Here is a 69373-nt window from a genome sequence, read left to right as displayed (position 1 = left end):
AAAAAGATTGAATGCAACCAGGGGAAGCAATGACCAAGGTCAAACACTCTCACACTTTTTCCATCTTCAAAGTTTTAGTCACACTTCATCTGGAGACTTGGGAAGGTTGATTGAAAACAAGCTTATCAGTCTAGGAATGTAAATCATGACTAACTTCAGCTCTTTATCTTCCACAGAATTTAACTGCAGAGGAAACAAAGGATTAATAGGCCTTGGATTCTGATGTCCCAGATGCCACAGTGCTGGGGAGGGGATGGACAGAGCTGGGGAGGGATGGACAGAGATGGGGAGGGATGGACAGAGCTGAGAGAGGGATGGACAGAGCTGGGAAGGGGATGGACAGAGATGGGGAGGGATGGACAGAGATGGGGAGGGGATGGACAGAGATGGGGAGGGGATGGACAGAGCTGAGAGAGGGATGGACAGAGCTGGGAAGGGGATGGACAGAGATGGGGAGGGATGGACAGAGCTGGGGAGGGATGGACAGAGCTGGGGAGGGATGGACAGAGCTGGGGAGGGATGGACAGAGATGGGGAGGGATGGACAGAGCTGGGGAGGGATGGACAGAGCTGAGAGAGGGATGGACAGAGCTGGAGAGGGATGGACAGAGCAGGGGAGGGGATGGACAGAGCTGGGGAGGGGAGGGGATGGACAGAGCTGAGAGAGGGATGGACAGAGCTGAGAGAGGGATGGACAGAGATGGGGAGGGATGGACAGAGATGGGGAGGGGATGGACAGAGCTGGGGAGGGATGGACAGAGCTGGGGAGGGATGGACAGAGCTGGAGAGGGATGGACAGAGATGGGGAGGGATGGACAGAGATGGGGAGGGGATGGACAGAGCTGGGGAGGGATGGACAGAGCTGGGGAGGGATGGACAGAGCTGGTGCCCTGCAGCTGCTGCTGGAGCTCATCCTGCTGCCCTGCAGAGCCCTGCACTGCAGCAGCCAGGGCAGAGGGTAAGGCAAGGAGCCTGACAGGAACTGTGTCTCAAACTGGGGACATCCAAACAGAGCCCTTATTTACTAAAGTGATTAAGTCATCTGTTCATTTTCACTGACTGGGGCTTGGTCTGTGAATACAGAAGTTGGAACTGGCTGTTCTTCACTTGTTTTTCCGTGTCTTGGATAATTCTCTCTCCAGTCATGTTTTGTTCCATCTCATCCATTTCCCTGTAAGACACAGTGTCTATTTAGCAGTGACTTATGAAATAAATGAATCTCCAAGGCAGGACACTTCTGCTCTCTGTCTTACCCTTAATAGGTATTGAAACGTATGAAATAATTCCTAAGTTGTTTAAGAATCTAAGTAATTATTCCTACTTTACATATGATTAATTTTTTAAAAGGACTCTTTTTTATAGTTTACTCTTTATTAAGTGAACAGTCTTTAACAGTGTTTATCACAAAGGCACATTTAAATCTATTCTGTTCCATTTTGGTTTCTCAGAACAGCCTTTTCACTTCTCCATAGAAAACGGGAATGGACAAAATGTGAAGTATGTGTGAGTGAAATGATGGTGCATGGCCTGGTGGAGAAATGGATCTTTTAAAAATAGTACCTTGCAATCTTTCTCCTAATGGGTTGGGAATGGGCCTGTTTTGAGCTTTGGGGCTGGTGTAGCTGCCAGCTCAGCTGCCTCTGTTTCGCTTTGTGAAGAGCTTTCCCTACGGTGTTTTTGAATACAGAACTAAAACCGTGCTGAGCTTTTCTTTTGCCCTTCCAGGAGCTCCTATGTGTGAGCAGTGGCTGCTTTCCATTTGCTGTCCTGTGCTGTAGCCCTGTGCAAAGCTTGCTGTGCTTTGGGAACAGCCGGCTCTGGTTCCTGGGAGCTTCTGAAGGACCAGCCCATTTTGGGATTCATTATTTGCCTGTCCTCCCTTTGCAGAAACGAGGGAAAGGTCTGTCCCCCTTGGGAGGGAGCAGGACCATGGAGAACAGCCCCTGGGGTAAAGGGAGCCCTCCTTTTTGTCAGTGGCAGGTTGAGAACGCTTGTGTTTCCATGGTTATGTTTCTTTCTAAAAACATAACCATGGATTAAATCAATTTGGTAATTAACAACTGGAATTTAACTGTGCAAAGGACAAAGAAAGGTTTCTAATTATATTATATTATATTAATATTATGTATTCACTCAGAGTAGGACTCTGTGAGAAAGACTATTTTTGGACTGAAATTTTAGAGCAGACGTCCTTTGCTAAAATACATCATACTTCTAGTAAACCTCCTGTGTTTCAAAGATCAGCTTTCCAATCTTTGTGTCCCAGGAGCTTGTTCTTTATGTGTTTTTTCCCCTATTGGAAGCATCTCAGTTTTTGCAGCTTTAGTTTTGGATGCACAGTTACAGGGAGGGAGTTTAGTCCAAGAATATCAGTGTGGTTTTTATCATTGTGATTAGGCTGCTCTGTTAATGGTTTACTTAAAACAAAGAGATTTTTGCTGTGGTGTTTGCTGCCCAGTCATAACTATCTGGAGTATTTCAAGTATTCCTAGCTTTTCACGAGAAGGATAAGAGCATCTGCAGCTGGCTGTCCTTTTGTGTGTATCTTGCTTCTGCCTTAAATATTTCCCTTGGAATTCTCAAGAGCTTTGGGAATGATTTTTTAAACTCTCAATCCCTGGCTGGCTGTAGTTGGACACCCAGCAGGCTGTTGTATCCTGTGCTACAGGCAAAACCTCTTAAAATGGTTGAGCAGCCTCCCTCAGAGCAGCTGGATTCTGCTCTTGGACAGGCTGGGTGCTGCCCTGGACAGGCTGGGATCAGACCCTGGACAGGCTGAATTCTGTCCCTGGACAGGCTGGATTCTGCTCTTGGACAGGCTGGGTTCTGTCCTTGGACAGGCTGGGTTCTGTCCCTGGGTTCTGTCCCTGGGTTCTGTCCCTGGGTTCTGTCCCTGAGTTCTGTCCCTGAGTTCTGTCCCTGAGTTCTGTCCTGGGTTCTGTCCCTGGGTTCTGTCTCTGGGTTCTGTCCTTGGGTTCTGTCCCTGTGTTCCATCCCTGTGTTCTGCCCTGTGTTCCATCCCTGTGTTCCATCCCTGGGTTCTGTCCCTGGGTGCTGCCCTGGGTTCTGTCCTGGGTTCTGTCCCTGGGTTCTGTCCCTGTGTTCTGTCCCTGGGTTCTGTCCCTGGGTTCTGCCCTGTGTTCCATCCCTGGGTTCTGCCCTGGGATCTGCCCTGGAAGCTGGGTGCTGTGCTGGGCCCTGCAGCTCTGGGAGCACTGGGCAGTGGTTAAAATGCACAGCAGGACTGGTGTTGTCACTGGTCAGTGTTTCTGCCTTGCCTTCAGATTGAACCTGAGCATCTCCAGTTCTTGTGACGTTGGAGGGCTTTCAGCAATGCAAAAAATGGCTGTTCCAGACCCAGTTTCCTCCTGCCCTGAGGTGCTGCAGTGAATGTTACTGCAGATAGAAATCAAGTTAAACATCAACAGCAAAGAGGATCAGGGTACAAGATGAACTGTTGTGAGCCTGTTTCATTAAAGCATATGCATGGTTTTACGGCCTGAAAATACCCCAATTAATTAGTGTTTTGTTCTTTAGATCGTTAGTTCCTCTAAGAAAATATTTCTCTCACTAAGAAAATGAAGCTATAAAAGAAAAGCTGTTTCACTGTTTCTAGTGGGTGACAGTTTGCACCTTGCCATTTCCCTCGATGGCCCAAGGCCAGTGCTGAAGCTGCTCAAGGACTCCCCTCACATCCCAGCTGGGCACAAGGAACTTGATTTTTATTGTATACTGATTTAAACTTGTATTTGGCATTACCTTAAGAACGAATTCTAAGTCAGCACACTCCTTTAGGAGCATTTCCCAAGGAGCTGGGACGCTGTGAATCCCTCGTGTCACAACTGGAGAGGCGTGGGCTGGGCCAGGCTCAGGCTGCACTCTCTGACCAAGTTCCTTTCCGGGAGCTTTATTGTGCACTCCTTGCCACGGGAGCTTTATTGTGCACTCCTTGCCACGTCACGGAGTCCACAAGGTACAGGCACCACTGCACCCAGGGAAATCCGGAGAAATACAGATAGAAAAAATCTTCTTTGATAAAAATGAACGTTCTCTCCCCTCAGTACACAACAATTCACCTCATTTAAGCATTTCTATCTGATTTTTAACATCTCTGAGCTTAAAAAATTGGTGTGTTCAACGAGCCCATGTAACTCACAGTGACATGACTAAACCATGTACTTTGGTTATTTTGCTACTTGAAGTATTGATCAATTATGATACAGAGCAAGTAGGTATTGAGCAGAGCAAACTGGCTGGTAACACATGTTCTCCTCTTCTGTCTTAGAGGGAAAAACATGTTCTCTATTTCCTTCTAGTGCCTGGCTTTTATCACTGAAGAACACGGGATCACAAAGTCCCTCACAGCATTCCCAGGGCATGTTATCCATGGCAGCACTGACCTGCGTGGGGAGGTGCTGGACAGGGCTGGGCAGTGCCAGCTGAATTCAGCACCCTGGGGCAGAGCATGCCAGCAGCTGAGTGTCCCTCTTCTTTTTTGTCCAAATTCTTAAGGGACAAAGAACATGCAGAAACAAGAACAGGAAGCCCTGAGTCTCACAGCAAACTGCTCCTTGCAGTTCTCTTTTTGGGGTTTCCAAGCAATGAAACAAAAGGTTTCTCTTGCTTTCAGACTGCATTTGAAAACATTTTCAGTCACTTTATTTCTCTTTCATCTCCTGAGAAACTGAGTAAAACTGTAAATGAAACAAAAGCACTTTGACACCACAGATGAATCCAGAGGTATTTAATGACACAGAACTTGCTAGGAAGAAGCCAGGCAACATTTTCTGAGAAAGAAATGTTCTAGCTGCACGCCTGCTATCTTAATCCACTCCTACCTTTTGTTTTCTGTATCCCAGAGGAGCAAAATTCAACATTAAAAACACCTCCTTACAAAAGATACAATAGCAGCCTGTAAAAATGAAATGCAAAGCCCAGTAAGACCGCGTACAAATATGAGCAGTGCTGAAACAGGAATCACAATCCACGGGCTCCTTCTCATCTCTTAGAAGGCCACAGAGCACTGTCACTGTGCTGTGGGGGCACTCTGGGGCTTCAGTCCTTGCAGATGCCTTTCTCAGCCCTCCAGAGAGCACAGCCAGCACTGCTGGGCAGAGAGCAACACTGCTGGGGCAGAGAGCAGCACTGCTGGGGCACAGAGCAGCACTGCTGGGGCAGAGAGCAGCACTGCTGGGGCAGAGAGCAGCACTGCTGGGGCAGAGAGCAGCACTGCTGGGCAGAGAGCAGCACTGCTGGACCCCATACACAGGGCACAGCCAGCACTGCTGGGCTGCTCATCCTGGTGGACCCGCACACAGAGCACAGCCAGCCCTGCTGGACCCGCACACAGAGCACAGCACCGCTGGACCCCGCACACTCGGGAGGTGCCCTCCTGGCCCTTAGGGCAGCTCCTCCTTTGTTTCCACGACCACCGCGGGGATGCCGCGCTCCCCTCGCGTTCCAGGCACTTGTAAGGTGCTGGCAAAGCCGGGGGAGCTCGGAGCAGCGTGTCCTCACGCCCTGAGAGAGGCTCCTGCCTTTCCAGCTCTTCCCAACTAGGTAAAGTATGTGGAAGGATCCTGCCCAGCCTCTGCTCTGTGCCGGGCCCACGCTGGCCAGCTGACCTGCTGGAAGAAATCATTTTGCGTGGCTCTCGTGCCAAGTTTTGTCAGAGTAACTTGAAAAGCATTTAAACTCTTTATTAACATTTATAAACCAGTTTATTCTCCATGGCAGTGATGCTGGGCAAGGCTCCTGCTTATTTTGGGTCAACCCTGCCTCTGCAAGAAAGCCTTTTGCAAGGTCTTGATCACCTTCAGTTTGACTTCAGGAATGAAATCAGTCCATGACTAATTTTGAAACCAACTAAAAAGCAGTAAAATTGTTTTGTCTGTGGGGACTTGTTTCACTGATAAAATGAACGGTCTCAGCCAGATTTGCTGCACAGGCAGAGTTCACTGGCCATGCTGCTGCATCGGAGGCCTTGGCAAAGCAGGACTTGCTCTATCCACTCCTTTATTCCCTTCCTTTTGAAACTAGAGTTCCTTTCTTTTGGGAATCTGTTTTTGGCTCAGTGAGTGTCTCTACCCCCTCTTTTCAGTCTGGTTAGAAGGGCTGTATGAATTCTCAGACTCTCACTGCTCCTGACCTGCTGCTGTTCCAGCCTTTTCTCTCCTGCAATATCCTCATTTACACACCCATCTCCTTTTGCCCTCCTCAGGACTGCACCTATCAGGTCCAGAATTTCAACTCCGTTCTGTGTGGTCACAGGTCAGGAAACAAGTCCCAGTAAGGTGAAGGATGAAAAAAGGATTTAGATAACATGACAGAAATTATTTCCAAATTAGAAGAACACTGAAGTGACTGCTAGAAAATTAGAGCTTGGATCTGACCATAAAGGAGACAACTCCAGAAACTGAGCTTAGAGAAACCTTAGAATTGAGTTTTGGCACATCCAACAGCAGAATAAATCCCACTAATTAAAATGTATTTGAGCTAATTAGTGGGATCAGAGTTGACTTAGGAACACTTTTAATAGCTCGGAGAGGAAAGATAACAGGAGAAGTGCCAAATTTTCAAAATGTTTAGGAAAGGCGCAGGGGGAGGGGCAGGGTGAGAGGGGCCTCTGAGCAGATCAGGGAATTGGGTCAAACTCGTGGTTATTGAGGCCCAATCAGGCCCAGAGCAGCCCAAGGCCGGCTTGCTGAAGGCAGGAATGATGCGGGCAGGCCAGGCTCTGCACGCATCCATCCATGCATAGTTTCCACTGCAGGACCGCAGCCAAGCCAGGCGTGGAGCCTGGCTGTGGGGAGCACAAATGGGAAACTGGAATTGGAGGGGGAAAGGCACGCTTCAGAGCTCCAGCTCATTAGAAAAAAACAGACACAAGCTTCCCTGCCTCGCACTCCAGATTTCCTCACTTTCTGACGCTGTTGCTATGGCATTCATAAAATTCCAGCATTTCAATGCAGCAAAGGGGAAATCTGGCACATAACTGCAGGTTAATCAGTTGTTTAGCTGAAACCAAATCAGGGTCAGCATTTCTAAATGCACCCCAATTACAGAATCACAAGACCAGTTGGGCTGGAAAAGACCTCTAGGCTCGTGGAGTCCAACCTTTGCCCAGCCTCTGCCGTGTCAGCCGGAGCAGAGGTGAGCCATGCAGCCAAGGCAAGCCATTCCCGGGGCTCAGGCACCTCACCTGGAGCGTGGGGCTGGAAAAGCCTCAGCCTCTGCTCACAGCAGCTGCTCTGTCTGTGCAGGCAGAGGGGCCTGTGGAGCCCCAGCATGCCCAGCCAGCAGTGGGCACCTGGAACCTCCTGCGAAGGGCAGGGCTGGCCAGGGGCTGGGAGTCACGGCCTGAGAGGGGCTGAGAATATGTGACTGCTCTCCCACTGCAGAATGGCAGTGATGTGCCACACCCAGAAATTACTATCTATCAACAAGGAAACAAAGAAAAAAACATTGGAGTTCTTTTTTTTTTTAAATTTCTGTATGGGCAGAATGTTCATTCCTTTAAAACAAAAAATAAAAACCACGCCAAAAAACCCAGCAGCAAGCAAACTTAGGGAATAAGCAGCAGCCCTTTGGAGACCTGCCCCGTCCCCCTGTCACTTGCTCAGGCATTTCTGTGCACAGCTGACAAAGGGAGAACAAAGCAGAGCCAGCCCTGAGCTGCACACACTGTCCGTGCAGGCTCCCAGCTTGCTCGAGTTTCTAATGGCAACCACAAAAACTCTTCAGCTATGGCAAGCAGTGCCTCCATCCTTTTGTTAGGTCATGTTTGAAATCCTGCAAACTCTTTAAATAGCAACATCTTATGAAATACAGGCATCAGATTAAAGAGCTTTTATCTACATTTTCTAGGACTTTCTCTTAACTGTTCTCCTATGGGAAGAATGGCCTTTGAGTTACTGAGGGGAAATTCACTGTCAGAATTTTAAAATGGAATTGTAAGACTGGAAAAAAGAATGTATATAACTAAACTGGAGGTGAAGGGACACACTTCCCAGTTTCACACTTCTCCTTTAATATTCAGATTCATTTCATATTCGCTGAACAAAAAATAGACATAGGTGTAACTTTTGGAAAGTTTAATAATATTTGACAGAAATTACCTACTTTCATGTTAGCCTGACCTAATCTTACTGGGCATGATTATCTACCTTGAAGTCTGTGGGAGTTTTACTGGTGAAAGTATTGGGAGATATAAACTGTGTTGGAAAATTAAAAGCAAAACCAAAGAAGAACATGTAATTCAAGCAAGGTGGGAAATGTTTTTCACATCAAAATATGAAATATGCACATACAAAATACAGTTACCATATTGAAATCTCAAACACTTCCAGTTGGAAAATTCCCAGTCAGCTGTGTAAATGATGGAGCTGCCAGGCACCCTCCTTCTCTCACAGAGGAGACAATCTCTGTGCCCACCTCTGAGGGAGCAAAGGAAGGGACATGATCAGGAAATCGACTGGGAAACAAGTAATATTAATCTAAATATTAGCAAAAACAAAGTTCATTTTACAATCATAGACAAGAATTTGTAACCTCCATGACAAGAGCAACAGAGACAGCAGCGCCTCAGCCCTCAGTTGTGTTTCTTGGGTACACATTCTTTCTTACTCTTTCTTTTATCCCGCTTCAGCAGTAAAACAGCATCTTGTTTCAACTTTGATGCTCCATGGGCATTACCAAGTCCTTTATTCCTGCAGTACAATGAGATGTGCTTTTCCCCTAAAGCTTTTAGTGAATGCTGCAAAGCTTTCTATTATTGCTGAGTATTTTAGCAACAACAAAAATAAAACAATTAAGAGGAAAATAGGAATAATTAAATGTCTTCTGCCATCTTGGATTGATTAACAGTTAAAATTTGGCTGAGCAGCGTTCAGAGTAAAGTCTCTCACAGCCTACGTACAGTTGTAGAGAACAGAAGGAGGGGGCAGGGGGTCGGAAGGCCCGACCCTTCCTGAGTTCTGGCAGTGCTGGGGGATTGCCTGTGTTGCTGGAGTAACCGTGTCCTCCTTGGGAAAATCCTGCTGCTTGCATTGGAAAGAGGCTCCGCTGCCTTGGTTCGTGTCCCTGGAAAAGCAGTGAAACCAGTGCCAGGGGATCTCCCCAGTGCCTGGCTCTGTCACACTGACACCTCGTCTTTTCTTTGCTTGTGGTGACCCCTGTCACTGCTGGGCTTGGGAAGGGTTTCTGTGGGACAGAGGGAGCCTTATCCCCCTGCATGCTAATTCTGGGACAGAGACTTGCTCTGAGCAGAGCCCGGCTGGCTCTTCAGCTGCCTGTGAACAGACCAGGGAAACAGAAGAGTTCCAGAAGAATGTCATTTATGCTGCTGCTCCCTAGCTGGCAGTTCATACTGATGGGACATGCAGTCAATTCCTTTGGGGATTAACCAGCAACTGGGCACTTCTCCTGGAGCCACTGCAGCCCTCCCCTCTCTGGGAGGCACAGAGGGGACAGATGTGCTGGAAATGCCCGTGGGGAGGCCAGAGGCAGCAGGGATTGGGCCCCAGCCAGCAGCCAGGGTCACCTGCACAGCAGGACATGGCCAGGACCATCCTACAGGACGCTGTGCTTGAGACACGAAGCATTGGGGTCATAAATAAAGCCAGGTCTCCCTGCTGGATTTGCTCTTTGCACAGAGAGGCAAAGCGTGCTTTTGATGTGGATGTAGGGAGAAGAAGAATAATCCTCCATTTTCCTTGGTAGATTTTCAGGCAATAAAAATGCTCCCCACTGAACACAGCTGTGCACACCTGCCTCACGCTGGTTATGATAAACAGGGCTGGACATCGTGGAGTGTTTGCCTACAGGCAGGAATGGACATGCTTCTGGTTTGGTGCTGGTTCCTGGGGCTGGGAAGGGGGAGCTCTCCTTTGTGAGTGCTCAAGGTCCAAATGTGGGTGACCTGGAGGGCTCAGGGTCCGTATGTGGGGGACCTGGAGGGCTCAAGGTCTGTATGTGGGTGACCTGGAGGGCTCAAGGTCCGTATGTGGGTGACCTGGAGGGCTCAAGGTCCGTATGTGGGTGACCTGGAGGGCTCAAGGTCCATATGTGGGTGACCTGGAGGGCTCAGGGTCCGTATGTGGGTGACCTGGAGGGCTCAGGGTCCGTATGTGGGTGACCTGGAGGGCTCTGGAGATGGGTGGGAAGCTGCCCTGCAGGCTCCTGCCCCCGTGCCAAGGCTGCAGCACTGCAGGCTGTGTGCTGGGCAGGCAGCTGGGCCAGGGAAGGACTCGCTGCCCTGCCTGGGCCCTGAGTTTGGGCACTGCCTCACAACAGCCTCAGGGATTTCAGTGGATCCCTGCCTTTGTCAGAAGGCTTAATAACCACGCGTACATTTCTTTCTTCTCTTAAATTACAGAGTTGATTTTACTTTTCTTATGATAGCAATTTTATTGTAAGGTTGTATTTCTCTTTTACTGTGCATGAAATGGAACACTGAGGTGGCTGTTCAGGAATCAAAATTATTCCTGTAATTGTAGCACAGTGAATAACTATGTGCAAGAGAATAATCTCGTAAAAGCTGATTACCTCAGTCATTAATAATTAGGATTTATAAGTTAAGTAATATGCTGCAACTACATCCAATACCTTGGCAATTGCATGTGGAAAGTTGAGAGATAATTTTAGAAATAATTCATTGGGAAATCCCAAGTGACAACTAAACCAACATCTTAGGTTCTGCCTGTGGCTTCTCCCTTCAGCTCTGGCTGTTTGAAGCTGGAGTGGTAATTTGCAGTCTTGTCTCATTTGTGGACATACACATTTGTTGATTTTAATTACTTTGTGCATTGCTTAATTGGATTCTAAGCAAGATTTTTTGTTTTACTGGGTTCTTCTGGCAGAAGAATTAATAATACATCTGAAGTTTAAGTGCATGTACACAGAGTTGTCTGGTCCTTACATTTTCCTCTATATTTTTTTCTGATTGTTAAACAGGCTCAGTATAAATTAAATTTTCATATATTTAAAAAGACAAAAAAGCACTTTCAATCTACTCCAAATTTCTTTCTTATTTGGTGATATATGAAATCTGGCAAATTCAACTCTTGCAAGTATGGAGAGGACTATTACAAATCTAACAAAATTTTTCTGTCCCTTCTTCCTTCCAGTTCAGCTAGGAGCCTAAGTGGGTGCCCATCTGTAAATAAACAAGTCGTTTATTGAGCACCCCCTGCACGGCAGAGCTGTCACTGTGTGGGCAGGGCCTGGCCTCCAGCATCTCCAAACATTCCAGCTATTTCTGCTCTGCCAATTACACAGGAGCAGAATCGCACCTAGATTCTGCCTGTCATTCGTTTGTGGGAAACCAGACAATTCAGCTTCGTGATTCAGTACTAGGGAAGCATTCTATATTGTATTTTACATTCCTAGCCAATGTGGCATTTAATAGTCGAGCTAATTTCTTATGTAAATGCTCCCTGTGCTGTGACAAAATGGCTTTCAAAACACAGGAGTCCTTTTTTTCCAGAGGAAGCAGAGGCAGATTTTAACTGTAGAGGAGCAGATAGCAATATAAGGGCATGTTGTGATTATTACTGAATGTAGCGGAGCAGAAAAACACCCATGTCGCTTTATTTCAGGACTCTGTGCTGAAGCTCTTCCCTCCTGAGAGCGCAGGGACCCTTGGCTGGGCTGCTGGAGTCAGCAGAACTCGCGCTCTGGCACAGAAACCAGCATAGATTTTGTTTTTCTTTTTAAAATCTACTTTGCTCTCTATTGATATATGTTTAAGCTATACGTTGTCCCAAAGTCACAGCCAAGTTTCACCATTTTTACAGACACGCGTTTTTCAGGGTGATGTAGTCGGTCAGAATTCCCAGTGGATACACTGTCGATGTCCCATTTTTTTACCCCAAGCTGTTCCTTTCCCAGCTTTCTCCCAGCTCGTCGGCAGGCAGTAAGGCAGCCCCAGCCGGCCAGGTGCCTCTGCAGAACGGGCAGGTGCAGGGGCACAGCCGGGGCACGGCGGTGGCACTGCCCCACGGCGGCGTGCCCGGCGCACAGTCCAACGCCTGTCCCGGCAGGATCCCCGCCGCGGGAACCCCGGGGCTGTCGCTGCCGCCACCCGCGGGGCCGGGACGCGCTGCCGGTGCTGCCCGCGGCTCTCCTCACCGAGCCACGGTAGCGCGGCCCGGCTCTTGCCGAGAGCTCGCCCCGCGGCCCCCGCTACCTGCGCGGGGCAGGGGAGGGCCCGGGCCCGGCCCGGCCCCAGCGGGGCAGGGGCTGTGCCGGCGGCGGAAGCGCCGCTCCGCCCGCCCCCACCGAGCCGCAGGTGGGGCGGGAGCGGCTCTGCCCGGCCTCCCCGCCGCCCTGCCCGGCCCGGCCCGCGCTGGCCCCGCGCCCGGCGGGGCTGTGGCGGCGGACGAGCCGCGCTCCGCGCCCGCCTCCCTCGCCAGCGGCGCCGGGCGGGCGGCGATGGACGGGCAGCCCCCGGCGGGCCCCGCCGCGCCGCGCTGGAGGCGGCGAGCGACCCCCCGCCCGCAGCCGCTCGCCTGGAGCAAGCCGCGGCCGCAGTCGTACCAGAGCCCCAGCGGAGTGCTCGTCACCGACTTCCCCGTGGAGGACAGGTGCGCCTTCTCCGTGACTCAGCCCGCCGGCACCGGCGCCCCCTCGCCCGGCAGCCCCGCCATGGGATCGGTGTCCAACGGCACCGTGCGGCCGCCGGGCTCCCCCGCGCTCTCCCCGGAGCGGCGCTCCCGTGTGCTCGTCCTGGCTCCGGACAGCCCCGTCGGTTCGACCGCCAACGGCACTATCTCCCCGCCGGGCAGCGGGCAGGGCCGCCGGCCGCGGCCGCCCAGGACCGCGGGGCTGCCCGCGCTGGCCCCGCAGCAGGAGCGGATCGTGTTCGGAGGCAGCGCTCAGTCCGCACCGCGCCCTCGGGCTGCCGGGCCCCCGGAGGAGCCGGGGGGATCCCCCGGGAGCGGCCGGGCTGCCGGGCCCCCGGAGGAGCCGGGGGGGTCCCTCGGGAGCGGCCGGGCCGCCGGGCCCCCGGAGGAGCCGGGGGGGTTCCCCGGGAGCGGCCGGGCTGCCGGGCCCCTGGAGGAGCCGGGGGGATCCCCCGGGCGCGGGCCGCCGGCCGTGGCGGGCGCGGAGCCCCCCGCGCTGCTGAGCACGCACAGCCCCGCGGCGCACAGGGTGGGCTCGCAGCAGCTGATCCCCCGCAGCCTGGCCGAGAGCCGGCCCGCGGGCCGCGCCCAGGGCCACGAGCGGGGCCTCAAGGTGCGCAGCCTGGTGGAGACACCCCGGCCAACCCCGGGCAGCGACCCCGAGGACGAGCCCGAGGGCGGCCCGGGCGCGCTGCGGCGCGGGCTGCGCTCCACGTCCTACCGCCGGGCCGTGGTCAGCGGCGTGGACCTGGACGGCTCCGCCAACTGCAAGAAGAAAAACAGAATGTCCCAGCCCATCCTGAAAGCGGTGGTTGAAGATAAAGAGAAGTTCTCGAGCCTGGGGAGGATAAAGGTAAGGTGATAGGTGAAGGTGTTGGCTCCGTGGGAGTGTGGCCTGCTGATCCTGCAGTTTTCATAAATGCTGGGAGTTTTCAGATTGCTTTTTTGCTAACGCAAAACTTTTCATAGTGGCTGTGAGTTTTAAAAGTGCTGTTTTCCAAGTGAGGTGTTGGAGATGGCGGGCTCTGTTGAAATTCGGGAGGTTCAGAGCCTTTGCTGGCTGCCTCCTGCTCGCCTTTCCTGCTGGATTCTCCAGCTTTCACAACTGAACCACGGGCTTAAAACCTGCGTCCCAGAAAGGAGTAAACAGGAAAAAAGAGGGACATTGTCTTAATAAAGTCTGCGTGCTAGAATAGAGACAGAAAATGAACTCCCTCTCTTCTCTGAGATACTACTTTTAAAGTATTTTTAAAAATCACTGAGTTATTTTTAAATTTATAGAAATCACTTCAGGTATTTTAATGCCTGAAAGTAAAAGCAGCGTGCCTGTTTCTAAATCTTGGTTGTAATCCCTTAGAATCCTGTAGTAGAGTTACACTGAATGTTAATGTATTAAATTATGAAGACATACTGATAGTGTTCTTTTACTCATCATAATGTAATATTGTATTTCCTTATTTTAGATATAACTTGTTACTGTATGAAATGTATTCATAGATTTCTGTGTAATAAAGTACATCAGGCCAAGAGCTGATGCTGTAGCTTTTAAATTAATAATCAGGTTTATAACAGTTTCCAGCCAGTTTGAAATTATGGTAGTGGATGCTTCTGTGAAAACACTGCAAGTGGTGAAATAGAAATTGATGAAATCGTGAACAGCTGCAGAGTGTGGTTTTGTTTGCTAGTAGACTTAAAACAGTGAGTTAAGTTTAAGATAGGAGGACGTGAAACTGCGTTGTCCTTACGGAGCTCTCTGCCAGTGGTGTTTTATGAAATAGACTCCTGGACTTGTTGCACGAGGACAGCTGTTTTATTTCAGAGGTTTGCTGTGCTCTCGGAAGGCTCCTTTAGGAAGTGCTCAGAGGGGTTTTGTTTGCAGAGTGGAAGGGCAGCCTCTCAACACTGCGCCTCTGCAGACAGCCCTGGGACTGGGACGAGTTCACTGAACCCCTCTCCAGCCAGTGCAGTGTGTTTTTGAAACACAGGGAAAATACATCTAAACAAGGCATGAGAGAAATGAAACTAGGGTTTCACTTTCTCTGGTGACACAATTGTTTTTACTGAACTCTTGTCCAGCACATGAAGTGTACAGATTAGGGCCTGTTGGTTTGCCCGAGTCCTGAATAAAACAGACATTCTTGTTACTGTGATCGTTTTGCATTCTCCTCCTTCTAACATATCTCTCTTTTCTCTTAAAATTATCTGCAGAAGATGCTGAAAGGACAAGGGACATTTGATGGGGAAGGTGAGCCCTGTTCTGTCCAGACTTGTTAATAACTCCCAAGGGAAATGAACTTCAGGATTGTTTTGCACGCTTCCTTTGTATGGAGTCAAAGACTCAGTACCTTGTTTTTCAGTAATGCAACTGAGATGTGGGACTATAATTTTGGCACTTTACCTACCTCAGGGCTATTCTAAAGACTATGAAGTGGCAGGCTAAAAAGGTGTGTCAAGGGCTTCTTTTCCACTGAAGCTCCTGTCCCTCCCAAAACCTGAGCTGTTGGCTGTGTTTTCCTCACCCTGACAGCTCTGTGCAGCTCCATAGTGGGCTCCTCCAGGTGGGGCTGCCTTCCTGCCTGTTCCTGGGGCTGTGCCCAGGTGCAGGACACTTGGTCTGTTCGGGGTTTGGGCCCTCCCTGCAGCACACCCCTGAGTCCTGACCCTGGGCTGGGGATCGCACAGCTGTTTCTGCCTTCTCATCAGCTCTGGGTGCTGGGCTGAACCCTTGGGCTCTGTAAGCATTTTCTTTTCTTGCTACCCAGGCTTCAGATATAAGTGTCAGAAAAACAGTCTGTGCAGCTGTATTTCTGTGTTATTCTGGGGTTTGCCAAGTTTGCTGCTTTTCCCGATATTTCAACAAGAAAACATCTATGATGAGTCCACAGAAATTCTGTTACAATAACTGCTACTCTCTGGGCTTTTCCCTGCTTAATGCCTCCTGGAGGTAACCTCAGCTGCTGTGTTACCTTCCTCTTGTTTCTGTTTTCAGAGCTGTGTTCTCTTTGCATCATCCCCTTTCCCACTCTTATTTGTATCTCTTCTCACACTATCTCCTGATGATGTTTTTCTGGATTCTCTTCCAATGGTCCTGTCTGTCTTGGATGATCCCAGCTAAGAACTTTCTCTGGAATGCCTCCCACAATTCAGTTGCTGTGCCAGTTTCCTCTGTTAAAAGTGTATGAACAGGACAGGCCCTTCCCCAGGAGCTGCTCCAAGGGCCACAGCTGCTCTGAGCAGGTGGGACAGACCTGCACAGCCAGGTGAGGGACTGCAGGAGCTGGGACCCTGCCTGGAGCAGCCAAACTTCCACTTCAGTTCCCCCTTCTCTTGTAGGGGAACATTGGATGTGACCCAAAGCCTGGCCCATCTAAAAGTACCTTTCAAAGCCTGCCTGCTTAATGGATGAATTTGTCTGTGGGTTTTTGTGGTGTTGAATTTCTGTCCTTGCCCACTGCTGTTGCCAGGGGTGTGTGGCCAGGGAGGTTGGGAAGCAGCAGAGTGCTCCGTGCCTGTGTTCCTTTGCCACTGATAGTTCTGAGTTCATGATGGCATAACTCAAATACACCAGCAGTGTATTTGGCCTTAAGGTTCATAGGTCTTGTTTTTACTCAGACAGGCTTTTAACTTTCTATTTGGAATAGTTCTGGCCTCAGATCTCTGAAACTGGGAAGCAGTGAAATGTGAAGACAGTATTTAGAGTTGACAGAAGAAGGGTTGGCCTGGGCAGTGTGCTTTTCCTGGACATGAAAATAGTGAGACCTGCAGATCGCTTGCTGCTCCACTGACACACAATCCTGTTTTCTAATTGCTGGTTAATTACAGAACTGGGTACAGCAAACCATGGAAGAAAAAATTGTTTGCTATGTTTTTTCTTGACAAAGGCCACATCTGTTCTTTAATTCGGTCTGGGAGGATCTTTGGGTACAGTGATCCATTGTCACTGTACTGCACCATTGTCCAGCCCAAATCAGTTGCTATCTTTGTCTCGTGGAGTGTGAGCAGCACAGTGACACTTTGGTTTCTTTCATTGTTTAAATGTTGCTTTAAATTTTTATGAGAGGGACTAAACTAACTTTCTAGCAAGGACTGACATGCTGTTGTTATTTGACAGAAAATGCTGTATTATATCAGAACTATAAGGAAAAAGCTCTGGACATAGATTCTGATGAAGAGTCTGAGCCCCAAGAGCAGAAGTTGGATGACAAGGTTGTTTTTCACTATAAGCCCCTAAGGTCAACGTGGAGCCAGCTCTCTGTGGTGAGTTGTATGGCCAGAGACAGGAACTCAGGGTGGGTTGCAGCAAAGTCTTCTCTTACTTGCTGCTGGAATTTTTGGCTGAAATTTGTCATCATCTTTTCCGCTTCATAAGAACGACATGGAGGTCCCAGTCAGTTACTGGTCTTTGTTTCACATAAAAAAACAATGAAACCAAGTTCATTTTAGAGTCCTTTATTTGGCAAAGACACAACTTTACTGATTCATTAAAAAAAGGGTTCTGTGAGTTCACTAAAAGGGTGAATTATACTAAAGAAAGGCTTCAGTTAGTTACAAACAAGTTGCTGCTGAATTGTTCTAAATCACTGCACACCAGCTCTTAGGCTGCCTGCAGTGCAGATGTTTGATGGAAAGCATTTTGAGAAGTGGAGAGCAGAGCTGGTGGTGCTGTGCTGTCCCAGCACAGGCTGGGAAGTGTCTGCAGGGCTTTGGCAGAGCAGCATCATGAAACAAAGTGAATTCATCTGTTCTGGTCAGGGCTGCAGTCTCACTGCCTCCCTGCTAGAACCTGACAGATTACTGATCACAGCTGCTACTGCCACAGCTCTTTCTCGTACATGTGATTTTGAGACTGAAGGAACCACAAAAATTCTGTGTTTCTGTGCTTATTCTTGGACCCTTCCTGTGGCTTCTGGAGGGATATCCCTATAATGAAGGCTTTGGGGTTGTTTTTTGTTAACATAACTTGTAGAATGTTGTAGATGCTCATCTCGGGCATTGGAGGGATTATGCCATGACAAGATCACCTGGAGTATTTGGCCATCAGCTCTGTATATCCCAATAAAGGAGGGATTAAGCCTCAGGGACATCCCCAAAGGCTGGTTAGATGGTCTGATTAGCAGAGCTGTCTTACAAATGCTGATGACCCTTTACACTTTAAAGTATTGAAAGATGAGTCTCTCTGGTTCAGTAATTACAAAGAAGGCAAGACAATGTGGTTTTGTAAATATGTGCTTTAATTTTCTTTTTCCAACAATCAAATACTTAAAATACAGTTCATTGGCTTCATGTTGCAAAAAAAAAAAAAAAGTGTTTATAATGAAGTTAAATTGGTTTTTCTGCCTTCTGGGCAAACTAGCAGTTAAATGTTCAACAGCTGAGGTATTTTGGAAGGAATGCTATTTAGTAATAATAATGATAATTTCAAAACACTAATTTGCTTTGATACAGAAATAGCATGAAGACCATCTCAGGAGGAGAACTGTTCTGTGCTGTGCTTCACTTACAGAAACTGACTTGTTCTTTACTCCTGCTCACACAGAAACTTGTGCGCTGTCTGTATTTGATTTGCAAAATTGGAAGTGGGGAGTATATGGGAGAAGGTGGTGCATGAAGAAAACAAAATCTGGGAATGTGATACTCATAGTGACTGTGTTTATAACTCTGGAAAAATTACGTGCTGTCAATGTGTATTAAGAAGTTAAAAAGTGAGTCTGGAGTTGTTGCAGGAAGTCAGCTGGAAAATGTCAGTCCTGGGTTTCAGCATGTGCTAGGAAAGGAGGAGGAGATTGCCCTCGCCTTCCCAGCACAGGCACTGCTCCTAAACACCAGAGACAAAGGCAGAGGGATCCCCTCTCCCTGCAGGACCTGCCCTGGCAGCTGCTGCAGCTCCCACCGCGCTGTGCTGGAGGGTAGTGCCCTTCAGGTGTGGAGTGCTCGAATTCTTTATGAGAACAGCAATATAAAAGGGTGTTTCTGTCTTCCTGAGGTGTATTCACACATGTTGATCTCGGTTGTGACTGGTTTCTCATTCATGCAAAAATCAGGTGCTGTGAGTGACTTTGGGGAGCCACTCCCAGGGTCACTGTCCAGGGCCACCTCCTCCCAGGGTCACTCCCAGGGTCACTGTCCAGGGCTGCCTCCTCCCAGGGTCACTGCCAGGGTCACTGTCCAGGGCTGCCTCCTCCCAGGGTCACTGCCAGGGTCACTGTCCAGGGCTGCCTCCTCCCAGGGTCACTGTCCAGGGTCACTGTCCAGGGTCACTGTCCAGGGTCACTGTCCAGGGCTGCCTCCTCCCAGGGTCACTGTCCAGGGTCACTGCCAGGGTCACTGCCAGGGTCACTGTCCAGGGCTGCCTCCTCCCAGGGTCACTGCCAGGGTCACTGTCCAGGGCTGCCTCCTCCCAGGGTCACTGCCAGGGTCACTGCCAGGGTCACTGTCCAGGGCTGCCTCCCTTCCCTGGTACCAGCCCAGACCCTGGTGTGGCTGTCTGGGACCTTCAGGGCTGATGTCTGCACTGGCTTGGCTCCCCTTTCTCTCCCTGTATCAAAGGGCTTGTGGTCACTTTGGCTATGGTGCAGCCCCTCAGTAAATTCCTGGTGAGTTCCCCCTTTCAGCACCTCCTTGTTTTGAAGGACCTTTTTGTCCCTGACTGGAGTTCACCTGGCCTCCTTTCATCCTTTGCTTCTCACCTCCGTGGTTAAATCAGTCATTGCTGGGGAAAAGCCAGTCCAGTGTTAGTAGCTGTGATGTTGGGCCTCTTCCATTCCTTCTGATCCTATTCTTAGCTTAAATGAAGTTTTTGTTTGCTTGGTGACCTTTTTTTACATTATTTCAGCTTAAACCTTTTGGACACATCGAAGTGGCCAAAGCAGTCTCCATCCATATCTGGGCCTGTCTTTGGAAGTGTTGCTGTAGATGGGGAGTGCCAGGCTGGGCCCTTGGGCTGTGAGCTCATGTGCCCTGCTCTGGTGTGTACTCAGTGGGACACACCCGTGTGTGCCAGCTGCAGTTGGAGCAGGAGTTCAGCCGGTGCCCCTGGAGCTCCTGGGCTCTGGCAGTGTCTGTGTTAACAGGGAGCACTGAAAGCTGGGGATGTGCTCCTCGCTATTTCCTGTCTTCCTGTATTTTTAGAAAACTCTTCCACTGCATGCAGAAAAAAGTTACATTACACCTTTCCGTGCCGTGGCACTTCCTCAGCAATGCTCAGAAGCGTTCAGGCTCCTGATTAAAATGTACTTTGATTGTTAAATAAAAAGCCATCTAATTAGCTCAGCATCCAGAAGTGTCTGCTTGTGGTGCTGTGGGAGTCTGGGGGTTGTGTCCAGAGGCTAGTGGCTCCCACACTGGAATGGTGCTGTAACTTCCACAGGCATTTACCTGTGACTGTACTTTGGTGTGGCACCTCCTTGTTCCAGCTGTCCAGCATTGTGGGACCTGCTGTGCAGGAATAAAATGAGGAATAATATGTCCTTTAAAATTCCAGGGAGCAGGTGGAGCAAGAAGAGAGAGCTGTTGGTGATAGCATGTTAGGAGCTTTTGGGGAAGCCTGACAGAAATGGGTGTGGGCTCTGGTGTCTGTGATGTGCCTCGTGCGTGGTGCCGTGGCCCTTTCCCTTCCCCTGCCCTGGTGTCTCTCCTGACCTGGTCCTGTGTTTAGGGCCAGGCCCTCCTTGGGGCTTTGCTCTCTAGGTTTTGATAGCACTGTATCTCTCTTTAATCACAGTCTCCCACAGAAGGTATTAAAGTATGGATTGATTTGTCTTTGTAGGTGAAGAAGAACGGCCTGTCAGAAGCCATCAGCCAGGAGGAGAGGAAGAGACAGGAGGTACTCGGTGCTTTGGGGCTGGCTGCTCAGAGCTGTGCTGCACGCCTGGCCCAGGGCTCTGGTGCTTGATGAGAGCTCATTGCTTGGCTTCCTGCTCTCCAGTGATGTGTCCTCTCTCCCCAGGAGTAAAAATGTGCCCAGTGTGTGCTGAGGTGCCTGTGTCCATCCAGGGGCTCCTGGGGTGCTCCAGCCTGGCAGCCCCAGGGTTGCTGCTGTGCCAGGGAAGGGGTGACAGTGACCTCCAGCTCACAGAGGGGGATGTGGCACAGGAGTTTTCATAGCTCTGGGGAACAGAGAGCAGCTTTTACAGAGCCCCTGGGCTGTAGCTGCCCCTGGAGCAGTGCTGGGCACAGGGTGTGCCTGCTGGAGCCCAGCTGGCCCCTGAGCCCTGGAGCGGGGCAGGGCCTCCCTGCCAGCAGCAGCAGCATCAGGGTGCCTGTCTGTTCTCTCCCTCTTTGGCAGCAGCAGCATCAGGGCGCCTGTCTGTTCTCTCCCTCTTTGCCCCTTGTGTCCTCTTCATCCACTTTCCTTTTCCCCTTTGCCCCTTGTGTCCTGTTCTTGTGCTGACCCCCCTTCCTCCCTGCAGGGGCCCTGTCCCAGGCAAGGAGAGGTTGCCAAGCCCAGCCTGGCCAGGGCAGCTGTGTCCCTGAGCTCCTCCCCAGGTGTGTCCTTCCACAGCCAGCAGGGCTTGGCTAGGAGCCTGCAGCATTACCTGCCATGGAAATCTGTCCCAGTGTCTTCTTTCCTCTTCAGGACATAGCTCAGCTCTTCCTGCTGGGAAGCTTTTGAGACATTTTGAGATATTTCAGTGATGTCCTTTAGCAGCCCTTAGTCTGTGTTTCCTGGAGCCATACTTGCATCCTTTCAAAAAGAACAAGTTCTCTGGATTCTTTTTAAATGTAAAGTCTTCAATGTTACCAAAAAATGTTTTCATGCCTGAGGGTTTTTAATTTGAATTTTAGAGGCCAGTTCTTTCAGTGGGAGCCTAAATAAATATTTTTAAGCTGTAGTTACATTACCAATTCATGCTTTTGCTGTATTTCTTTTAAACTGCCTTTTATCATTTATTCTTTATCTGTTCTTTGAATTGCTTTTTAGAGCCTATTAGATTATTTTTAGTTATATACATCATCACTGATTGTCACTGCAGAAAAATATGTTTGTCTTCTGCCTTGATTAATGTCCACGTCCTGTCTTCATACACATCCCATCTTTCAGAATCTGTTAGTGAGATGGATCTCTGTGCATATTTTGGCTAAAGAAAATGTGTCACAGACTGGTTTGAGCTAAAATTCTTTTCAGTAGGTCTTTCTTGCAAGCCTAAGGAACCTGTGTGTGTGTGTGCCAGCTGCAGGGTGCTCCTGGCTCCCTGGGAGTGTCACTGTCCTTGGGGTTCTCAGTCCCCTGCCCCTGGTCTGGTGCAGATGGACCCCAGAGTGGCTTCAGGTGCCACCAGGAGTGCCCAGCAGGCAGCAGGGAGCTGCCCCAGCCTCTGGGTGTGTGTCAGGCACCCTGCTCTGGTTTTTGTTCTCCAGAATGTGTTGGGGTCATGGTGAGGTGATTCTCTCTCCCTTCCTTGCACATCAGGAGCAAAGTGTCTGCCCCATTGCTGCCTTTGTTCCCAGTCTGGGAAGAGCTCCACCAGGGACCTCAGCCTGCTCCCCCCAGCTCACTCCTGTGCTCTTGGGGTCACACCTGCTGTTGAATTCTCTTCAATCTCCTGGTTTGCAGTTGCATTGAAAACTCTGAATATAGACTTGTTAACAGAGACTTTTTTTCAGTATTAAATAACTTATTTATAATGAATGATGCAACTATTATAGAGATGACTATTTAAGTAATAAACTCTAGTTTACATCCAAAACTTTGCTTTGCACCCCTGCTCCACGTTTTCTTTTTGTTTTTAAGGAAAAAACCCCAGTCCCTATAGTAAGTCTCTTTTTTTCCCCTTCACTTTGCAGGCAATATTTGAGGTGATATCTTCTGAGCACTCCTATTTGCTGAGCCTGGAGATTCTGATCCGGATGTTTAAAAATTCCAGGGAGCTGAGCCTCACAATGACCAAAACAGAGAGCCACCACCTCTTCTCCAACATCACGGATGTTTATGAAGCAAGCAAAAAGTAAGTTTGGCATTCTGCATTTACCAGAGCTGGGCATCCTTAAACAGAGCAGCAGGTTTCTCTTTGGATGCTTGGTTAGCCAAACTCCTGCTGGCCTGAAGGTGGAAAGTACAAGTGGCAGAGATCTGCACAGGAGTGTGAGCAGGGCTGGCCTGGGGTTTGTGTCTCTGGAAATGGGAGGGAAGGAAAGCACAGAGTGAATGGTAGTGGAAATCAGCATCCTTCAAATGTGAACATTCTGGGCTGATGCTGCTCAGGCATTCAGCCCTGGTCCTTCCAGGGCATCAGGTAAAGCTTAGTCTGCCCTGCTGAGCTGTTGAATTGGAGCTGGAGTTCCATGCTTGCCCTGGAGAGCTGGCTGGTGCCAGGTGGTGCAGAGGGTGCTGTGCCCTGGGTCTGTCACCCCTGTGCCCTGGGTCTGCCACCCCTGTGTGAGCCAGGGCATCAGCTGCTCTGCTCTGCTCTGCTGCTTTGGGGCACATTCCTGCAGTCTGCAGCCAGGGAAACAGACACTGCAGATAGTGCCTCAAGAGGGGGAAATGGCAGATCTTACATGATAGAGTGCAGAAAAGGCTTGTTCTGGCTGGTAATTACTGCCAGTGTTATTTAATCCGGGACATGCATATGTATGTGCTCTCAGAGTACTTCACACTCTCTTTCAGAAAGTTGCTGGATGTGGCTTGGCTTCCTTGCAATTTGTTCTGTTCACAGCAGCAGGTGGATGATGGATTCCACATAACTAAAGCATCAGACTGTCTGTGTTGCTTTTCCTAGCCCTGATTTGCAGTCTGGAGTGAGTGAGCACCGTGGCTGCAGTGGCTCTTGGCTCACCAGGGTACTGAGTGCTCACAGCTGTAGCTCTGGTCAGCTTTACATGGATCTCTACCTGTGGAACAGAGGAATATTGGCCTCCTTTCAGAAGGGGGGATGAAGGTTGAAAACAAGGATTCTGAATGGTTTTTTATTTTGTTCCCTGTTCTTTTGTCCCCTTTGTGAATTCTTCAGCACTAAACCCTCATTTATCTTGGTGGAACTTGTGAAGGTCCATGTCCCCAGTCACAGTAAAGTCATTTCTTGGCTTTTTTCTCTGAGACACCACAAAGTCTGTGGAGTTTGACATCTGTCACGCAGCAGTTTGACTTTTGTCTTCTGAAGTCCATGCAGCACCAAGATTTTGCTTTTTGGAGGCTGATGTGCTGTGTCAAGTGCAAACCCAGGTCAGGAGCTGCAGAGCAGGAGAACGTTTGGGTTTGGCTGGGGACCCTTCCTTTCTCCTCCCAGTCCCCTTTCTTTGTCTCTTGCAGTTGAGGCTGGGGCTTGTGTGGCCCTGGGGCCATCCCAGCTGGTGGCACTGCTGCCAGGGAGTGCAGCTCATCCAAGGCTTTAGTTTCCAGGAAAAGTTCCTCTTACAGGTACTCCTTACACAAAGTGTGAGGTGTAAAAGTCAAGGACAGTGGGGGTGAGGAGAGCAGTACTCTTAGGGAGCTCTAGCATCCTTTTTGATTAATAGTCTTCAAAGGAAGTGGGAGGGAGAGGGAAAAAAAAGAATGGAAAAATACCACACTAGCCTAGAATTATAATCTTATTCTTTCTTGTCTGTGAAGTCTCATGGTTTAAGAACTTGGGTTTTTATGACTTGGGGTAAAATCAGAAGTCATAACTCCTTTTTAAACTTAAATGAAAACATAATTTATTTCCCGAGTTTTGCAGTACTGTTAAACTAAAACAAAACTCTGTGCTGGCTTTGAGCAACGTCATTTCTGTAAACAATGGAAGTGATTTTAAACCAGATACCAGCTTGGTATCTCCAAACTGTTGCTTTCTATTTTCAGGGTGTTTCAAAGTAGCAAAATCCAGCCTTTTGTTATGGAATGGAGCATGTGTTCCATTCTGCCGGTTTTTAAGGAGCCTTTGCCCAGTACAAAACCTGAGTATGAGTGTAGTTACCAGTGCTTTTGGTTGCTTGGACAAAAGTTTGGTGAGCTGAAGTACCTGAGCTGATAAAAATACTTTATAAAAACCTTTTGTTGAAGCTGCTTAAAGCCTCTGTCTAGGAACTTTGACTTGGAACATGTCTGATGGCAAGTCTGCAGTAACCCCAGGATGGGCCTGGAGTGCCTGACAGGGCCATTCCTGGGGGAACAAGGCTGCCTTTGTTGGAAGCAGAATGCAGAGGGCAGAGACTGTCTCTGCTTTTGGGAGCTCCCTGGAATGTCTCTGGCAGAGGAGAGGAGATGAATAACCTGTGCAGCACGTGCTGTGTGTGTTGTGGAAACTCCTGGAAGGTGGCTGCAGGGAGCTGCAGCTGACTGGCCCTTGTGTGATGGGCTGCAGCCCAAACTCACCGCTCCAGCCTTGTGTTGGACTGGGCTGTGGGGCTGCCAGGGAGCAGCTCAGCCAGGACTGAGTCAGGAATGCAGCCTGGGAAATCGCTCCCAGGTCAGACAGCTCCCCAGCAGCCTCTCTGGGGAAAGAGGAATCCCAGGGAAATGAGGGAAGTGTCTTCAGGAGCAGTTGGTCTGCAGGGTCCCATCCCCAAGTTTATAGGAAGGAGGAGAGCTTCAGCATTTGTGCCTGCTCTGCCCTAGGCCAGCAAAGGGCAAATGCTTCTGTGGTCCAGAGCAGCAGTGGCAGAAAAGGATCCTAACAAACCATTATAGCAGATTCTGTCAGGTTTTAAACTCTTAGTCACAAATGACAGGATTGCACACTCTGGACGTGGTGGGCTCGTGGCTTGGCAGAGACATTCCCAGTTTGTGTTCCCGGTGTCTCTGGCTGTGTTTACTGGCTGAATGGACATTTGGTGTCCTGCCTGTGCCCGGTGCTGTGGGCACCTTCCTGCTGTCTGGGGACTCTCTGCAGCAGGATGTCCTGCAGGGCTGCTGTGGCCGTGCCCTGCCCTGGCTTTGTGCCAGGCACTCTGACGAGCTGGAAGGGCCAGTGGCTCCCAGTGGGACCAGCCTGGGGCGAGGGCTGGCCACAGAGGGAGCACAGGCTGCAGGGCCAGCTGCTGCTGCTGCTGCTGCTGCTGCTGCTGCTGCTGCCCAGGGAGAGCTGCTGGGTGGGCTCTGAGTGCAGGCTGAGGTGTTACAGGGCTGTGTGTGGCTGTGTGAGGGTTCTTCGTGACACTGTGGGACCTCGCCAAACAAACTGATTTCAGTTCTGCCCTTTATCACCCTCTCCCCAGCCTTTTTTATTTTGTAAAAACTGATTTTGATTCAGCATGAAAATTCTAGGAAATAAGACTATTTTTCCTATTTTTTCTATTTTAAATCCCCCTCCCCTTCCCTAAATAACAGTAGTGTTGCAGGTGTTCAGATAATGTCCCTGATGAGAAGGTTCAGATTTGGAGAGGTTAATCAGAAATCTTTGTTACTTCTAGCTGAAGCCATCTCAGGGTGGCAGTTGTTACTTCCGTGCCCCTGTCTCCAGGAGCAAGAGGCTGAATTCTGCTTGCTGCCCCTCCAGTGGTTTCTGTCCCTGGTGGTGCCACCCTGGAGCTAAACCTGCATTTCTGAATTTGGCCCTCGGCCTTCAGGAGTGTTGCAGAGTGGATGGTTCTTTTAAACAGTGTAAGGGGAAATCAAATTCTATCCTACAATGCTGTTTGACTTTCTCTGAATTGGATCTTACTTTAACCAGAGAAGTCCTGGATTTAACAGAGAGATATTTGAAGTAAATCCTTCTGACATTCAGCAAAAATAGCTGCACACATCACAGCAAATTCCTTGTTAGTTAAATAGAATGGAATCATTCCATCCCTCAGTCTTGAGCTTTATGGCAGAATCTATCCTAAAATTGTAAGAGAAAGGGTTTATGATGTGTCTGGTTCACTGATTGTATCTAATAATTAGCAGATTGGGTATGGAAAACTACAGCTTTTGATTCAAACTTTGATGCAGATTTCCTTATGGGACATATTGGGAGATGGAACTTTGGTATACTGTTCCTCTGTGTCCCTCTTTTCCCTTTTTTCTTTTCTTTTTTTCCTGCCTTCTCCTCTCCCATGTCTTTACTGTTCTTACAGGGACTGTCTCTGATGATGTCACTGATGAAGCAGCAGATAAATGCTGAAGGTGGAAGCTGTGGCCCAGCAGGGTCCAACACCTTGTCAGTGTGCCATAACACAGCAGGAAATGTTGGATTTCCTCATTTCCTGAGCAAAGTGAATTGGCAGCAGTGGGAGGTTCTCCCAGCCATAAACATGTCTGAGCAGAGAGAAACAAATCCCAGTGTGGGATGGGGCTCTGCTGTGCCTCCTGAGACGCTGCAGACTCCACACTCACAGGCTCTTTTTTCCTGTAATTTTATTATTTACGTGCCCCTTGGGGCTGGTCCTGGCACTAAACCCAAACCCACAGCACAGGACAAGTCTGTGGCAGCTCAGGATGTGCTGTGCCTGGGGGACAGGAGGTGCTGGAGGGGCTCTGCCTGCAGCAGGGACAGGGCTGTAACAAATTCTGCTCAACACTGGCAGGCAGAGCCCTGCTCATCAGCCAGTCCATCTGCAGCTCCTGTGTCAGAACATCTCAAAAACAAAACCCAAACCCAGACCAAAATCCACTGGATTGTCGTGGCTCTGGCTGACCCAGTGAGAGCCTGGCAGCCACTCAGTGCAGCAGCTGCTCCTGAGCACACCTGGAGAGTGCCTTAATTTAGTTAAGCCCAGTTGCTGCTGCTCATCCTGTTCTGCTCCTCTCACACGTTTGAGGTGAGTTTGCAAAGCAAACTGTGGGGAGCATCACTTGAAAAAGGTGGTAGATTTGAAGAGCCACAAAAAAATTGAATAAAGGGCTGAAATTAAATAAAGGAGATTTCAAAATATTGGAGCTTAATGTGAGCTCATGTGTTCTAAGTATTTCCTTAATGGTTTCTGTGCTGGATGAGAATTTTTGCATGAACTTGTTGACTCCAGGGAGTTGAGGATTCTTGCAGTGAATGCTGATGTACAGAGGCTTCAGCCAGGACAGCTTTTCATGTGTGAGGGGTGACCTGCAGAGCTGATCTGTGAGCTGTTCCACCACACTGGGGGATTTCCAGTGAGCTTCATGGAAATCAAGGCTTGTGCTTTGGGAACGTTGGGAGGGCAGAAGGCAGTGGGAGGCATCCAGTGGCCAGATGTGGGGCAGAGACAGACAACAGGGAAGCTGTCAGAACAAGCATGGTTAGGGCTCAGCTCAGGATTTTGGGTTCTGTGCCCGTTTTCAGTGTTTCCAGTCCCTGTTTGGTTCCAGTGGAGGACTGCAGGATGTGGAGCGCCGTGTCTTGCTCCACCACCACATGGCTTTGTCCTCAGCAGCCCCACGTACCTGTACTCCATCGAGCACTTCTGCTGCTGTGCTGCCTTTAATTGCAAGAGGAAATGTGTTAATGTGTGTATGAAGTAGTTTCATTTCTTTTCCAACTCTGTTTCTGGAAATTCTGGTCTGACCAGCTCAGTGATGCTGTTTGGTCGTGGCAGTGGGGGAGTGGGAAGTGGCTGTGCCAGCGCAGCTGCTGGGCTGCCAGGGGCCAGCAGCAGCCCCGGGGCCGTGTCCTGGGGCCGTGTCCAGCCAGCGCTGCCCTCGCTGCCCTGCCAGAGGAGGGACGGCCTCGCCCTGTCCCAGCCAGCCCAGCTGTCAGGGGAATGCTGCGAGGGGAGGATGCTGTCTGCATGTCAGAGTGAGCAATTGATTTTAACCCCCCAGGTTCTTTGAAGAACTGGAGGCCAGGCACCAGAACAACATTTTCATCGAGGACATCAGCGACATCGTGGCGAGGCACGCGGGCTCCACCTTCGACCCCTACGTGAAGTACTGCACCAACGAGGTGTACCAGCAGCGCACCCTGCAGAGACTGCTGTGAGCCTGCTCGGGGCTGGGGGACTCGGGGTGCCCCTCTGCCTCCTGCCGCGCCGGGCTGTCCCCCCCCGGGCCGGGCTGTCCCCCCCCGGGCTGGGCTGTCCCCCCCCGGGCTGGGCTGTCCCCCCCTGGGCCGGGCTGTCCCCCCCTGGGCCGGGCTGTCCGCCCCAGGCTGTCCCCCCCGGGCTGTCCCCGCTGTCACCCTCCTCCGAGGGCGCTGGGACAGCCCCTCCTGCCCGGTCATGGCTCACGTTCCCCTTCCTCCATCAGTGCAGTGTCACACAGTGGGACAGTGGCCCTGTGTGGCACACCTGGGTCTGCCCTCGCAGTCAGGGGTGGCAGCTCCTGAGCTTTACTGTCAGTGCTGGGGCTGGTGGATCTGAGGGAACAAAGCTGATTGCTGGGGTGGTCTGAGTCCTGCGAATCACACTTCCTTTTTATAAAGCAATGGTTTATTTAAAATGTAGCAACTCGCACAATCGCTGGTAGAACACACCACGGAGTTGTTTCTCCCTCTCTCTCCCAGAGCCACAAACCCAGCCTTCAAGGAGGTGCTGTCCCGGATCGAGTCCCACGAGGATTGCCGGAACCTGCCCATGATCTCCTTCCTCATCCTCCCCATGCAGAGAGTCACTCGGCTGCCCCTGCTGATGGATGTGAGAGCACCTGCTTCCCTCCTTCCCTGCTGCTTGTTCTTGCAGTGTTAGCATTCTCTCATACTCGTTCTGGTTCTCTCCAGTCTCTTTCTGCCTTCTCCCTTGCGCCACTCCTGGGCTGTGGATTATGGAATCCTGCTTCAGTGCTTTGCTGGCTGGGACTGGGCCCCCCTGCTCCCCCATTCACAAGTTCAGTACTTGGATGTTCTAGTGGGAAAATTGTGCAGTACAGGGTCAGAATGGTTCTGAAAGTCAAGAGGAACCAGCACAGGAATTGTATGTAGTGCCAGGATTGAATCAACCCTGCAGCTGGAAAACAAGACCTGCTGTCCTGTAGGATGGGTGAGGGCCCTTAGGCAGGGAATGCTCTTGGGAAGCTGAAGGATGGACTCCATTCCCGAGGGAGCTGTGTGTGAGTGGCACTGAGCTGTCCCTCCCTGTGCCACCAGGCACTCAGAGAGAGCCCTGGAAGTGCCAGGGAGTGTTTGTCAGGCAGAATTCACACACCAGGAGTGGGGTATTTCAGTTAAGGTGCCAGGACTAGGTGGGGAGCAGGACCACCAGCAGGAGTGCAGATTGTGATCAGGCTCAGAGCCAGAAACAGAACTGATCTTTTTGTTTGTATATTTTTAAATTGAGCACTGATGAATTTGATCACTTGGACAGTTAGTTCATTGATGGACACTGAATTCTCTCTTCTCTGCAGTACATTTCTAGGTAAAAAATGGAATAATAATGCAGTATTCCTGCAGAGTGTCACTGGGGGTGCCTTCCCCTTCTTGGGTTTTTTTTCCTATACCTCCTTCCCCTCTTTGGTTGAAATAACCTAAACAATCAGATCAAGCATTTTATTTCCCACTCTTTCAGTTTTGTTTTTTGTTTGGAGATGGTTGTATAAACCTCATCTGAGAGGTGCAAAGCATCACTTTGTTCCCAAACCTTTCCAGGGAGGCATTCCTTAGTGTGACCAAGTGACCACTGTTCCCTCTTTACCTCAGTCCACAGCTGTGATTCAGCTCCTGGACTTCAGTTAAGATGTGAAATCTCTGTGAGTTCCAGTCTGTGCTGCTTGGGCCTCTGAACTGATGTTTTCTTCCAGACTATTTGCCAGAAAACCCCAAAAGATTCCGCAAAATACGAGAACTGCAAGCAGGCTCTGAAAGAAGTCAGCAAGGTACGTTCTCAGGTCGTTCCTGAGTACTTCCAGGGAAAAATGGACATTTTCCATGCATAAATGATGCAGGCAGGGGAGCACTGAAGGCTCTGCATTGTTGTATTTGAGGAAGGGTGCTGGGGATTGGGTTTGTGCAGCGTTACTGGCTCCTGCTTGGGAGGAGATCCCAGAGTGGATGGTACCGTGGTGATTCTGGTTTGGGGGAGCAGTGTGGGAAGCGAGTCCAGCTGGGAGGGGGCTGGAGCTGATCATCCCCTGGGTCAGAGCAGTGGCCCTGCTCAGCCAGCACCCAGGCTGGGCCTTTGTTCCCCCTGGAGAGTCACAGGTGATGGATGGGGTTCCTGTGGGATCCCTGGGGTGAGGGGAGCCGGGAGCGGGGAGCCTCGGGGGCAGCCCCGTCCCTGTGACCCTGCGGACACCACGCTGGGGTGGGAGTGACCCCGCTGGGGTGGGAGTGACCCCGCTGGGGTGGGAGTGACCCCACTGGGGTGGGAGTGACCCCGCTGGGGTGGGAGTGACCCCGCTGGGGTGGGACTGACCCCGCTGGGGTGGGAGTGACCCCGCTGGGGTGGGAGTGACCCCACTGGGGTGGGAGTGCCCCCGCTGGGGTGGGAGTGCCCCCGCTGGGGTGGGAGTGACCCCACTGGGGTGGGAGTGACCCCACTGGGGTGGGAGTGACCCCGCTGGGGTGGGAGTGACCCCGCTGGGGTGGGAGTGCCCCCGCTGGGGTGGGAGTGACCCCGCTGGGGTGGAAGTGCCCCCACTGGGGTGGGAGTGACCCCACTGGGGTGGGACTGACCCCACTGGGGTGTGTGCCCCTCAGCCAGGGCCCTGCTCAGCCCCGTCCCTGTGGCCCTGCAGATGCCATGCTGGGGTGGGACTGACCCCGCTGGGGTGGGACTGCCCCCACTGGGGTGGGACTGACCCCATTGGGGTTTGTGCCCCTCAGCCAGGGCCCTGCTCACCCCGTCCCCTTTGCAGCTCGTGCGTCTGTGCAACGAGGGCGCCCGCAAGATGGAGAGGACGGAGATGATGTACACCATTAACTCCCAGCTGGAATTCAAGATCAAGGTAGGATGAGGATCGTGGTCCTGAGCAGCCAGGACAGGGAACAGGGGAACTTCACCAGCATGGTCATATCCCACAGTGGTTCTTCAAAAGTGAACTGTGTGGCACGACAGAAATTAAAACTTTTGGTGAAGTATTTTGATTTTATTAGAAGGTGATGCTATAGCATAAGGGATTTTGAATAAATACTGAGTGTAGACCATTCTTTGCTGTAAAGATAAAACTGCTGTGAAGATTTTGGCATTAGGAAAGAGGCCAAAGGCTGCTGCTCACTGCTCAGATTTGCTTGTGTGCCTGATGGGAAAGGTGTGCCTGGGAAAACACTTCCAGGCCAGGGAAGGATCCAGGGCTGTTTGTCCTTCCCCTCAAGGCTGGGATATCACAGGTTTCCATTAAAAACTTCCTGTACAATCAGTCTTTTGTAGGAAACAACAGCAGACCCAGTCATAGGTAGGGGAGGTTTATTGGACATTCTTCAAGTACACTTATTGTTTCTATTCGGTGTTTGCTACAATCCCATTTCTAGAATTCATGTCTGATACCATTACACATTCTTTTGGGGATTCTTTTGGGAGAAGATTGTTTCATTATCAGGCATGTAGTGAGCGGAGGTTGGTTCATGGTTTTAAAAGCACAGCTCTTGAAAGGCCCTGGGTCAGGCTTGGGGAAAATGCTGCCTCCAAAAAAACATTTTCAACTTGCCTAAAGTATTTTTGTTCTCAAATTTTGTCTAAAAATTGATAGTAATACTATTTGCTTATAGCAACAGCAACAACAAACAGCACTTCTGGGCAAGTGACACCAGAGCATTTCCTGGTGGGTGGTACCAGACTCGAGTCTGCAGTGAGTCCAGCCCAGTGTGGGGCTGAGCTGCCCCCTGGTTCCCCCAGATCCCAGGACTCCCTCAGGATCTGGGCCTGAGGGTCTGGGGTCCCCTGCCCTGCCTGTGCTGCTCTGGGGCTCCTGGGTGACCCCACCTGCCCTGGGGCTTTGCTGTGAGATTTCCCTTTGTGCATCCTTTGCAGGCCCCAGGGCAGGGATCCCAGCTCTGGTTAAAGGCATTCTTCACTTCTGACAGCTCTTTTCTGCAGCAGGGACATGCTGCACGTGATCTGCTCCTTTGGCAATTAAGGAAAACTTAAAGTAAATCCAAGCTGTCTCTGGAAGAGAGTCAATTAGGAAAATGGGGTGAACTCATTTGGAGTACAGATTAGAGGAACTTTTTGTTCATCCTCAAATAGAACTTTTAAAACTATTTTTTGCTTGTAAACCAATCACCATGGGAATGTAATTCTGTTTTATGGCCATTATAAATTAAAGTATTTCTGTTCTTGCCCAGTCTCACAGAGTTTTGGAGATTTGTTTATTATTTAGTTAGATGTAACTGTGGAGAGCTTCATGGGAGCCCAAGGGAAGTGACTCAAATCTCGTGGTGCTTGTGTACATGGCTCAACTGTGGAATTCAATTTTTAATGAAGTTTCAGCAGTTTTTGTTCCTAAATTTTACATCTTTTGCACGAGAGAAGTTGTGGGGGTTTGTTTAGGGAGTCAGTGTTTGTTCTTCCAGCAGTGAGGTCCCAGTCCCAGCCCTGGGTTTGGCTCAGCAGGTACAGGCAGGCTGCAGTTGGCTGGGCCAGGGATTAGCAGATACAAAAAGCCAACTCATGCAGAATGGGGGAGGCAGCTGACAAACTGCACGAAGGAATGTTTTTTACAAGTATGTGGAAGGTGCTGAAATGAGGGGCAGACAGGCAGTTGTGTTCATTAGCCTGGCCCTTGGTCTGCCTCAGTGTCTGTCTGGGGCAGCCTCAGAGGGGTCTGTGTGACCAGGACAGTCCCACATCTCCCTCCACCCTCCTGGCCCAGAGGAACAAAGGGCCTCCTGCACTGGGGATCATTTGGATTACTGAAGGCAAGTCTTCACATCAGGCAGCTCAGACCCTCTGGGGCAGCTGCTGCAGGTGGTGGCCCTCACCTGGGGAGATGGGAGCTCCTGCTCCATCCACGGGGGCTGGATAAAGAGAGGAGCTCAGGATCCCTCCTCAGCCCTTCCCAGTAGAGCCTGGCAGTGGCTGAGACCCTTCAGGAGAGCAGCAGGGCCGTGGGGACGCTCCCGGGGGGCTGCCGAGGCGAGGGAGGGAGGAGGCTGTACCTGCCCCTGCCAGGTGAGCAGGGGCTGACACCCTGCCTGCCTTTCCTGGGGACACCGGCACGGGGGTGATGTCACTGCTGCTCCAGGGGCACAGGGAGTGAGTGTCACCTGTGCTCCAGGGGCACAGGGAGTGAGTGTCACCTGTGCTCCAGGGGCACAGGGAGTGAGTGTCACCTCTGCTCCAAGGGCACAGGGAGTGAGTGTCACCTCTGCTCCAGGGGCACAGGGAGTGAGTGTCACCTCTGCTCCAGGGGCACAGGGAGTGAGTGTCACCTGTGCTCCAAGGAGAGCAGTGGCAAAGGGAGTGTCACCTCTGCTCCTGAGGTGCCGAGGACACTCCCGCGTCCCCTGGTGCTTCGGGGGCTGCTCCCACCCTCAGACACACTGCTGAGGTCGGGCTTTGCTCGGTGCCCTCAGGAGCTCTCACAGCCTGTTCCAGCCCAGTGGGATCAGTCAGGGCTGTTCATTTCTCTTTTCCATGAGCAGTGATGGCAGGTGCCCCAGTGATTCCCAGGTATTTGCAGCTGCTGCCTGTGTGTTGTAGCAATGATGCAGTCCCTTAAACTTTGGTAACCTCTTTGTGTTTGTAATCTCTGAGCTTTGAGTTTGTTCAAGCATTTTTCCCAAATAGATTGTTATCTGGTTTTTAAAGATTCTCTAATTTGGAAGGATGACAATGTGATTTTCTTGCCTTGCAGCCGTTTCCACTGGTTTCCTCTTCTCGGTGGCTGGTGAAAAGGGGTGAATTAACAGCATATGTAGAAGACACTGGACTTTTTTCCAAAAGAACCTCTAAGCAGCAGGTGTACTTTTTCCTCTTCAATGATGTCCTCATCATCACCAAGAAGAAGAGGTAAGAGCTTCACCAGTAGAAAACTGTTTTTGTGTTCAGTCCTCGAATCACAGTGACTTTTAGCTTGGTCCTGGCTGTGGAATGAGCTCAGGAGTTATTGGAGCCTCTGTCTTGGGTTACAAACAACAAGTAACCGCTTGTTAAACAGAATTTACTTTTGGCAAACACAGTTAAGATTCCAAATTGTCAGAGGAATTCAAGAGATGATTCTTTATGCCCTAGCAAAGACAAGTTTGGGAAGGATAAAGTATTGGGGCTGCCCTTTCCCTGCGCACCTCCCAGGACTGCAGGAGCATGAGGCTCCCTCTGCCCCTCGGCTGAGCCCTGCTCCCACCCGCAGCGTTGCCATGGCACCACAGCGTGGACAGAAATGTTTGTTGCTAGTTGGGGTTGAATGTTCCTGGTTTTCCTTGAGCAGCTGAATCTCAGAAGATTCTTAACATTGCACTAAGACACCTCTCCTCGCTTGGTGCTAAAAATGGGCATTTCTGAGGCTGCACTTGGGGCTTTACCCAGAGTTCATCCCCAGCCCTGGCTCAGCAGCCACTGCCCGGCTCTGCCCTGGCTCTGCCCCGTTCCATGTGCTGGAGCTGCTGGGGAGCTGTGGCTCTGACCTGCTGGAGATGCAGAGGAGGGAGCCAAAGGGCTCTCCAGTCACAGGGCTGCTCCCCAAGGCTGGGCAGGAGGGGACACGGGGGTTTGGGATGTGTGCAAGGCTTTGAGAGGGATAAAAATCTGCTCTTCCCCCCTGTCCAGATTTTAGTTCATTTGGAGTGTTTCTCCTGCCCGTTGTCCTTTTGGCCCCTGCTGTAGACACAGTCTGATTTTTTTAATGATTAAAAACGGCATTAGACTTGCCAAGCAGTGATGCAGTGTCCTGGGAGGAGCAGTCAGTGCCAGCAGGTGTGGGGATGCTGGATCCTGAGGAGGGGTTCAGCCCAGCTGTGGCTGCTGCTGGGGAAGGGTCAGCCCAGTGCTGCTGACACAGGCCTGGCTGTGGGCTGGGTTAGGGCAGGAGCTGAAATCAGTGCAGTGCTGACCCCCAGGGCTCGTGGGAAATGCACTGAATGCTTTTACACGTGTCTGGATTCCCTGCAGCAGGAGGCTGATCCAGTGGGTTGGTGGGATGGAAGTGAGCAGTAGGAAGGATTTGTAGAGGTTTATCTGCTGATTAATTAGTAAGAGGTTCTGTTGTGATTAGCTGTGCATGTGTACAGACTAGTTGATTAATTTGTAAGAAATGCATTTATTATTCATTGCACAAATGCATAGACACATTTCTTTTTCAGACACAAGATTCTCATGTAGTGATGGCTGCACTCCCAGCTGGGATTGCCAGTTCTTCCCTTGGTTAAGGAGTTATTTAGACTAAAATACTGAACTGACTTCTTTAAAAAAAGAAAAATACACCTCCAAAAATCCCCAAACTTACCCCAAAAACCAAGCCCCAGTCAACCCTTTCCCTGGTTCAGGGCATCTGAGCAGGACTGGTTCCAATAGAAGCATGTTGTGTGTCCATCATTGGGAGTGCACAAAGGCATTCTGCAGGAGGAGCCCAAAGCCCTGGCGGTGTTTGTTTCCCAGAGCACCGGTGAAAATGTCCCCTGGGGCTCGGCTGGGGCTCTGTGCCACCCCAGACCTCTGCAGAAGCCGGTTGTCCCCGTGCGGAGCTGGGAGCTGTCCCTGTCACAGGGACGCTGTTGGCCGTGTCTGTGACTGGTTGCTCCCAGACAAACCGAAGGGAATCCGAGCCCTAACCGGAGCTGTGTTGTTGCCGTGCCCGCAGCGAGGAGAGCTACAACGTGACGGGGTACGCGCTGCGGGAGCAGCTGCTGGTGCTGCCCGGGGACGCCGAGGAGCCCGCGCCCGGCTCCTCTCCCGGCAGGGGCGTGCCGGGGATGCTGCACCCCGGCAGGAGCTCTGCATCCCACCTCTTCAGGCTCGTGCTCCTCAGCAACCACGCCGGGGACAGGGTGGAGATGCTGCTGGGAGCAGAGACGCAGTGAGTACGCGTTCTGAAGGGATTTCTTCACCCCGTTGTCTCTGCAGGCAGCTCCTCCTGCCCTGCCCAAGGCAGTCAATATTCATTTATTTATTTCTATTACTTGTTCTGGTTTATTAATTTAAACTGCTGGGTAAGGCCTCCATTACCCTGCCTGCAGAGATGAGTGTAGCTGTGCCTCGGGCAGGTTCCTGTGCAGGGCCAGCCCTGTGCTGGGTCCCTCAGCCAGGGGTCAGTGCTGCCAGGTGGGTGTCCCCGTGGGGCTGTCCCCGTGGGGCTGTCCCCGTGGGGCTGTGCAGGCACAGCACAGAGTGCTGAGTGTCCCCAGGCACAGCCACAGTGCTCTGGGCCCTGGGGTGGTGCTGATGGCTGGCTGGGGCAGCAGTGGCTGCAGGGTTAGAGCAGGAGGAGCTCTGCTCTTTGCTCCCTGGGGCACCCTGAGGAGTGCCCTGCCTTGGAAAGCAGCAGCAGCCAGTGCCTGCTCTGGGATGTACATGTGCCATCATCTTCCACACAGCCTCCCAGCGCTGAAAGAGTTCATTTGTTCTGTAGGAAGCTGGAGGCAGGACAGAGACATGAAAGGGACTGCTCCAGACGTGTCCCTGCCTGGAAAAATCGATAGTTTTAGGTTGGCTTTCAAAGTTTAGAATAACTGTGAAATGAACTGAAGCTCATCAGTGCTTTCTATTAAAGATCTCATTATGAAAGCAGGAGATGATTCAGACTTGTTTGGAAATGCAATTTTATTGGGGAAAAAATGCAGGACATTTTTAGTTGTCTGGGCTTTGTATGAAAAGACATTTTGTTCTGCAGACTTATTATTGATTTGTTCTGTGCTGTTTGCAGTATAAATAGCAGTCCAGCTGATCATCACTCAGAGCAAGAGTCTGAAAAGCATTCCTGTATTTTAAGTTACCTATTTTTATAGTCTTATCTTTTGAGTAAGATGGGAGGGGAATGTCCAAGGCCAAACAGTTCAGAGAGTTGAGCGTGCCTTCGGAATAGTTTTGTGCAGGTAAAACTGAAACGTTTTCTCTGAGCCAAAGATTTCCAGTACAGTTTGATCATGTTTCACCACCTCCTGTGGCATGTGGGTCCCAAGGAGAAAAGCACCAGTGTTAGGTGAGAGCTTTCTATCGGCCTGTGAGGAAGGCAGAGCATACACAGAGCTGGTGATACACAGGGTGCTGAAGGGAGAGGTGCTGGCACTGGGAGAACTGGGGCAGCCTCAGAGCTGAGCATTGCCCAGGGCAGGAGCTGGGACACAGGTTCTGCCTTGCAGGAGTGACAGAGCGCGCTGGATCAGGGCGCTGGGGCAGGACGGCGACGGGCAGCACACGGACAGGACCAGTAAGTGACAGCTGCGGGGCTGCTGAGTGCTCCAGGGCAGCCCCTGCCCTCGGGGGCTGGGCTGGGCTGGGCTGGGCTGGGCTGGGCTGGGCTGGGCTGGGCTGGGCTGGGCTGGGCTGGGCCGGGCTGGGCTGGGCTGGGCTGGGCCGGGCTGGGCTGGGCTGCCCTAAGGCACGGGGGAAGGTGTAAAGTGGGAATGTTTTCAATAAGTGGTGATGTGTTGTAATAGAAGCCCCTGCCCTGTGGCTGGTTTAACTGAGCCTGGCTCTGTCCTTCCAGCCCTGGCTCAGGTGGAGACCATCAGAACGTACACAGCCAAGCAGGCCGATGAGCTCTCTCTGCAAGTCGCTGATGTCGTTTTGGTTTATCAAAAAGTGAACGATGGTGAGTGAGGATTTTGCTGTCAGTAACCATTTGTCACCTCTGCAGGGGGATCCAGCTACACAAACTTGTTTCCTATTAGCACAGGGCTGCAGTGAGTTCAGCTTCCAAGGAAAACGTGGGCATTTGGGTTCAGGTTTCTAAAGGAAGCAGCAGATGTAACCAGCTGTAGAACGTGGCTGCTGGCCAGTTTTGGCATGGGAGGTGTCCACAAATAGGAAATTGAATTTGTCTAAAACCACGGAGCTCAGACATTCTAGCGAGTGCCAGGGTTGTCCAAGAGAAACAGCCCCAGTCTGTGGTGCCATGGCCTGGGCTTTCCTGCTGCATGTCTGGCACAGGGCGCTTGCTGAGGTTTGACACAGGATCAGGTATCCCAGGATCACCCTGGTTCTTGCCCAGACCTGCCCACAACTGCACTGATAGCACCAAGTGCTGGCTCAGGGATGCAGGACACAGTCAGTACTCGAGGGACTAAATTCTAACTTGCTGTTGCTCAATTACCTGTGAAATCAGAGATTCTGTCGCTGTACTATAGCATTATCTCAAACTGTATTTGAATGACAAAAAAGACAGCAAAATTATGCAATGCTTTGCACATAGTATTTTTACCTACCCTGGCCGGCTTAAAAACATCTGCCAAAGCTGTCCTGAACTGGTACTTGATTCCCAGTCAAGGCAGATGCAGAGTGTCCCTCAGTGCCCCGGGGGGGTCATGCAGAGGTGTCACTGCTGTCCCTTCCTGCAGGCTGGTACGAGGGGGAGCGGCTGCGGGACGGCCAGAGGGGCTGGTTCCCCTCGGAGTGTGCCAAGGAGATCACCTGCAGGGCCACCCTGGACAAGAACATGGAGCGCATGGGGCGCCTGCTGGGGCTGGAAACCAACGTGTAGCCCGCTCCTCACCGCCGTGGGGCTGCTCTGGGACGGGACAGCAGAGCCACAGCCCGGCAGCAGCACGCCGGAGCCTCGGCATCCCTGCTCTGCCAGCTCCGAGCTGAGCCCCGGCCCCAGCAGCAGCAGCTTGCAGCAGTGGCTGGGCACTCCTGCAGCTCCTGCCCCATCTGGTTTTGAGCATCTGGAGTTGTTTTCAGCAGTCTGGGTGTCCTGCTCCTGAGGAGCTGCAGCCCCAGACCCCGTGTCAGGGGACACTGGCCCTGTGTCAGCAGCCCTGTGGCCCTGAGTGCCAGCTCTGCACTCCGTGAAGGCTGACCTACCTCTGCAGGGGATGCAGGGCTGGCACCACCTCCCGAGGACTCTGCAGCTGCCCCTCCGTGAGGCTGCTCAGCCTGCTCCCAGTTCTGCTGTGGGCACAGGAGTTCTGCAAGCCAGAAGGCAGCACCACCCTCTGCAGAGCAGGTGCTGCTGCTCCATCCTAGCCCAGTATCTCACTGCAGAGTGGCTGCTGGCCGTGGGGGCAGTTGGTTCTGGTTTCCTCAGCTGTCAGCTGCGGTCCTGCACTGCCCTTTGTGCTCCAGAACAGCACTCGGGTGATGGGGAGAACATGAAATGCACCCGTGGCTGAGCAGAGCTCAGGGCCGGGGGCTGGAGAGGGGTGGGAGTGTGATGAGAAAAACCCTCCCTTTAAGGACCAGCTGCTGCCTCAGCAGTGTAGAAACCAGGGGACAACTTGTACTAGCAAGGCTTTCTTCCTGTTGCCTTCCCCAGCCCCTGCTGGTTTTTATCCTGCAAGATGCTGATTTGAGTGGTGAGTGAATTGAGTGTTTGTAAAGATGTGTAGCTCTAATAATTTAAACTACATGAGGAAGGCGGTAATTTTGTACAAAAATACTTACCTGGACAGTGTGACAGGGTTATACAGCCCTGCAAATTAATTTATAAGTGGACTGATTAAATAGTAATGAGAGAAACTGTAAATTGAACACTTATTTAACATAGTAAAAACACTGCTACTGTTTTAACAAATTTTACTGTATACATGTGGATGTTTAACACATAACTGAATGTACAAATCCAGGCATTAATTTTATTCAGATTTTTTTAATACACTGTATATATTTTTCATACCTAGTTTTTCCAAAAATGCTGTAATGTTTTGTAAAGACATTTTTCATTTTTCCTATTGTTGGACACAGTTCTTCAGGAATTAAAAGATTTCTATGATTTTATAGGACAACAATCAATAAAGTGCTTTAAAATCCTTACTAAAAAAGTTTTGATTTTGTTTTAAATGCCATAATGCCACCAGTTGATAACGTCATTTTTGTCAGAGAAAGTAAATCTCTTCAGTAAACATCAGCATTTTAGATTTTCCTGTTCTGTAAAGATAAATAGCACAGTCTTGTGTCCTACCTCATCTGTCATAGATGCCATTCACCTGTTGGACTTGGAGCAATGGCCTGGGACAGCATCTCATTGCTGAGACACCAGCAAGAGGGAGATGGGAAAAGTCTTCAGTTCCCTCTGGTTCTTGTAGCTTGGCACAGTTCAGCAGGATGGGACCTACAGCCCTGTGCAGTCCAGCCCCCTCAGGGCTGACCCAGTGTTAAATCCTGTTCCTGAGTGTTCTTAAAACCCTCAGACCTGGCGCATCACCAACGCTCCAGGGCCTGTTCCAGGCTCTGTCCATTCCCCTAGAGAAGTTTTGCTTCCATGTGTCCAGTCCAAACTCAGCTTCACTGTGAACTCCCCAGCCTCCTGTCCCTCCCAGGGCAGGGAGCTCAGCCACTCCACACTATTTTCATCAGCAAAAAAATAAAGGTCATTTTTAGCACTGACTTCTCTACTAGCACTGCTCTTGCAAAGGAAATAACCTGAAAGCTCAAGCCCTGCATCAGCCCCTGTGCACTTTGAACACAGACAGACACACTCTCCACTGGAGGTGGCTTTTTAATTAGGAGCCCAGCAGTGACAGAAGTTTGTTACTGTACATCAGCTCTCATTTCTGCAGGCATGGAATGTCCTGTAACTTCCCTGGTCAGGACACAAGCTGCCAATAAAGGCTCTCAGCTGCCCAAATGCAATCTCCAGGTGATCGAGGTGCTCCGTGTGCCTGGTGGCTCCCTAGGGGCACCTGTTCAGAACTCAGTGCCCACCTGAGCTGAACCTGGCCCGGCCTCGCTGCAGTCCCTGCACACCTAAGAACAGTTCTTGGTGCTGTCTTTGCTGCTGCTGTATGCCAGCCCTGCAACAAAGCAAACACATCATCTGCATCTGCTGAACTTCACCAAACGCTGTAACGCAGTGTTGTTCGTGACTGCCACAGCAAAGAGAACATTTGTTTCCACCATGCAAAGCTAATTTGCTGAAAATAAAAAGGTAAAAAAAAGCACGACTTTAGTCACCCTACACATGCTCAGAATGCACCATCTGCTCAGCATCACACTCACGGGCACCCACCTTAAATCCGGGATCAACAAAATATATTCACAAAAGCTCCTGGGTTTCCCAGGTATATTTTGTTTCTAAAATAACACACATAGGCAAATCAAGTGGATAGAACACAAGTGTTGGAAATAAACAGTCAATCTTGGCACCAAGGTTGAGGAAATCCAAGGCTTTATCTGCTGTCATCTGCAAATGATTTTCAAAGCCTGTATCAAAACTTAATCCTTTAGGCAAACTGGAGATAGCATGATTATCAGGCAGAATTCACTACATCACTGAATTGCTACATTCCATAACCCAGACTTCTAGAAGGTGCTGGAAACTAAGACAGAAGCAGACTTCATTAAGTACAACATGACCTCGACCACTCTTTGTCTCGAGCTGGCTGTTTAAAAACCAAGTTACAAACCTTCCATCAGCATTACCTCTTCAACATCCTGATAGCCTGATCTGGTGGTCCCCCAGAGAAGGAGGCCTGCCTCCTCCCTCCCCGCAGCCCCCAGGGTCTCTTTTCCCCTTCCTCAGCCTCCCTCCAGCATCCCCAACCCCGGGGCAGGGTAATTCTCCTCCTGAGAGTGGAACTGTCGAGGATAAACAATGTGTTTTGTGCAGCTGGAGGGGCAATGAGGAGTTTGTCACCCTCCAGCCCTTGTTAACTCTGGAACGCACAGTCCAGCCAGTAACTTCGACTTGTAAGTCACACCTGAGCTGCTCTGCTTTCCTCAGAATAAAGCATAAATCCTCCTGAACTTGATGATTAGGATCATTTTTGCAAAGAAAAAAAACCAACAAAACACCAAGGAAGGGAGAAAAGTTATATTTTCAGGCTTTTTTTTCTCAAGGATAAACCTCAAAATCCTGAACAAACTTTGTTATTCAAATAATCTTCCATAGCTGGAGATCATTCAAAACAGAACATTCGAAACATTGAGAACAGTTGAAATAAGACTTGCAATAAAAGACTCTTAATGGAATACTATAACCCATACATGAACTTCTTAAAAAAAATACAAAACAATAACAACAACAAAAAAAAAAACCCTCAAACGCAATGAAACCTTAACACATAACCCAACATGACTTTCATCTAACCATGCTTTCTGCAATCTGCAATTTCAGTCAGTAGTGATGATGGATGGGGACAGAAAACAAAGGAAGATTAATTGAATGGGATGAAATGCAGAAAAAGAGAAGAATTTCTGAAGATTGTTTCCTCCCACCGTACAAACTCAACAAGTCTTTTTGAGTTTAGTTAAATTAAGCTGTAATTACCTTCTGTGGAATACTGGTGAGCAGACTGCTGCACAGCTGGGATAACACAGCAAGTATAATTACTCACCACACCCCATTAAAATTAAAAAAAAACCAAAACAGTTTAGGTATTACTAAGCAGTATTTTAGCAGGGTTTTTAAATATCTGTTACGTGACGGGTAAAAATCCCAAAGAAAACAGCTACAGCAGGACAAGAACCTCACACCATCCAACAAGTGCCCTTCTGTCCCTGCAGCCACACCGAGCACAGAACACATGCACAGACACACACTGCCAACTAGCTCCGCATCACTGCTCCTCAGGATGAGGAAACCACCAGCTTCCCCTACAGAAGTTGTTCTCTAGCTAAGGAACTGCTATAAAAAGAAGGTGCTGGGCGGCAGGGCCGGGGGGTCAGCTGTAGCGCTCGCCCTGGAAGCGCGGCGCGAAGTTCCTGACGCCCTCGTTCTCCTGCGTGGTGATCAAGTCTATAATGGCTGTCAGCACGGCTGTGTCCCTGCACTTTATATCGTTCCAGTCCACGGGGTGGGGGCTTTCTATTTTTTCTTGTAGAAGATCATCAAGTTCTTTCCTCAATTTCTGGAAGAAGGAAAAAGGAAAGAGATGGGTACTTAGAGCGCACACAGCATCCACAGAGAGGTTCCAGTGCCTCGGGGCCTGCTCTCCTGACCTTTACACCTGCTCTTCTCCCCTCAGTTCATTTCCACACTGCTGTTCTCAGGATCAAACACTGTCTCTCAAAACCCAGTCTCTGATGAGAGACGACCACCTCGGGAAGTGATGCCTCTAACAGCCCACTCAGCACTTAGCTAACTACCTCAGGATTAAAAAGAGTGGTTTAAAATAAAAAATAACAGTTTTTAAAAAGAGTCAGATATGATTACTCGGATCTAACATGAAACAGTTCTCTGGAACCCATTCCTGTTAACTGAGGAGCCTCACTCTCCTGCTTCCATATCCGTGTGGATATCTCCTGTACTGACCAAGTCATCCCACAGCATCTGTGCAAAATTAGATCTCTCTTGCTTACTTTGTGTAAGAACTGCTTGCTGGGAGTGCATTTCAAACATCACCTCCCTGAGTGATAAATCAATAGGCCCACAGGAACATCAAATCCCTAAGCAGAACCATTGTTACACTGAGCCTTCCAGGTAGATTATTTTGAAACAGTTACCTTGACCAAAGTTGCTATTTTTTCTGGAGACTGGAAAACAATCCACTCATCCACAGCGATGGTGTCCTGGTCCTTATCCTTCTGAATGGATATATCCCCTCCAAAGAACAAGAGGCAGTATGGAGACACCTCCGTACAATCATACAGGTAAATCTGCACAACAACAGAATTGTCTGATCAAAATACCTCCAGTGCCAGCAGTAATCCTTAATGAGATTCCTACAGATTTCCAGAAGATCCTTACTCAGTTACTCACAAATTCTAAAGAAAAGCACGAAGCAACTCAGCTCAAAAAAAGTTACATGAAATCAGATTGCACAAGGGCAAAAATGGTCCCAAGTCTTTCAGGTTTTCACACAGTGGTGAAATCAAACCAGATGCTCCGTAACAATGAGGGGAAAAAACATCAGCATATTGAGAAGTGTTAAGACTGCAGTGAAATGAAAAAAAAACCTCAAAAAACGAAAAGAATTTACACCTGTTACTGCCAGACCTTAAAAAACCCCAAATCCTCAAAAAAAACCCCAAGAACTAAACCACAGAAGTTCATTATTTGTGGCACAATACCCCAGTATCACAAAGGAAATAATCTGATGGTGTGTACAAGGAATGGCCCAGGACAGGAAGGCCCCAGAACAAAAGCTGTTCACGTCCCCTCTGAAGCCTGACCCAGCCTCATTCAAGAGGGGATAATAAAACAAATGAACCCCACAAGCACAGCTCTGACTCACGCTGCTGGTCCTCATCTTCAAATGGTACACCAGCCAGTTATAATGGAACTCTGTCTCCTCCACATTCACTGATTTGGGATGGATATTAACTGATCCATCTGTCTTGGTGCAAACTTTCACCCTTCAAAGAAAGAAAACCGGCAAAAAAAGGAGTCTGATAACACAAGAAGTGATAAATCAACAGAACAGGATCCCTGGGGTCTCTTTTCCCAAATAACCAGAAGTGACAGTGTTGGAACTGCTGCTGTAGAACCCCTTTAGAGCAGTGCTACCGAGATGCTGTGACATTATGCATGGCATGAGAAGGGCACACAAGTTATTTCAGGTGTTAGCAGGAATCCAGATGTTAAAAATCAACAATCCCACCCTTCTCAGAGGAAGTAATGCACAACCATGACTCAAACTCTTAAGTGAGACTCATTCATGCACTCAAGCCACTGCTTCACCTTGCCAAATTATGCCATGTAGAAAACACCTTGAATACAAACCAACTTAAAGCAGACCCTCACATTTTTCTCTTTTTGCTGAAGCTGGGCCGGATCTTTGCCACTTTGGGATAGAGGCCAGCACAGATGACTGCTTTGAGCAGCTTCTCATTACCTGCAGGAGACAGCAAAGTAAGTGAGGCACTTCTGCAAGCTGAGATTTCAACTGGGATAAATTCTCCCTTTCCCTCCACGGTTACCTGAGTTGGTGTTAGATTTGGGATCCTTGGGGTTTCTACTACTCACAAATCCAGCTGCAAGGAGATGCTCAGCAAACTGCCCTTTCATGTTATGCAGCATCTAGGGAACAACAAAAATGGCACAGAATGGTGCTGTGCCAAAGGCTCCTCCTCTTCCTCACACACAGGATCCTGTCTGACCCTGGCAGGATGCTGTTACCTGCATGGTATTTGAGGACAGGAAATATTCCCAGCAATAGTCCTTCTCATTCCTGAAACCACAACTCCGAGCCTCTTCCCAGCCCTGGGAACGAAAACCAGAGTTGTAAGGTGTTTGTAAGTGAATGCTACAAACTTAAGGACAGCCAAAACTGGAGGTCAACAAACAGTCACATGTTCCCTACCAGGAGGAAGTGACTCCTTTGATCTCTCTGTATATGTGCACTCTCCATGGTGCAGAAAAGCACAGCTTCACAATATGCTGAATCACAACCTTCCTCTTTCCCTGGCGGGCAGTGATACCTGGCTGTGCTTGTCAGAGCACCCACCCTTTGCTGGAGTTAACAAAGTTAAAGTTCTGGGCAGTAACTGCATTTTCCAGGACATTTATTTCCTCTCCTCACCACAACACAGTACAGGACAACATCCAACACTTCTAAAGTTGGCTACAGCCTCTTGTAGAAGCCAGAAGGACAAGAGTGAACAACTTTGCAAGGTAACTGTAACACTATGTTTTCTTTTTCAGACTTGTCCACTGGAAATCAGGTTACCGAGCCTGGAGACAAGATTATGGAACACTAGAAGGGTGAAAATCAGTTTATGTTTCTGTAGAAGCCAAAGAAGAAAGCCTACAGAGCATAAGCTGATCAGCTTTTTCCTTAGGACCATTAATATTACTCAAATTAAAATTCCAGAAGAAGAAAACCACATAGAAACATGCTTACAGTGAAGGCATTCACCACAGTCAGATGGTCGCTTTTCGAGTTCTTTGACAGCTCCTTTCTTCTCGCATCCGCGATTTTCTCTTTGCCCTAAAAATCAGAACCTACATAATACCTAGACTGACGTGACAGTTCTCTTCTCCAAATTCAGGTACATCTGAACAGCAGTACTTTGCATGTAAGACATGAAAATTATAGTTTTTTCAAATATTACACAGGAAAAAGTGAAAATTCATTGTATGCAAAGGCAATCTCACTAGTAAAAATGTAATTACCATGACATTAATGAAAGTGCTCTTAAACTATAACACCTCCCTGAGTCCCAGCATCCTCCTGAGATTCTTAAATTCCCACAGGTAATTGTCTGAGAGACTTTACCAGAGGGATGACAAAAGGGTCCTTGAAGCTGAGGCTGGCTGCAATGGTCAGCACAGGGTCCAGGCAGCAGAACAAGGCTCCAAACAGGATCATCTTCCCAATGTGTGGCTCCACAGGCAGCCGTGCCAGGTGCACACCCAGGGGAGTCAGCTCCTCCTGCCTGTCCAGAGCATTCTGCCAGAACAAGGGCAGAAAGGAAAGAACAAAAACAGCACGTGAAACGGGGAGGATTTCCTTGGTACACGGGTATCACCCACTAATATCCACACCAGATGTTTCTATCTCTGGCTACAACTCATTTGTACAAATATCACCAGAGCAAGGAGTCAGCAGAACAAACGTGCCATGAACTCTCCTTCCCCAGCAGCCAAGGGAACAATGACACAAGGTGCTTCTCCCACGAGCCTCAATTGTCTCCAACTCCTCACTGGCCCACCTGCAACAGGAAGGCAGGGAGGCAGCAGGGCTACAGAGGAGGGAGTCACATCAACACCTGCAGGGAGCTTAAGTGCAGGGTCCTGTGTCTGTCTGGAGTCATTTACAAAGTCCCTCAGAAGCACTCTGCAGGGCCCCTAAGCATCAGGGATTGTGTGGAATGTCCCCCTGCGCAGTGAGGGTCCATCAAGGCTCTGCACAAAGGGTAAGGGGCTGCAATGGCCAGAGCTGTGCAGTCACAGCTGCCGGGTGACACCCACAGTACCAGGGCTCTGAGCAGATGAAGCAACACTTTACCAGCTCCATGAGGTGATTTATGGCCAACATCACAGCATCACGAGATGGGGGGTCCATCAGTTTGCTCAGAAAATAGGCAATTCCACCAAGCCTCAGGATCTGAAAGAAAAAATCCCAGTAGCTGGAGAAGAACAGGTGTCTAAAACTGGTTAGCAGTAACCACACTCATTGAAACAGTGTGAGTAATTCAAAGCCCAAGTTCGAATTTCTTTGGTTAAGAACTAAGGACAAAAAAATGCACTAGTGATGGAATTTGCAGCAGAAGGATCTATTCTTTATTCAGTTCACACACACATAGCAATCCTTCTGCTTTCATGAGGAATTCTATGCAAACCGCCAAAAAGGGAAATTCACACCAGTTCTAAAACTACTTTGTAGTAAAATTCTTTTAAGAGATCATATAAATTGACTCACTGACATTCTCACTGAAGCTTCTCTGATTGAATGATATGTGATATTTGGGGGACAGCACAGCTCATATCTTTGTTAGTGGACGTCACCTTTTATTGATGCCAGACAATTCTGTTTCCCCTGGGTTTGATGCACCCAGACACAAGCGTGCATTTACAAAAGTTGCTACAATTATTGGCTAAATACACAGCATTTCTGGTGGAACAGAATTTTGGCTGAACAACCCTAGGCTCACAGTTGCATTAACTTATTCTCTCCACCACTTATCCCAATGGAGAAGTAGATAAATATATTTGAAGATTCCTGCCTTTACCTTGATTTGTAAGCAGAGTTCTTCCAAGGGTGTCCTCAGGATCTCTGGTAACTGATAATCATCCAGAAGGCTGGCACGCAGTCCGTTGTACAGATGGTAACAGTGGCCTGGCTGAACCCTGCAATCATTTAAAGAAACTATTCTTATGGGTTTGGTCATTTGTTGGGGGCTTTTTACCAATGAAACTGTGACATTATGGTTCTGTTTCTTACAAAAAGCTTCCCAAAATTCCTCAAAGAATTAGAACTGAAGTGTTTTCAATTGTAAAAGCCACTTCAGTCTTCTGAAGACCCATCAGCAGGAAAGAGGCATAGAGAACACAGAAATCATTTTTACACTGTTTCCACTTTACTGTATCAGCCTCATAAATCAGCTGTGAGGGTAGTGACAAAAATTACAACAAAATGCAGGACATTCTTCAATAGGAGGGAAACTCTGGAGTTAAAGACAGCACAAGTCAATTCAGATTCCTAGGAAGGCAAGGAAATCCTTCCCTGCCCAGGAACAGGAGCCAGCAGTGCCAGCACATGCAAATAATAAAGAACCTTCAGCACTGCTGGAAATTCAACATCCCCAAACTTCCCTAAGCACCCCACTGCTCCTACCTTCCTGCTCGACCCTTCCTCTGCTTGGCATTGGCTTTGCTGACCCACTCTGCTGCCATGGTGCTGATGTTGTTCTGGGTGTCAAAGTGAGTCTCCTTTATTTTCCCCCCATCTATAACGAACACCACGTCATCAATTGTGATGCTGTTGAAAAAAAAGAGGAAAAAAAGGCAACTTTTCATCTTTGCAAGTGTGACCTAGGATTGGGTTTGGCCTCTCTTTATTCCCTCCCAAAGAGTCAGCAATTAAAAAAATCTGTCTTTGGAATTTCAGTAAGAACTATGTTACTGAACAGTTCAAGAAAGAGCTGATTTATTCCCCTTGGTCTGGCAGAAATCCCCACTTGGATGCTGAACAGAGGACAGGCAGCTCAAATTATCCTGTACATATCATTCTAGGAACTGTTTAGTAGTCCTGTAGTTAACTTGTTCAAAACAATGCAGTTGGCTGAATTGTTTAAAACAATTATAGGAAAACTCTGTTTACTCTATAAATATTTCCAAATTAATGGCACAAACACAAATGTATTTTTGGGAACACCAAACCGGTTTATACTTGAAATTATCACTTCCACTTCTTTTGTTAAACACATAGCTCTCCTGGCTCTGGGCAGCCAGGCACTTACCTGGTTTCTGCAATGTTGGTTGCAATCACAATTTTCCTCACTCCTGGCGGGGTCTTCTTGAACACCTGTAATTATCCAGGGCCCATTTATGTCTTTGCCAAAACCAAACATGTGCTTCATTCTTTTTTTTTGCTTTTTTTTTTTTTTGAAGTTGTGAAATATTGCAATAAAAGAGAAGCCTACCTGAGTCTGGTTAACAGTAGGCATCAGTGAATGCAAAGGGATGATAATAAACCTATCTGAAAGTTAAAAATCAGTAACAGATATGGTGTAAGCACAGGAACTTCAATTTTACAGGAAAATCTATTAAATCAATTACACAGAACAGAGAAAATAGGCTGCAAGTCAGGCTACTGCCCCTTGCTCCGACATCACAGGTATTTGTATCGCAACAGCAAATTCTAAAGTAAAAAGGTATACAGGCCTTTTTTACGATGCTATAACATGATGAATTTAAACAATACATTAAGTTATGTATAGTATTAAGTTATGTATAGTAATTCAGACTTCCTTTTTAAATTCTGAAGTTATTAAATAATGGGTCAAGTTTAATACAACAACTGACACTGAATCTTTCAATGAACTGGAATTCTGTATCTATGGAATGTACACAACCACACTGCAAGTCATCATCTGAACAGCCAAGAGCCCAGCTAAGACAGCTGAGATGGAAATGTGAGAGATGCAAAAGGACAAGTTAAAGTGTGTGTGTCAGACAGGCACAGAGTACTTGAGAGTTGTAAGAAATGCTCAGCTCAACAAGATTTAACAGAGCTATCAGCAGAGCAGGGGAAGCTGCTCAAGAATGAAGCACAGAGGAAGCACACACAGAATGGAGTTTAATTTCGGATGGGAGTTCTCCCAGCTGCAGGAAAGGACAAGAGGAAGAAGATGCAGGTCAGATTGTTTTTCAGATTGTCACTCCCACACTGAGAAAAATTAGTTGCTGTTAGCAGAGGAAAGGATACCAGACACACAAAAACTGCTGAACATTTTGGAGAGGAGACAAGAGAAAAAATTAATCCAGCCCAACTGCAGCAACCCCATGCAAAAGGAGTCTGCCCCCAATGCCACTGCCAGAAGTCCCACAGAGAGTTTGGGTTTTACCTGACTTAAACATGACTTGAGACATCAAGAGCTCATGCAAAGTGCTGATGTTATCCCAGCCTGGCAGAAACACCAGAATTGCACCATCCTATGGGGAAAAGAGGCAGTGAAGGGAAGAGAGGTCAGAACACATCACACACTGCACAGACAGCCAGCTCCTTGCACACTGATATATGGTGGGCATGTGAGATCTGAAACCTCGCTGACCCAGCCTGGTACAGTCTGTCAAGTGGTTTTTCTTCTATAAAAGAGCTACCTCCATGCATTCATCTCAACATAACAGTAGTTCAAAACTGTTCAATTACTCATAAGAGCAAACAAAAATTTCTCTTCTTTCTGTGTGACCAGCCAAAGCCATTCCAGCTCTGGCACTGTCCCCAGCTCAGTCCCACTCTACCTCCTCTTCCAGCACAATGTGTCTGATCAGTGCTGCTACAAGGTCCAGGTCCACCTTGTCATCATCCATCATTTCCAGGGCACTGATTGTACTTGCTGAATACCTGCAGCAGGGAAAGCACAGACATGCAAAGCCAGGGCTCCTGCTGCCTGGCTCTGAGTGAGCCACCCAGCCATGAACCCACCTGCAATCAGCTCAGTTCTTTGAGCAATTCCTGCACCCCCCAAAGTGCTCTCCACATTTAGTTCAGTGGGATTACTGTCAGTTCAGAACAGCTGTAGAATTACCATGTCAGGACTGAACTGTTTTGAAGCACTTGCACGACCTCTCCTCATTGATGATCCAGGGACTGACAATTTGTACTTAGGTAACGAACTGAAATTTAACTTGAACAACTCAGAGGCAAAGGGAGCTAATCCTGCTGTCTCTAAAGCACTTCACTAGTTCCAGCCAACTGTACTGACAATTCCATCACCATTTTCCACAGCAGCCACTACCCCACTGTTACTAAAGCCCAGGAACAGAACACAGCACTAAGTCATGGTTGTCACTTCAGAACTGCTTGAAAACTGAAAGCAGAAGAGAAACTTGGGCCCAACCTGCCCTGCAGCTGCCTTAGGTAGGCAGGCCACTGCTGCCTGTAGATCTCCTCCTTCTCCTCCTTCTCTGGCCGGCTCATGTGGCCCTGCATGAAGCCCCTCCTCCAGTGCAGCCGGCGGTCCGTCTTTTCCGGGGTGTACCTTTACACAACAGGAGCAAACACAATTCCATTTGAAACTAAGGGAATCTAGAGCAGCTGCACAAATTTCCAAACCATGGACAATATGCTGTGCTTTAGCTAAAGCATGCGTAAAAATCTTCAGTTTCTCTTCTGACAGAAATCTTACAAAAGCAGAGACCAACCCTAGTAATATGAGAACATGTAGGGGGAAAAAAGTGAACAGCAAGAAAGACTAGCTTGATTTAGAGACCTGAAAATTCACCACAGCAACAGAGAAACTGTTCTTCCCTCAAGCCAGTATTCCCAGGTAACTGTGTGCCACCTACAATTACTGTACATGGGAACCCCTTAGGAGGTTTTCTGTGGAAAAATACAGGCAACTCTTCTTTATGCCCAGTAAATCTTTGAGCATACATACCCTAAGCTAAGCCCCCCCCCCAATACTCTCTGAAATGATGTTCAGAAAAAACACTTGCCTCAACTTCTCAATGACATCTTCCAGCAGATATTCCACCACTGGGAAAGTGAACCCAGGGATGTGAATCATTGGGCAATTGTCTGTGGAGGGAGGCAGAACTCAGTTTTAAAACTACTGACAAAATACTGCACTGAAAGAACAGAATCAATAAACATTTCTGACTAGTTCTGTAATATAGCTGCCATGTCTACAGGACATTCCCAATTGTCAGGGCAAACGTCAAATTCACCCCAAATAAGGCTGCTGAATAAAGAAAGGAGAGGCAGCAGGCAGTATTCTGCACACCAGGATGTTCAACTGGTTCCAGCTACTGGAAAAAGCTGTGAGACTGAAAAACTCAAAGCTCAATTTGCTTGCCCCCTCACAGCAAGAATGCTAAAATATGGTAAATATTTACTAGGAAAACACTCTGTGGATTCTGTTTCCATAATGTGTCTGAAAAGCAAAATCAGAAGCAATATCAGGTCGCAATGAGATAAAACTGAGAGAAACTGCAGCTGGCAGGTATTTGTAAAACTGAAGTAATTTCTTCTTTTGATACAAATCAATTCTATAATTCAAGAACTGCACTATACTGTAGAAGCCTAAATTACTTAAGAAGAACATTTCTAGGTAGCATTTCACCTACCAAAGTACTCAGAAAACTTCTCTGCATTTAAAGTAGCACTCATCAGTATGACTTTCAGATCCAGCCGAACATTCAGAAGATCTTTAATAATGCTCATTAAAACATCTGATTGAAGATTTCTTTCATGGATTTCATCAAGAACTACATGACTGATGCTGGACAGGTGCCTGAAATAGAAGGGGAAGAAGTTAAACTTTTGTTTTTAGGAAAAATAAAAAGCAGAGCCATGACTGTTTGGAACAGCTCAGGACTCATTCCATAATTGCATTCAGTGGAGCTCTTACTTATCTGACTGGAGCCACTGCAGGACAATTCCTGTGGTACAGTACAAAATTGAACCTTGTTTCCTGGGCAAGCGACTGAAAGAGACACAACAAGAACTCCTCAGTTTTCCTCTGTATTTAACAAAATGCTTTAAAACCTTCAACCCCAGCTGCAGGTGCCATTGCAGACATGATGCAGATTGTGCCTCACCGCCTCCCTCACTCACAGCACAAGGAATTAGGCCACTGTTGCATCACTTTTGTGGCTGGGGAATGGAGCAGGGAGAGGCCCTGACTTCCCAGGCACCCTTTGCCATCTCCTGCAGCTCTCCAGGCTCAGCACAGAGGGCACTCACATGCACAGCACTGGGAAAGAGTGCAACACAGCAAAGAGAAATAACAGAGAGATTCTATGAACCCAAATTAAAATGCTGGGAAGTCTCAGCTCTCCTCTCTCACCAGCAGTTTTGCTTCAACAAAAGGTTCTCTTAGTGCTGGTACCACTTCTGATTTTTATATTATAGCCAACTACAAAGGTAAAAGCTTTTGCTCTGCAAGCTTCTGTCACTGCATCTATTAAACGGTCCCAAGGAATTAGTCCACAAATACGTGTAGCAAATGCACTGCTCCATATTTCTGTGGAAAGCTTTCTCCCCTTTAGCATTTTCACTTTTCCTTGAAATTCATTGATTAGGGACAGCAGTTTTATTTCTGCCCACGGCAGAACCTTTTACAAGAGCTGAAAACAGGACTTATTAGACAAAGCCTAACCTAGGCTAGCCACTGTCACATGGGGCATAAAACACAATAAATGTACTCAAACCTCTTCCTAAAATTCAAAAGCCTCATTCCTTCTTCACAGGAATTCCTTCAGGGGAAGGCAGTTCTTTCTTTTTAGAACTACTTTTCAAATAGTCTCCTTTGGATAACAAGAGGCCCTTGCCAGGGAGCCGCTCACCTCTGCAGGCGGATCTGGTACCCCGTGCTCCTGCCATTGCCACAGCTCTCTGCCCTCTCAGCAGCCACTCTCTCAGCCACCTGAGGGGACAAAGAAAATCAGGCTGATCTGTGACTGAGCTGCTCACCAGTAGCAACACCTGGTACTGAGAGGTTTGTAAATAAAGAAATGCCCCAAAGAGCACATTTTCTCCTCCCCTGCGAGCAGCAACCCAGGGACAAGACTCTCGAGGAACACAGGGCATTAGCAGCAGGTTCCCCTTTCAGAGCTTGGCCATCTGACACTGACCTATCAAGGAGAATAACTACTGAGCATTTGAAAGCCAGATTCTTTCTGCTCATTAACACACCTCTAGAGGGCCTGACACACCATTAGTTTTTATCTTAATGGGCATTTGCACTGCCCAAACCCATTAAAACCGCAGACACAACCCATGACTAAAGCCAGGGAAGAAGGAGGCTGCAGCGCCAGAGCTCCATGGACGCCAAACCCTGTGAACACCCAGTCAGTGCAGGTCACCAGCACTGCCATGTGCAGCAGCCTGGGCAGGGCACTCACGGAGATGGCGCTGATCCTGCGGGGCTGCGTGCACACGATCCTGCAGGTGGAGCCCAGGCCCCGCTCGATGTGGTCGTCCAGGATGAACTGTGTCACCTGCGTGGTCTTCCCGCAGCCCGTCTCGCCGCTGATCACCGTCACGCGGTTGCTGTTGATCAGCCTCACCAGCTCCTGCCACACAGAGACACAGCCCTTACTGCTGCTGCAAACACACTGCACAACTCTCTGCTCCTGTGGGACGCACTCTGAGCAAAGTACCAACAGCCAAAGAAATGCTTGGCTGCTTCCTGTCATCCTACCAAAGTCGTTTAGTTAAATCTCACAGAAGCCATTGCTGCACATTTGCACTTCCCATGCGTAGGGTTCAAAGCATGCCCAACCTCAACACTAGCTTTAAATGCTTTAGATCCTGTATGAAAGCAACGTGGAAGAACTAAAATGAAAGCCTGAAATACATTTTTAACCTTTTTGCTTCCTGCTTGGCTCCTGTAGATCTTTGAAGGCTGAACACAAGAGCTTGCCCTGTTGGACTCCAAGCCTGCACAAACTAAAGGTTTTCAGCACGATATTTTAACATTTCTTGTACCAACAGGAACAGTTTCCCAGCCTCGTCCTCCCCACCACAAGGACTGTTAAGGGGAGTATGACTATTTTAAGAAACAAATGCTAAGAGCAAGGACATTATGGCAAATAGAGGGACTGTAGGAAGGAGCTCACTAATCACCCACTGAGCCTGCAAAAGCAAACATATCAGAATACTCAATTTCTACTGCATACAGGGGATATCAGCCTAAGAATTAACACCACTTAATAACAGCCCCTACTGTCACTGACCTTATCCTGTGACTGGGAAACTAATGGCACTGAGGGCCAGCAGCACAGCCAGTAAGTCTGTGGTTAAAGCTAAAAAGGCTTAATTGGCATTATATTCAATTCTAAACTGGCTAATTGTTCAACAAAGGCTACAATTTTATACACGGAAGAAAGCAAAACAATCTGAGTAACCTTCTAGAAGTTTAACTGGCAGAAAAAGAAGACCTATATATAATGAAATGTATCTAACAGCCATGTACTCCCATGATATTCCCAGTTACATTCCCATGAGGATGCTGTGCTGAGCCCCACATCACAATCAGCGAGCCCCTGCTACTGTCTGGAAAGGAATCAGCCCCAGGCTCAGAACCTGGGAGGTCTCTCCCTTTCCTGAGGGCCACGAAGGATTGCTGCCAGTCCCAGGCACAACTGCTGCCCCCTGTTTTGGAGCACTGTGCCACAGAGTCTCTCTCCCAATGCACACTCACCTCTCTCATCCCGTATGAGGGGAGCTTCTCTCGGAACCTCTGGGGAAAAAGAAAAAATGTTCCTCTTTAAACACCTTTTCAGCACTGAAGCAATAGAACAGATTTCACCTCTATCAGATTTCACCCTTTAGTTTGGGCTAAACTGCAAAATAATGACAAACTGCTCAGTAACACTTGTACAAACACAGGCCTGTCGGAAATAACTTTAATTCCGTGTGTTGTTTCAGTTTTGTTCAATTTAGAAAAATGATTTCATCCCAACAGTTCAGTACATGACAAGGCAGGTGTACACAGGGGCAAGAGCAGGGCCTGGTATGGAAGAGACGCTGGTGTTCAGGGAAAGACAATTTTCTGTATGTAGGTGTTGAAAACAAAACCTCTGTTTTCAAGAGGCCATTCCTTCAGAGCCCAGTGCTGTGCTTTCAGTTTCAGACATAACTGCAGGGACACGATCCATAAAAAAGAAAGAGAAACCCACCCAATAAAACAATATGTCAGCTTCAAGTTTCAGATTCTACCTGTTTCTGAAATTTGTCATTTCCAATTTCTATCAATAGGTAGGAATTTTATGAATTCTAAAGAAAAATTTTAGCAAAAGTAACATCGTGACAGCTTTCTAGTAAATTACAAGATATTACATTTTGAGGTTAGCTTAATTTAAAAAAAAAAATCCGATGAAAAGTTTTCAACTTAACACAGGGAAAAGTACCTGCATTTCAATGTATCTGGGATCAGATCTCTTCTTCATTAAGTCTTCTTTAAGTTGCTCATCTAAATCAGCATCCTGCTCGGTTTTTTCACAGAGAAATTCCACATCCAAATCCAGGGATGTTTTTTCCCAGGCTGGTGTCCTTCTCACAGGAGCTTTCTCAGCATCTGGTTTCACTTTGGCAGGCTGTTCTGGAGCAGGGCTGGAATCACAGAACAAGAACGTCAGATTCCCTCAGCTGTGCCTGGCCGCACGCAGAGTGCAGGTAATGACATCCAGCAGTAAATGAACCAACAGTCCATGGGAACAGAGAACCACATCATGGTTTGGGTTGGAAGGACCTCAGAGCCCCTCCAGTGCCACCCATCTATGGCAGGGACACCTTCCACTGTCCCAGGCTGCTCCAGCCCCAGTGTCCAGCCTGGCCTTGAGCACTGCCAGGGATCCAGGGGCAGCCACAGCTGCTCTGGGTCTGTCACTGCAGTGAAAGTCATTAAACCAGATAAAGTCTCAAACAACCAACCACCAAAACCTGACATCAGGATCTAAGAAACAACATGCTCTTTGGTACCAAATGAAGCCCCAAAGCAACAAAACACCATCAGAGAATTCCTGCGTGACCCACTGCCCCATAAGTGGATCCCTCAGCCGAGTGGAGCCCCAATCCCCCCACTCAGCACACCGGCCTGTTCCAGCTATTCCTGCAAATCCGTAACAGCTCCAGGACAGGCCCTGCCAAAACGCTCCAAGACTGCACAATAACTGAAAACAGAAGCCAAAAGCCACCTCTTGAAGAGTAATTCCAGAGGCCAAGAGCGCTGAAAAGTCCCATGTATCCACTGTAGTAGGCCTTGAGATGAGTTAGAAGTTTTATGAGTTTAAGTAGAAATTTAACACCCCAAACTCAGCAATAATGAAAGAGTTTTACAGCAATGACTACAACCATTTCAGTGTGACAATACATGTGGAGAAACTGGAGGATATTTGTTGAGCCAGTACACTCAATAAAGGTAAATCACTTCTGACACATCCTCCTGCCAGCTTATGGAAAGTTTGCGCAATTCAAAATAAATAAAAGAACCGGTAATTATCTCTCTTTACCCTTCTTCATCCCCGGACCACCAGGACATGGCTTCTTGCTCTTTGTCGTTTTTAGTCTGGACAGAATTCAGGAGCTGCACGATCTGCTCTTCCCTGCGCTCGTCCATGCGCACCACAGCTCTCTAGGGCAGAAAGCACAGCGTCCATCAGCGCCGCCCGAGCAGCGCCCACACGGCCGCCGCCGCCACCGGGGGCTCCGGGCACGGCCACACACCGCCGCTTCTGCCCGCACGCCGAGGCACACACCCCGCCTCCCTCACCTGCTGCCGGTCGGCGTCCCGGTTCTTCTGGCCCTGCCTGCGGGCGTACCACAGCCCGATCTCGCGGCCCTTCAGGTGCCCGGGGTGCCGTCCCCGCCCGCCGGGCCCGCCCGCCGCGGAGGAGGCGGAGGCGGCGGCGGCGGCACCGCCATCGCCGCCACGGCCCCGGCCCCGGCCGCGACCGCGGCCCCAGTCACGGCGCTGCTCGTAGCTCATGGCCGCGGGTGCCGGCGCGGCTCAGCCCGGCCCGGCGCGGCCCCGCCTCATCCGCCGGCACCGGCCGCCTCATCCGCCGCCGCGCTTCCGCCCGCCCGCCCGCTGCCCCAGAGCGCACGGGACTCGGGTTCGAGTCCCGGCCCGACCCGACCCACCCGCCGGACCCGGTCCGAGTCCTCACCTGGCCCGCCCCGACCGGCCGGTGTGTTGCAGGATGGGGAATTTGTATAGTTTTCTTAATGTTTGATCTTCGTATACTTTCAGGCCTAATCAACAAGAAGAGGGATTTAATCCGTGAAACAAAGAGCAGCCAGTGAGCTTGAAGCGATGGCCAGGTGTTAGAAAGGTATTTCTAGTATTATGTCGATTTAGATACTGAAAAGGACTGCAAGTGAATGAAAACTGCTGTAACCTCCCACATGTGGAGCTGCTCCCTCGTTTCCACAGGTTCCTGCAGGCACGCCAGCCCGAGCCAACAAACACCAAAGCTGGGGTTTCAGATTTTATTTAGGATTCCCTTTAGACCCACGTGTGCCTCAAATAAATAGGTATAGAAATAAATAACTTAAAACCCACTATGGAAAGCTGTAAAGCACTTGAGTATTTGTTATCCCCTTGATACAGCATTAACAGTTTGAATTGATTCAACGGTGCACCTAAATAAAATTTGCATGATCGGAAAAAACCAGCTGATACTGTATTTGCTCGGGTAGCTGACAGCAGCGCTGTCTGTCAGAGCAGCCGAGGCGGGGAGGTCAAAGCCCTTTTTCAGCTGCCGCCCGTCTCCTGCCGCTCTCGGTAGGCTTTGTTCAGCAGCTGAATCTCCTCCTGGTAGCCCGCCCCGGCCGAGTGCTGCTGCCGGCTGTTGCGCCGATGAGCCTCCACGGTGTCCGGGATGGAGATGCTGAAGTCGCTGTCGGACGGGACGAGCAGCGAGTAGGAGGCGCTTTCGGCCAGCTCGCAGCTGACGAACCTGTTCTCCTTGCGGGAGTAGCGCAGGGAGGGCGAGCGGGCGTGCGCCGAGGACTGGCTGATGCTGCTGAGGATGGACACGGTGTCCAGCGCCTCCTCGGCCGCGCAGATCTCCAGCACCTCCAGGTGGATCTTAACGCTGGCGTCGGCGAAGCCGGCCTCCCCGGGGCCCGGAGCGTGCCCCACGCTCTTGGAGCGGTACACCTCCATCTTCTTGGCCGTGGGGGTTATCTTCTGCCCCTCGGAGCTCACCTCGTAGGTGGACAAGGAGAGCGTTTTGCCGCTGGGGGCCTGCAGGGACACGGTGCCCTGGAAGGCGCAGAGGGGCACGGCCAGGGCCCCGCCGGAGCGCTGCGGGGAACAGCGGCGTTAGTGCTGGGAGTGCCCGAAACCGGCACAAATAGCCACTGGGCTGAGATTGCCCAAAATCGGCACAAATAGCCACTGGGCTGAGATTGCCCAAAATCGGCACAAATAGCCACTGTGCTGAGACTGCCCAAAATCGGCACAAATAGCCGCTGTGCTGACATTGCCCAAAACCAGCACAAATAGCCACTGGGCTGAGACTGCCCCAAACCGGCACAAATAGCCACTGTGCTGAGATTGCCCAAAATCGGCACAAATAGCCACTGGGCTGAGATTGCCCAAAATCGGCACAAATAGCCACTGTGCTGACATTGCCCAAAACCAGCATAGATCTGCCACTGTGCTGAGATTGCCCAAAATCAGCACCAATCAGCCACTGTGCTGACATTGCCCAAAAGCAGTACAGATAGCACAGATCAGCCACTGTGCTGAGACTGCCCAAAATCAGCACCAATCTGCCACTGTGCTGAGATTGCCCAAAACCAGCACAGATCTGCCACTGTGCCGAGACTGCCCAAAATCCAGCACAAATCAGACACTGTGCTGACATTGCCCCAAATCAGCACAAATCATCCACTGCACTGAGACTGCCCCAAATCCAGCACCAACCAGCCACTGTGCTCCCTTGTTAACTCCTCTTACTGCCTGCTCCTTGCAGAATTTTACACACCTGGTAACTATGACTCGAAAGAGTAGCGAGAAGTTTTTTGTGTTATTATACACCTTAGCGTATGAAGTCCCAAAAGCCTGTGACTCGCTGTGAAATCTACAGAATATGAAAACCAGAGTTTAAATAAAAGCTGATTCCTTCAGTGCAAGGTTATGTCCGGTTTAATCAAACTCTTTGATTTGCCAGACTGAGCATGAGGCACCTGCAGGGAGAATGAGCAATCTCCACTTGCTGGAGTGAGCACTCCAGGTCTGGAGAATGAGACATTTCCCAATCACTTTCTGAAAGTGCCTCTTTCTGAAAGTCTTCTCAAGCTTTCTCTTGAGAAATCAGTGTTTACTGTTGAAGTGAAAAAGATCCATCAAGCCTCCTCTGTCACTGCCCAGTCAGTGGGAGTAACCAGGGAGACACTGAATGCTGTCATTTCCCACTTGAACAGCTCCAGTGGAAATGTTCAATTCCAGACACCTTTACCTGTTTCTAAAGTACAGAATCCATTTGTCAGTGCCAACCACAATGCTGTGCTCTGGGGAGCACTGTGGATACAAGTGCTGGGACTAAACCCATGGTTATGGGGCCCAAGAGAGGGATAAATGCCTTTATCCTGGGTTTAGGTACAGTCACTGATTATTACTGGAATTACTTTCAGTATAAATTATTATTAATGGGAACAGAAAGTGACCTTTATCTCGTCCTTGTTCTATTATTAAATACCCATTTTTGCTTCTCATGACACTTCCATGGCAATAAACAGGAATCCACCAGCAAACCAGACCCTACTGGTGCATCCTGTGAGGTATTTTGCCTCCCACTCCCACGGTTCCCTGCAGTTCAGTCTTTGCCTTCAGCTCCCAGCCCTTCCCTCACCAAGGCACAGGTGTGCAGCACTGTCCCAGTGAGGCACAGGTGTGCAGCAGTGTCCCAGTGAGGCACAGGTGTCCCAGTGAGGCACAGGTGTGCAGCACTGTCCCAGTGAGGCACAAGTGAGCAGCAGTGTCCCAGTGAGGCACAGGTGTCTCAGTGAGGCACAGGTGTCCCAGTGAGGCACAGGTCACTGGACTCTGCTCCTCCTGCCTGGGACAGGGCTCTGCACCAAGAGCTCACACAGCTTATGCTGTTGCTCCCCTGGGCCCTGCTGCCTTCCCAAACAGAAAACCAGCAATCTAAAACAGCTCTGAGGAGTTTGCCTTCCTAATTACGTTGGTCAAACACAGCTTGAGATGCAAAGGTCTATTTTTAGAATGTTTCCAGTAAGGGTCCCGGCTTTTCCTTTCCAGAGACAATGAGTTTTCTGTTTGTTTTAAAATAAAGGCTTGGTCTTCTACTTCCCTAAGAGTGCAAATTAGCTGCAGTGAAATTAATTACTGCAATGATTTGCCTTTCCTGAGGCTGACTGCAGTACATGCAGAGCCAGGGGCTATGGCAGGAAGAGACAAGCTCACCTGGGATGGGCTGAGCCCAGCCCTTGCCATTGCCTGTCTGGGGCAGACAGACCTGGATTTGGGTCTGTCAGTACCAGGAGGTGCCACAGAGCACCCAAGTGAGGACACCTTGGAGGGAAGGGCTGTGGGAGCTCTATCCAGCCCTGCCCTCCTGGGCACACGTCCCTGCTCTCAGCATCCCTCTGCAGCCCCAGAGACAGCCAGGGGTGCTGGAGCTGCACAGGGAGCACCACAGAGGGCACACGCCTCTGGGAGCCGGGGCAGAAGGTGGGGGTCAAGTGTTCCACTGATTTTACAGCCACAGGAGCCTCTTTGGAAATCAGGAACGAGTTCCAAGCGGCTGAGCAGGAGCAGCCCCGTGGGGAGAGCTCAGCACACCAGCAGGGTGAGGTGTGCAGGTTCCCACCAGGCAGGGGGAGCAACGGGAGCCTTCAAGGCCATTCCTAACTCAGCTCTGCGCTGTGCCTGGTGTCCAAAGAATGCTCACCACCCTCCTGCAGCCAGTGAGGTGCTGTGTATTTCTCGTGTTAAATACTCCTGCCTGCTCCTCGGTCACTTGCACAGCCTCCCCCTCTCGCTCCTTGCAGGACACATAAATAGGTCCTGTGCAGTGTCCTCAAAGAGTTTCCTTCAGGCAACCCACAGATGAGGTAGAGAAAAATAATCAGCAAGCCTGGAACAAACTGCTAGCCTGGGAGATTTTTGTTGCCTGAGGGCACTGAAGCATAGACAAAATAAAACATGACATATTTACACTCAATCTCTTTAGGAAGGGAGATACACGGGTATTTTATGAGATGTTAAAGGTATTTTTCAAAAATGCAGCTGAGCAGGAGTTGGAAATGACAAGTACAATTTTCTCTCTCCCTCTCCATTACAGCCATCCTATCAGAGATTCAATAAACCCTGCTGCCTCATTCTCTCATGCCACTTTTATTCCAGAGAAAACACTTTGATAGAGCAACTCTTCACTCACAGAACAGATGATGAAGGGACAGCCAGCTCCACAGTCATTACTGTCACCCCAAGGAAGTGCCACTCTCTGAGCCCACAGCTTCCAGAGGGAACCAAGGGCATCCTGGGTCCTGTCTGGCACCTGCTCTTCAAACATTAAACTCCATCCAACTGGCTGATCCCACATCCATGGGGATGGCTGCTCTCCCTCCTGCTGCCAGTTCCTACAGCTCCTCCTCTTGATGAGAAAATCAGGGGCACTCCAACTCCTGTATTTATGGACTCTCAGAAGAGCCCCTCTATTTCCTGCAGAAGGCTGTGGCAAATCAATGCTGAGGGAGTCTCCCTCTCTAACACATGTAGGAAATGCAGAGTGACGAGAACAGAGTGACTTTTCTTAGACTTTGGGACTTCCAGACTGGAGGAATAAAGGAGATGGTTTTCAGCTTATTAATGTGTGGCCCAAATTGATCTTTCATCCAACATAAACCTGAGCAATGCACTTAAGTTATTTTTGCCAAGCTTGCAGGGGTTTCAGGCTCTGCCCTTTCCCAGCTGCAAAGCAAATGTCAGCTGTGAAGCTCTGGCAGCTCCTGCTGAATGTCAGAACCAGGCAGAACTGGGACTGCAGAGCCTGGAGCTTTTACCCCGTGGGAGCTTCAGTGCCTGGCAGTGGGTTATACCTGGGAAGGTGTCAGAAGTGGATGAGTTGTGATTCTTTGTAATGCAAGAAGGGAAGGGCATGTCCAGAAGGGCCACACGAGGCCCCAGGGCACATCAAACACCCCCAAGCAGTCCCTGCCAGCTGCTCACAAAGAGCTGCTCACACCTGCTGCAGTCCCAAGGCTGCAGCTGAACTGGCACCAGGGGATGTGGGGAAAGGAATTTTCTTTTTTTTTTTTAAACATCATCTGTAAACTCCTGCAAGGAGTGATGAACCTGACACAGTGATTTTATTTACCAAGCTGTACATGGCACATGAGGCTTTGGCAAGAACTGGTAGATTGAAACCAGGCTGAGTCACCACTCCCTTTTGCCCCCAAATGCAGGAATTCATCTCTGCCCACTGCAACAGAGTGAGCATTGGTTTTTTTATTAAAGGGATGATCAGTCCCATTTGAAATATCAGCCAAACTGTGACTCAGATGATAAACTTGTGTTTATCAGATGGAGAGAGAAGCCCATGTTTGAATAGAAAATACACCTTGTCCATCTCCTGTGCATGTGCAGAGGCTGAGCACGAGCTGGTCTGGCTCTGAAGTCACCCTGCTTGGATTAGGCGACTTCCAGAGATCCCTTCCTGCATGAAGCCTTGCAGAGCTCCTGTCTCACAGACTCCACAGGGGCTCTTACCCCACTGCCCCCTGCTGTAATGCCCAGTGGCCACTGAATTCCATGGTGGAATTCTCTGGAAAATGTCATCTTTTGGAGGGAAACTTCCTATTCATTGTGATAAGGTAACATAATTCATAGTTAATTCTTACCATATACAAATCACACAGGTGCACACAAAATAAGAAAACCCCGTGATTAAGAAGACAAGTGAGAAATTATTGCAGGATCAGCACCTGCAAATAGGTCTGTGGTTACTAAACATTATACAATGCCACGTGTGAGTTTTACTAAAGAATGGGGCTCACAGAAGCATCACTGTCAGTGGAAATCATTCCTATTTCTTAAGGAAACACTTCTAATCAGAAAAGAACAAATGGCTCCTTTACCTGCCGGGGGTTCCTCTCGGATCGGCTCCGGCACCACTCCCAGTCCGAGAGCTCGGGTGTGGGGCTCTCCTGGTGGCACAGCCCCCACCCTGGGGCTGTGCTGGTGCCCTGCTGGTCCTGGCAGGGTCCTGGGCCAGCAGCAGGGCTGCCCCGGGGGCCGTGGGTGGCTGCCCTGCTCCCGCCGTCCCTGCCTCCGCCCGGCCGCCCGCGGGCAGAGCTCGCCAGGCCGGGGCAGGACGAGGCTTTGCCATCCCTGCTGGCCTGGGGAGGGCTCTCCAGGGATATCCTGTAGATGCCAAAGCCTTGCTGGAACGACAGGTTGAACTCAAAACCGCCGCGCTTGGCTAAGCAGGAAGGAAAGAAAGTGTGTTAGGAGTTGGGACCGAAAGGAAAAATGAGAGTACCAACAAATGGCATGCTAAAACGTGGAATAAATTATCCAGCTTCTGCTGGGAACGGGCAATCTTCCCTCCGTTAAAAAAATGAATTGTTGAGAAGAAAGACTTCTGAGAAGGAGCTGCCTCCTAGATGAGCTGCAGCCGCTCTCTCTGGGAAGGTGGCTAAAGGGGCAGCAGGGGCAGCACGAGCCATTCTGCACCTGGATGGTGTGCTTAAAGCAAGTGAAAGCCATGCACTGAGGATGGCTTTTCTCTAAGATTCAGGACTCTAAGATTCATACACTTTCTACCTGAGCAAGCAGGGAATGTCAGGAATTCATCCACTGATGGTAGAACATTTTCACTCCAGAGAATGGGAAACAACTCCCTCATCCTCAGAAATATTTAGCCCTTAACATTTGCAGTTGAGACCAGATGATCCCTGTGAGCCTCTTCCACCTGACCCACTCTGTTCCTCCAGCTATTTTTACACAAAGCCCAAGGAAAAACAAGGATCTTGGCTCTAGAGGATGCCCAGAAGGTTACCAGGGAAGGTGTGGCAAGCTCTGTCACACCAACAACCCTTCCACACTTACTTTTGGCCCCTTGTGAAGCCACTGCATAGGAGCTCCTCCTGCAGTTGATGATGCAGCCACAGGGCAGGTGGAGCCAGTGCTGGGACAGGACAAACACCGGGGTGACTGCAGCAGCCAGCACGGTCAGCAGGAAGCTCAGTGTCTCAAAAGAAAGGCTCTGCAGCCCAGTGATGTACTGGACAGCCATCTGTATCTGAAAGGCAGAGCATTTTGAAATTTAAATCGCTCTGGGCACAGGAGATGCTTCCAGGAACAAGGAGAACACCTCGTGTGGATATGACACCGCTGTGGGACACAGATTGTCATTAGTGTTTGCTGAGGACAACACTCCTGGCTCCAACAGACAGCGCAGGAAACACACTGACTGCTCTCCTCTCACGCTGCATTTCTCAGAAAAACCCTCACTGAAGCTAAATATAGATGCTGAGCACCACTGAAGAGCTGCCAGTGCCAGCCAGTCCCGTGTGGTAGCAGGAGCCCCAGGCTCACACAGCCAGGGGCAGGGTAAGTGCCCCGTGTTCCCTGTTCCCAGCAGATCCCTCTCTCAGGTTCCTGTTCCCAGACACACACACATGCCCACGGCAGCGCTCCCTCCCACCCCAGCACTGCAGGGTTTACAAAGGTGCCACCAAACTGCGTTTTTCTACCAAACTCCTGTTTTTTACCCCAAAGGGTGTGTCTCAGAGGACAGGACAGAGGGGCTCTTAGCTCGATTCCCAGCCCCAGAATGCTGAGCAAGCCCTGTCCCAGAGCTGGCAGTACCAAGGGGGACCTCAGTGCCCTGGTGTTCACCAATGATGTGATGGGAGAGCGTCAGAGCTCTGAGCCAGGCTCTGCCCAACCCACTGGGCACCAGTGAAACTCATGCACTTGCACAGAGCTGCTGGAGAGCACTTCTGCTGGCTCAACTACACTACAAGCAACAGCTGCAATGGCCACCGTTCATCTCTTTCAATCCATGGCCCACCGGTGACGTCCCACTGAAATGTAAGTGAGCATTGCAAAGTGAAGCCGTCTGAAAATTTACCATCATTGGCAGCCAGAGAAGGACTTTGGTCAGAGCCAGGATCAGCGAGAATCGCTTCTGGGCCAAGCCCACCGTGGAGCTCCTGCTCTTTGTGCTGCTCGCAGCCACACCCTTCCCAAAAACCGCCTCCGAGGCTGGGAAAGGCTCCCGGCTCTTGTCCCCGGGGTCCAGCAGCGGCAGCGGAGGGGCAGCAGCTCCGCAGCCCCACGGTGTCCCGGGGGAGCTGCAGCCCCCAGAGCCCTGCAGGTGCTCGGTGTGCAGCAGCTGGGGCTCACCTGAGCACAGGAGCTGCAGCGTGAGGGGAACGGCCAGCGCTGCCAGCAGGGAGAAGCACAGCGAGTACACAGCGAACACAAACAGGATGTAGGAGCTGGCACAGTCGGCAAAGCAGCCCCAGGACGTGGGGATGTACCTGCCCCAGCCACAGAGAGGCAAAATGCACATCAGCAGGCTGACGGTCCAGACGGTGAGGATGGCCCATACCACGCTCACACGGCGCTTGGAGGAGCTGCAGCTCAGTGTCCCGGTCGTGTTGAGGGTGTAGAAGTTGTAAGAAACTATAAGAGACCCTTTCAGGTTGCTAGAAATGCCCTGGAATAAATACAAGAATGCTGAGGTGGTGCACAGAGGCTGGGGGATGACTTCTCTTGACCACTGCATGAGCATGAAAATAATCACTGGCCCGATGCTGATCAGATCCTCTGCTGCCAAAGAGGTCACAATCATGGAAACCGTGGTTTTGGTCTGCAGTTTCAGCAGGGAAACTAGTGAATAAATGCTGCCCAGAAGGGCTGGCAGTGCAATGGCAAGAGTCAAGCAGAACAGAAGGACATTCCAAGTTCTCTGCTCACTGGGTTTGTCCACAGTGCTGTGATGCTCAGTCAAGAAGCTCGTCCCATTGAGTGACAAATTACCAGGAGTTACCGACATTGTCCTGGGCATTTTTTCCTTTGCCTTCTCACTGATTCTGCAAGTTTTCACCAGCTGAAACCAGAACTGTCAGCTCCACATCACAAGTTTCTTTGTTTTCCTAGACTGTCTTCTGTGGCATCTGATGAAGAAATATTCAGATGGCAGCACCCCTAATGACCAGAACTCACGCTCTCAAAAAGCCAGGCAACAACGAAGCAGCAAAGGTGCTGGGAAAAAAAATAAAAAAATGGAATTCTTCAAGATCGTTCCGGCGCTGTCGGTGGTGAACCGGGGCCGCTCGGGGTCCGCACGCCGCTCCCCGTGCCGGATGGCGGGCACTGCCTCGCGGGCAGAGGCGGCCGTGCCCGGGCTGGGGCAGCCGGAGCAGCATCGGGAGAGGCTGCGGGAGCTGCCGGAGCTGCGGCGGGAGGAGCCGTACCGGAGGATGGAGCGGGCGGCGGGGATGCTCCAGCCCGGCCCCTCCCGGCTGAGCGGCAGCGGAGCCGCGTCCGCGCCAAGCCACACCTCCGGCGAGCGCTGCCGGCTGATGGCAGCCCGGGATGGCCCGGGACGGCCCGGGATGGCCCGGGATGGCCCGGGATGGCCCGGGATGGCAGCACGGGATGGCCCAGGATGGCCCGGGATGGCAGCACGGGATGGCCCGGGAAGGCAGCACGCGATGGCCCGGGGTGGCCCAGGACAGCAGCCCAGGATGGCAGGCCAGGATGGCCCAGGATGGCAGCCCAGGATGGCAGCCCAGCATGCCAGCCCGGCATGTCAGCCCGGGATGGCCCAGGATGCCAGCCCAGGATGGCCCAGGATGGCCCAGGATGCCAGCCCAGCATGCCAGCCCAGGATGCCAGCCCAGGATGGCCCAGGATGCCAGCCCAGGATGCCAGCCCAGCATGCCAGCCCAGGATGGCAGCCCAGGATGGCAGCCCGGGATGTCCCAGCATGCCAGCCCAGGACGGCAGCCCGGGATGTCCGTGCCGGCAGCGCCCAGCGGCTCCGGGGCTCGCACTCCGCCTGCCGTGCCCGTGCTCGCTGGCTCCGGGCAGGATGGGCGGGATGCCGGACGGGCTCTGCCCTCCCTGCGGCTTTCCCACTCCCGCTCGGGCACACGGGTGCTCCCGGACATGCTCGGGGCTCCTTTCGGGGACAGCAGGGAGCTGTGGGACTGAGGCACCCGCTGGCATCCGACCGTGGCCGCTCAGCTCAGCCTGGGGTCGGAAAACCTTCATTCCTCGCACGACCCCACCCCGAGCCTCACCAGGGGCTGAGAAACTGCTGTGCCGTGCCCTCGGCCGTCACAGGCACCCTGCCCCGACGGCAGAGAGCAAGGAACCTCCTGCAGGGTGCCCCAGATCTTCCTCCTCACCCGCGGCCCTGCCCCTGCTCGCCTCCTTCCTCTGCCTCTCTGCCCAGAGCTCCTGGCGCTGCGGGCAGAGCAGCAGTCCTCTGCTCCTGTTTGTGTTGGCAGGGAAGTGCTCACCAGTGCTCTTGGGAAGAAAGGCACTTTCTATTGCCTTGCCCGTTCAAGGCAGGTGACTTATTACTTCAGTTTGTCTTCTCACACTGTATCTGTTATCTGAACTGCGCCTTGCCACTCTCTGTGGCAGCTTTTATCATAACCTACAACATGGTGGGATTTCCTGCTGTTCTCACTGCCCCCCGTGTCCCAGATTTTCTAAAGAAACAGGGAGAATGGAATGACACAGCTGTGCCAGAAAGGCACAGGGAGTGATGGTGCAGAGCCTGGAGGCAGGAGGAGGCACCTTGGCAGGACAGAGCCAGGCAGGGAGGTCGGGGTCCTCAGTGCCTCTTCTGTCCTTCTCTGCCATCCCTGCCTGGTGGAGCATCCCAACACCAGAACTGTCCTTCAGTGTTCGTGGATTTGTTCCTTATCCTGCTCAGGAAGGTCCCAAAGAGAAGATCCACTGAGAGGGGAGCTCCCCTCTGCCCTTCACACAGAGCCCAGCAGGCTGGGAGGGGCACTCAAGCAGCAGGAGGTGAGTGACTCTGGGTCTGCTGTGGCACTGCAGCAGCAGTGGAACACCCCAAACCCAGAGTGTCAGTGCCTGGCACTGGGCAAACCCAGCCTTGCCACCCTGTGCGGGAGCTGCTCCTGCCCTGGAGGCTCCAGAATGTCTGTGGCATGTTGGAGACAAAGCCAGCGCTGTGCAGTCTGTAACAGCACACCCCTGTGGGAAGCTGCACAGGGAGAGTCAAACAGAATCCAAACTGCTGGAGAAACAGTCACCCCTTTCTGAAGGGAGGGAGTAAAAAGAAGAGGGCATATGCTTGGAGTGACCCAGCTGTGACCCCATCTGGAAGCAGCAGAAAATCAGCTGTGTACATGGGACTTTCTCCAATAATGATAAAATTGATGGCTGCAAGAGCCATGT

The 69373-nt window shown here is 50.1% G+C and overlaps 3 protein-coding genes across 3 annotated transcripts; 1 reads left to right on the top strand and 2 right to left on the bottom strand.

Annotated features, from left to right (window-relative positions):
* Positions 1 to 12379: 12379 nt before the first annotated feature.
* ARHGEF26 (Rho guanine nucleotide exchange factor 26) lies at positions 12380 to 40125 on the top strand. Its single transcript, XM_084212072.1, has 14 exons — positions 12380 to 13475; positions 14831 to 14867; positions 16734 to 16879; positions 20388 to 20444; positions 22406 to 22566; positions 28254 to 28406; positions 28933 to 29062; positions 30162 to 30236; positions 31218 to 31307; positions 34155 to 34309; positions 36096 to 36311; positions 37594 to 37661; positions 37941 to 38045; positions 38791 to 40125. The coding sequence occupies exons 1-14, from the start codon at positions 12432 to 12434 to the stop codon at positions 38931 to 38933; spliced, it is 2580 nt and encodes an 859-aa protein (XP_084068198.1). The 5' UTR covers positions 12380 to 12431; the 3' UTR covers positions 38934 to 40125.
* Positions 40126 to 42157: 2032 nt separating this feature from the next.
* On the bottom strand, positions 42158 to 57953 carry DHX36 (DEAH-box helicase 36). The gene is made up of 25 exons (XM_084212296.1): positions 57716 to 57953; positions 57456 to 57577; positions 56355 to 56556; positions 55646 to 55684; positions 54345 to 54515; positions 53787 to 53866; positions 52850 to 52924; positions 52566 to 52732; positions 51936 to 52017; positions 51338 to 51478; positions 50739 to 50841; positions 50342 to 50429; positions 49418 to 49473; positions 49235 to 49299; positions 48610 to 48753; positions 48005 to 48122; positions 47281 to 47379; positions 46549 to 46722; positions 46174 to 46260; positions 45450 to 45533; positions 45251 to 45350; positions 45075 to 45165; positions 44566 to 44686; positions 43835 to 43987; positions 42158 to 43239 (listed from the first exon to the last, which is right to left on the bottom strand). Exons 1-25 carry the CDS (start codon positions 57929 to 57931, stop codon positions 43054 to 43056), a joined length of 2964 nt encoding a protein of 987 aa, XP_084068422.1. The 5' UTR covers positions 57932 to 57953; the 3' UTR covers positions 42158 to 43053.
* Positions 57954 to 58699: 746 nt separating this feature from the next.
* GPR149 (G protein-coupled receptor 149) lies at positions 58700 to 66986 on the bottom strand (the record flags this gene model as incomplete). Its single annotated transcript, XM_084212282.1, has 4 exons — positions 58700 to 59254; positions 64057 to 64400; positions 65030 to 65222; positions 66057 to 66986. 4 exons carry the CDS (start codon positions 66984 to 66986, stop codon positions 58700 to 58702), a joined length of 2022 nt encoding a protein of 673 aa, XP_084068408.1.
* Positions 66987 to 69373: the final 2387 nt, after the last annotated feature.

Source organism: Fringilla coelebs (genome assembly GCF_963513975.1).
Source record: "Fringilla coelebs genome assembly, chromosome: 10".
Classification (NCBI taxonomy): Eukaryota; Metazoa; Chordata; class Aves; order Passeriformes; family Fringillidae; genus Fringilla; species Fringilla coelebs.
This window is presented reverse-complemented; position numbering and strand designations above follow the sequence as displayed.

What these genes read in the sequence shown, in the direction of transcription:
- ARHGEF26 (XM_084212072.1), top strand. Translation starts at nt 12,432, where the DNA reads ATGGACGGGCAGCCCCCGGCGGGCCCCGCCGCGCCGCGCTGGAGGCGG. An exon ending in ATCATCACCAAGAAGAAGAG is followed by an intron (nt 34,310 to 36,095) that starts GTAAGAGCTTCA and finishes CCGTGCCCGCAG; the next exon opens with CGAGGAGAGCTACAACGTGA. An exon ending in GCAGCACACGGACAGGACCA is followed by an intron (nt 37,662 to 37,940) that starts GTAAGTGACAGC and finishes CTGTCCTTCCAG; the next exon opens with CCCTGGCTCAGGTGGAGACC.
- DHX36 (XM_084212296.1), bottom strand. Translation starts at nt 57,931, where the DNA reads ATGAGCTACGAGCAGCGCCGTGACTGGGGCCGCGGTCGCGGCCGGGGC. An exon ending in AACTCTGCTTACAAATCAAG is followed by an intron (nt 47,380 to 48,004) that starts GTAAAGGCAGGA and finishes TTTTTCTTTCAG; the next exon opens with ATCCTGAGGCTTGGTGGAAT. An exon ending in CAAATCTAACACCAACTCAG is followed by an intron (nt 45,166 to 45,250) that starts GTAACCGTGGAG and finishes TGTCTCCTGCAG; the next exon opens with GTAATGAGAAGCTGCTCAAA.